Source organism: Aulonocara sp. 'chitande type north' Nkhata Bay, linkage group LG18 (genome assembly GCF_057382095.1).
Source record: "Aulonocara sp. 'chitande type north' Nkhata Bay isolate Kocher_YH1m ecotype deep benthic linkage group LG18, A_spYH_male_GT1.1, whole genome shotgun sequence".
Classification (NCBI taxonomy): domain Eukaryota; kingdom Metazoa; phylum Chordata; class Actinopteri; order Cichliformes; family Cichlidae; genus Aulonocara; species Aulonocara sp. 'chitande type north' Nkhata Bay.
In genome coordinates this window covers 40,964,356-41,029,355 of record NC_141361.1, presented here as the reverse complement: position 1 = coordinate 41,029,355, position 65,000 = coordinate 40,964,356, and the positions used below count along the sequence as shown (strand labels likewise).

Here is a 65,000-nt window from a genome sequence, read left to right as displayed (position 1 = left end):
AGAGAGAGACAAGGGGAGGGGCCAGAACGAAGGAGGAGGAGAGGGAGAAGACAACACCACGCCCACACACTCCCACAGCCTCCCAGGATGTAACAATCGGCTATGTACCACAGGCCTTCAAGCTGGCTGTAGTTAAACCTTTACTCAAAAAGCATCTCTAGACCCAGCAGTCTTAGCTAATTATAGGCCAATCTCCAACCTTCCTTTATATCAAACATCCTTGAAAGAGTAGTTGTCAAACAGCTAACAGATCATCTGCAGAGGTTTATTTGAAGAGTTTCAGTCAGGTTTCAGAGCTCATCACAGCACAGAAACAGCTTTAGTGAAGGTTACAAATGATCTTCTTATGGCCTCTGACAGTGGACTCATCTCTGTGCTTGTCCTGCTAGACCTCAGTGCAGCGTTCGATACTGTCGACCATAATATCCTATTAGAGCGATTAGAACATGCTGTAGGTATTACAGGTACTGTGCTGCAGTGGTTTGTATCATATCTATCTAATAGACTCCAGTTTGTTCATGTAAATGGAGAGTCCTCTTCACACACTGAGGTTAATTATGGAGTTCCACAGGGTTCAGTGCTAGGACCAATTCTGTTTACATTATACATGCTTCCCTTAGGCAGCATCATTAGAAGACATAGCATACATTTACACTGCTATGCTGATGACACCCAGCTCTATCTGTCCATGAAGCCAGATAACACACACCAATGAGTTAAACTGCAGGAATGTCTTAAAGACATAAAGACCTGGATGGCCGCTAACTTTCTGCTTCTTAATTCAGATCAAACTGAGGTTATTGTACTCGGCCCTGAAAAGCTTAGAAATATGGTATCTAAGCAGATTCTTACTCTGGATGGCATTACCTTGGCCTCCAGTAACACTGTGAGGAACCTTGGAGTCATTTTTGACCAGGACATGTCCTTCAATGCACATATTAAACAAATATGTAAGACTGCGTTCTTCCATTTGTGCAACATCTCTAAAGTTAGAAATATCCTGTCTCAGAGTGACGCTGAAAAACTAGTTCATGCATTTATTACTTCCAGGCTGGACGACTGTAATTCATTATTATCAGGAAGTCCTAAAAACTCCCTGAAAAGCCTTCAGCAGTCAGTCAGATTGCCGCCCCTCCCTGAGCCTGGTTCTGGTGAACATGTGTTTCTGTTAAAAACGAGTGTTTCCTCCCCACTGTCACCAGTGTGCCTGCTCGTGGTCTGATTGTGTTTCCTCTGTAGGGTCTTTACGTACAATATTAACTGCCTGAGGTGACCGTTGTTGTGATTTGGTGCTAAGAAAAACTGAACTGAATCTGTGAAACCACTGCAGATCACTATAACACTAAACATTTCAGCCCTTTGGGGGGAGTTGTGCTTTTGTTGTGAAAATCTGTTCCTGCTCTTTTCCTCTGCAGGCATTACAACATGGTTTCCTGGATTTTGAAAGGTTCAGTGCAGAAGAATATGAACATTATGAGGTAACAGACTGCAGAGACTGTGCTACAGGTCGATATCAATGCAAACAGGACCAGGATACAGGAAGAAATAACTAACGTACGCTTGTTATTCATCCAGTTTATTTGCAGTGCTGTTAGTAACACAGTCAGGGCCAACCAAGAGCTCGTACGATGTCCAGGCCTGCCTTGGTGCACGCTGTACTTCCTCAGTTTCTCAGTTAGATTGATCCATAGCTCACCCGTCCAAGTGATAGACAGTCAGTGAAGTAAAGGTCAACAAAACTGATTTCCAATGAAAGGTAAAAGCCCGTACGTGTTCATTACTGCAGTGGTGGTATAATTAAGGTGTTCTGGATCCATGTTTTAACTGATATGTGGCTAACCTCTATCACAGTCTTTCCTTTCTTTTTGTGCTTTTAGCGAGTTGAAAATGGAGATATGAACTGGATCGTTCCGGGCAAAGTTCTGGCGTTCAGTAGCCCTCATTCTCGTGGTGAGTCAGAATCTCTAAGCTAAAAGCTAAAAGCATGCCTCCAAACCAACACCAGTGCTCACGTTGCTGGGCTGACAGAAGGCCTGTGCAGCCCCTCAGTGCCTGCACGTCCTGAAGCAGCTGAGAAGAGCTAACCTTACCCTGCTGTCTTCTGACGGCGTGCATTGTTTCCTGCTTAGTGCTGTCGTGTTGTTACGGCTGGATTAGACGAGCCTGAACCCTGCAGTGGCTCGGGGTTTCCCATGATGCACTCATGCTTCTCCATCCCTCAGCTCTTTTTACTTTCTGTGTATTTACACCACTTTGCACGTAGTTATTATTCCCCTCTGGCTCTCGTCCATCTCTTGTCCTGTTGTCCTCCCCCCACCCCGACCACATGAGCCAGATTGCGCCCCCTCCCTCAGCCTGGTTCTTGTTAAAAGGGAGTTTTTCTTTCCCGCTGTCAGCAGGTGCTTGGGGCCGTCCGATCGTTGGGTTTTCTCTGTATTTAACGTCTTTACCTTACAACATAAATCAGCTGACACTACGTCATTGAATCTTATTTTACGTTCGCATTAAAAACAGACGCTCGCTGATTGAAACGTATGACGTAACTCAGCTGTTGTTGACTCTGTCTCCAGGTTATCCCCTCCACACACCCGAGGCATACTTCTCATACTTTTGCCAAAATGACATAACGACCGTGGTTCGTCTGAACAGGACGTTGTATGATGGCAGGCGGTTTGAGGATGCAGGATTTGAGCACCACGACCTCTTCTTCCTTGATGGGACCACGCCCTCTGACCTCATCGTCAGACGCTTTCTGCATGTGTGTGAAAGTACAGACGGGGCAGTGGCGGTGCACTGTAAAGGTAGGACTGCAAGTCTTTATGTTTAATTGATGTCATTTATTTCTTTTATCTTAACTTTGTCTCTTTAAACACTCCATCCATTTACAGCTGGATTAGGCCGCACGGGCACTCTGATTGGCTGCTACCTGATGAAGCACTTCCGGTTTACTGCAGCCGAGGCGATTGCTTGGATCAGAGTCTGCAGACCTGGATCTATCATCGGTCCACAGCAAAACTTCTTAGAAGAGTGAGTTTGTGCCTCAGCTGTGACCGCTCAAACCAAACGGCCCACTTTCCGTGACTCCAAAGGTCTCGGTCGGAGACAATCATTAAGCTGTAGTCCGTTCATGAAAGTACAGGAGTAATGCTGTGCACACAGACACGTCTGCAACACTTCATTAGGATAATGTCACAAAACACAAGCAGACGGCAGCTTCACCTCCAAGGTGCACGGAGAAGACAAAGATCTGACGAGGTGAAGACTCCAGTCACAGAGTATCAGGGAACCATAACGTGTTAGTGGCCTTCATCAGGGTCATTGCGTTTGTGAAGGTGTGATTGGTCCACTTGGATCTTTTTCTGTTTCCAGTCTTTTTTATTTAAACACAAGCTGTTTGACATTTTGCAATGACCCAAAAGGCGTTGGCCACTGAGTACAGCTGTTCTCTAATACTTCGAGTGTCGCTGGAGTCTTCACACAAAGCACAAGTAGATCAGGAAGGGTTTGAGGGGTCACCTTGGCCTTCAACGTCGGCAGATCTCAGTCTCATCGAGCATCTGTGAGATGTGCTGGACAAACAAGGCCCGTCTGTCCTTAGGCTGTGGCATCTATTGCTGTTAGCACACAGGATGTTTCTCCATGCTGAGGTCATGGTTGGAGCATGCTGGAAATGTTAGAAGAGAAGCAAAAGGTGGAGGTCAGGGTGGGGCATTCCCCAGGGTGCCCATGTGCAGCTGGTGGTGACTGCAGCAGTGGGAAACTGGTGGATGATGAATCGAATCGAATTTAAAAAAAGCCTGAAACTGTGATACTGCTGCAGACTGCAGTCACAGTGTGCAGCTGGTTTCTCTCCTCAGCTCTGGACGCACACTTCCTCCTTACGCCACAGTAGCGCTCTGTTGCTAATGGCTACTAGCTTTGTGTGTCTACTTACACGCTAAACCAGGATGTTGAATGTTGTACCTGCTAAACGTGATATCACAGTCAGTTTGTGGCGTGTGTTTGATGTTTGTGTGCAGGAAGCAGCACAGTTTGTGGGTTCAGGGTGACGTGCATCGGTCTAAACAGAAGCTGGTCCAACAGAGACTGAGTCGGCAGCAGCAGCAGCAGCAGCAGCTGCACCGCTCTGACTCTGTGCAGGGAGGCAAACAGGAGGCAGTGTCCTCGCTGCTTTCCAGCATGGATGACCTGTCAATCAACACCGTGCTCTGCAAGTCATATAGCTTGGATGAGGTCAGCGGTGTGACTTCATAGCACCTTTTCTTAATGGTTACTGCAGAATTCAAACAGGCTACTGAGTTCCGATCACAATGTTGTGTTTTCATGCTGCTAATTGTGTCTGTGCAGAATAACTGCAAAGAAGTCAGTCTGACACAGGGAGACGAACTGAGAGCACTGAAGGGAAAACGCCCACCGAGATCAGCGTCATCCTGCTCAAGGTACCAACATCTGTAATGTAATTAATGATAGATGGTTATTGTGGTCAGTGCAAGAGACACGTAGAGAATTAGCTCAAACGCTGGAAACAAAGTTTCTATTAACAAGGAGAGATAATAGACACCAATATGTTTTTGTGGATGTCAGAAAGTACGTAAGTGACTGTTGTCGAATGCTACAAAGAACGCACGCTTTGTTTGCACGCTGTCTAACAGGCAGACCGGACTGCATGAAATCCTGCTGTGTTCTCATCTGTGCAGCGTGAATGTTGTGTGTAACCTGCTCGAGCTCATGTGTCCTTCTTTGTTCTTCGGTTAAACTGAAACCTAAATGCAACAGGAGAAGTTGTTGTCTTTTGGCGACTTTAGTTATGAGTGAGATTAAGGTTCTGGAGGTTGTCAGAGTATTCCTTCTACTGCCTGACGGTGTCCTCAGCTGGAGCCAGCAGGCCTCCATCTTTACTGTACACCGTGTTGGTGGAGCACCACTTCCCCTCCTGACGCTTTGCCAGAATCGCTCCTCCTACGCCCAAGTTTTTGCTGCAGCCGCGGCCTGAGCTGCGTTTCGATTGGCCTGCCCGCTGCCTCTGCTCTCCATCCTTGGCTGCAGCCAGACACACAATCAGTAGATAATACCTCTGCTCACTACAGTTTTTGTTTGGGTCCCTGAATCCACGGCACAAATATAGCAGATATATAAGAAGCTGCCATAGTTCAAGAAACATCTTATAAAAAGTAAATAGTTACAAATCGGGGATATGAGAGCTGCGGCAAAAAGAAACCAAAGGACGACCACGAACCAAACTCACGACGTGCCTCCGGCTTCTCCTGTAAACTAACATCACCAAACTGCTAACCTGACACAACCAAGAGCTGGGCTTCCACGGAGGTTAAATCAGGTACCTCCCACACGTCGAAGCGTGTTTGTATCTCGTCTCTTGTACAGAGTGTGAGTGCAGATGTTGATTCCTGCAGTGAGCGTAGAAATCAGAAGGATTTTTGGAGAAGTTGTTCGTTGTGCTTGTTTCTGTGAAGGATCAAGTTTTATTTGCTCTTGGATCACACACACACACAAATATGAGGTGTTCTTGTTTTCTGTGTCAGGTTAAACCTGTCCAAGACTTCACACCGCTCCATCCTCCCTCCCCCGAAGCCCTCCAAAGTCCACCTCACCCCTTCTTCTACTAAGACGCTGAGACGAAGTTCCTCTACCACCACTGCTCCGCAGATCAGGAGGTTGGTGTCTGTGCTTTTGTCCTTACTAGAAGCACATTATAATAAAACCAATGTAAAATGTGATGTGCTGATGTCTCCACAGTCCCTTCAGCCTCACGTTGTTCAGCACCAGGCCAGCACTGATTCACTGACTTCACACTTGGGACGTTCTGGTCATGAATCAGCCCAGCTGATGATGGACTCGCTGGAGACTGCATCAGCTCTCTTGCACGTTTAACCCTAGAACACTATCGCTATAAATAGTAACACAATCGCTAATGCCGGGTGATTTTTACCCGATATAATATAACCAATAAAAAGTAATCAAATATATCAAAATATGACAACACATGACAAATTAGAGTGGTCTTCTTTTACTTTCAACTGTGCCATGTCTAACAAAATGAAAGAAAAACCCTCCTAAAACAAAAGAATGACTCTGGAAAGCTGGTCTTTGGTCCACCCATTCCTGGGACATTTGAGACTTCCCTGGTGAAGGCACAGGCTCCTCGACACGCAAACAGCTGCAGGAGAGAGAAATCATGTAAATGTATTTGCTCGGGTGTAAATCACCCAGCGATAGCGTTCTCGGGTTAATAGGCTGTAAATGCTTTTTTAGCCCCAATAACTACTTTTCGTTTCGACAGAGCCAACAGTTTGTCACCACTTTAACTGGTCACGTGGCCCATTCTGTGATAACAGGGCCGACACCATAAATCATCACGTCTCTTGGGTATAGCAGGCAGGTAACTGTGAAAAACTGCGGCTGCATATTGCAGATATAACATCTGCTGGATGCTGAATGCCCCGCTGTCACAATCATTTTGCTGGAAGCAAAGGACACGTGCAGGTGCAAACACCAAACAACGCTTACAGGGGAGGTCGTGGCCCGAGGACTGAGTCAGACCATCGCCAAGAGCAGTCTGGGTGCTTCTGATAAACGGCTGCTGCCATTTGTCCATCCGAAGTTCAGAACCACAGGATGTAGACGGCCTGAAGCAACGTCTTGGTTGCGGAAACACAGACCTTTAGAAGTCGTACCAAAATCCACGCCTTAAACTTTGGCAGATCACATGATGGACCTAGCTTATTTGGCACGTTGTTGTAATGTTGTCTCCTCGTTTTCAGTACTTTAGTAACCAGGTTGGGTCAGAGAACCATAGCAAACCACATCTTTTGTAAGAGATTGGTGCACATTGTTCAAGAATTAACAACTGGACGCAAAATTGTCTTGCAAGACCAAGAGTGACACACTGCTTCTGCTACAGATGTTATTTATATTCTCCCAGATTTCATCGATAAAGTATGACAAACTTATATTTGTTGGTCTGTTAATGTTCTAATGATGCAGAGCGAGGGACACAAAGCCACGACGTGCTTATAATGCACTGTGAAAGCCTCTGAGCACACATGCTGGCAATGAAAGAGGAAATCAGTAAAATGAAGACAGAGATTCTGATGTTTCACGTCAGACTGAACACGGCACGCACACTTTATTTCACAGGTCATTCACATTCATGCACTGGATTTGTCAACAGGACTTTATCATACATAAAGCAAACTCACTATGTTCAGCTTTGCACTATTTCTTTCTTGCAGTAAAATTCTTAACATGCAAATGATGTTCAGCTTTGAGCGTGTTGTTGCTGTCATGCTTTCCTGTATCTGACTGTGTGACAGCAGCTCAGATGTGCTGTCTGATTGGTAGTTTACTCCAAAGGAGGGAAACCAGCTAATGCTAGTGTGAAGTGCTAAAATCAACAATAAAGTCCAAGTAATGACGAGATAATGACTCATGCTTCTCTTTGTTATCATCACACTGTCATTGTGTCATAACCTTCACTGAAAGTCACCTGACACTGCTGTGGGATGCTGTGGGACGCTGTGGGACGCTGTGGGATGCTGTGTGATGCCGTGGGATGCTGTGGGACGCTGTGTGATGCCGTGGGATGCTGTGGGATGCCGTGGGACGCTGTGGGATGCTGTGGGATGCTGAGACTGTGGATTCCATGTCCTTGGTATCATTTGGGGAATTTAATGACCAAAACATCATATATATATATATATATATATATATATATATATATATATATATATATATATATATATGAGTATATATGAGTATGCATTTGAAGTACACTTCAAATTGGGACAGCCGTCGTCGTGTGGCGGTGACGTAATCGCACTTAAAATGTGTACTTCAAGCGTGCAGACCCTGAATTGGGACACAGCCTCAGTGTTTCAGTCATAAAAACACTTCCTGTCTCCGCGGGGGCCCATCACGTATAGGTGTAACGGAGAAACAGCCAATCAAATCGCAGCTTTTCAGGCATTGGAAAAAAAAAGATTGTTTTTTACACTGAACTGTCTGAGCGCGGGTTCGAGTCCTGGTTGGGACAAAGGTTGTGTTACATTATCAAAAGTTAAACACCATTTTCAATCTACTTATTGTGGATAACATTTATTTTTTAATTATCATTTTATTTATATTATATAGCGTTATGGCCTGTGGAGCAATTTTTCTGCATTACGTACCTATACTGTCACACTTCCAGGTGCTCTTGGCTCGTGAGCCAAAGCCAACCAGCTGATCATCCTCAGAGGCTTCTGCAGCAACACTCACTCTGCTGGTCTCGTAGCTCAGAAGAGTTTTTATCTCTGCAAAGCTGAGGGCTTACTGTACAAATGAATGCAAGCTCTCCTTGCCATGCCCTTCTTCCACAGAGGTCCCTGCAGCCTCTTGCTTCTGGAGATCTTTGATCAGGTACATGGTGTCCCCGACATCATTCTCCAGAAGCCACCGGAAAGATTTCCCTTTATATTTTCCAAACTGCAGGATGTACTCTCCCTGCACTTCCTTCATGTCAGAGGCATCCCCTCCTCTCTGATAGATGACAGTCAGAGCATCGTCCTCCCTCACAGGTGCAGACTTGTCCTGAAGCTTGGGGTCATTTTTAATCCTTCGAGCTTCTTTTGACGAGTCCTGGAGAAGGTATCCAAGTGGCCCCTTGTGGAACGCCACAGAGATTTTCCCTGGATATGGCGCAACTTTCTTCTGCATCTTGACATGCAGTGAAAAAATAAACAATTATATTAAACAAAATTGATTCCAAACACAAACAAAGACATTCCAGGTTATAATCTTGCTGCTGGGTTTAGACAGCAGGATGCAGGAGAACAATAACGAGACACAATTTGAAAGAACATTGACAACATTTGTGATAAAAGTGTTTTTTACTCCAGGTATAACAAACTGTTCTGTCTGTAAATAAAAACCTTTCATGGTTGAATGATTATTGGCATATCTGCAAAATTTGTGGTAACTGCTTAGTAGTCATGGCACATAAGAATTGCTGGTAGATTCCCGCGCGGGAGCCTGGGATTGTTTAGCTAAACGGCCTAAACCGTTTCTCTATGGTAGTGCTAAACTACGGTGGCCCCTAGAGACAAAGCACGTACAAACTCAAAAACACATGCAAACTCAAAAACACAACGGAAGTGCTCCAGGACGCTAGGGGCAGTGTTGAGCTCTATTTGCAAAATAAACGGCAAGTTTGTCTGTATGGGACGGTCTAGTCTCCGTCGCGCTTCCCAGGTTGCCTAGCAACCATGATACTAACCGCTGGAAACGTGTCATACAACTTTGTTTGACAGAAATGAAGGAGAACATATTTTGTTCATTTGTTTGTTTGTTTCTACAAGAGCTTTGTGTGATTTGATAAGTATCTGAGGCTGAGACCACAGGACAGTAAAACATGATTTTTGGGCTTCATTTCTGTACTGAACAGTTATTTAAGATTAGTTAGTAAATAAGAATTAGCTGATGTTGTTCATGAGACTAAAGTCATCTCACTTTGGTAATGTAAATAGAATAGAATAGAATAGAATAGCCTTTATTGTCATTGTACAGAGTACAACGAAATTGGAGTGCCACTCCCTTGGTGCAAGTTTCAATAATAAATATAAATGTAAAATATAAAAGTACAAAAAAACCAATCGTAAGTACTCAAACAATAGTATGTACAATATATACAGGATAGCAGCATTAATATGATGACAGTATGAATAGCAGCATAATATAATGACAGTGACGGTATGGAATAGGTTCAGTTGTTTTTGTGCTTATTTACTACGGTGATAGCTCTGGGAAAGAAGCTATCCCTGAATCTGTTTGTCCTGGTTTTATGTGACCTGTACTGTCGGCCTGACGGTAATAGTTCAAACAGTTGGTTGCTGGGGTGAGAGTGGTCCTTGATGATATTGCCAGCTCTGCTGAGGTACCGAGAGTTTGCAGTGACCTCCAGGCTGGGCAGAGAGCAGCCAGTGATCTTCTGGGCTGTGTTGATGACCCTCTGCAGTGCTTTCCTGTCTGCAGCTGAGCACCCTGCATACCATGTTGTTATGCCGTACGTTAGGATGCTCTCTATGGTGGCTCTGTAAAATGTCACCAGCAGCCTCTCCTCCAGGTTGTTCCTCCTGAGCACTCTCAGAAAGTGGAGACGCTGCTGGGCCTTTTTTACCACCGCCGTAGTATTTGCAGTCCAGGAGAGATCATCAGATATCTGCACGCCCAGAAACCTCATGGAGTGTACCCTCTCCACACAGTTCCCGTGAATGTAAAGTGGGGCCGGGTCTGCTCTGCCCTTCCTGAAGTCCAAGATAAGTTCTTTAGTTTTCGTGGTGTTCAGTTGGAGGTTGTTAACTGAACACCACTCAGTCAGTCTGTTGACCTCATCTCTGTAGTCCGACTCATCCCCCTTGAGATGAGTCCAACCACTGTGGTGTCATCCGTGAACTTTATGATGGTGTTTGAGAGATGGGTAGGGGGAGCAGTCGGATGTGTAGAGCGTAAACAGGAGGGGACTCAAAACACATCCTTGTGGAGACCCGGTGCTGAGTGTGATGGTGCTGGACCGGTGGGGGCCGAGTCTGACAGACTGTGGTCTATTTGTCAGGAAGTCCTTGATCCAGAGGCAGATGGGGGTGGAGAGTCCCAGGTGAGACAGTTTCTGGACCAGGATCTCCGGGATGATATGATTGAATGCTGAGCTGAAGTTCAGAAAGAGCATTCTCACATAGCTTCCTCGGTGCTCCAGGTGACTCAGCGCAGTGTGGAGCACTATGGTGATAGCGTCCTCGGTGGATCGATTTGTCCTGTAGGCAAATTGGTGGGGGTCCAGAGTGGGAGGCAGACCGGCCCTGATGTGCTGACAGACCAGTCTCTCAAAGCACTTCATCACTACAGGCGTAAGTGCAACAGGCCTGTAGTCATTTGGGCTGGCCACAGCTGTCTTCTTGGCGATGGGGATGATGGTGGAGGTTTTGAGGCAGGGCGGGACGGTGTTCGATGACAAGGAAAGGTTGAAGATTTTAGTGAAGACTCCGGTCAGTTCGTCAGCACATGCTCTGAGAACCTTTCCATGTATTCCATCAGGACCTGCCGCCTTCCTGGGATTCACTGACCTTAGAACACACCTCACTTGGTGCTCCCTAAGTGTTAGTGTGCCAGTGCTGGGGGCGGGTGGAGGTGGTGTGGCAGCTGAGGGCTTGGTCGTCTCAAAGCGGGCGAAGAAACGGTTTAGATCCTCAGCCAGTGAGGCATCAGTCCTAGATGTTGCCTGGTTATTGCTTCTGTAGTTGGTAATGTGATTGATCCCCTGCCACATTTTTCTGGGGTCGTTGTCAGCAAATATAATATGGCCAATATTATAGTTATTATATTAATCATTATTAGCTATTACAGCAGTGAACATGAACTCTGTGTCAAATACTGAGCAGTACAGATTCAAGTTGCAGTTATTTACATGTCTTATCACCTTAAATCTTCACTCAAAGACAAGTATCTTTGACAGTGCACATATAGGTGTATCATATATAAGAGACAAATGTTGTTCCTTCATGTTGGCATTACTAAATTTGGCTCAATGCTTACATACATGTGTAAAAAGAAAATGTACAAGCTGTGATAACTGTGTCTGATAGAATGAAGAGTCGACTGATATATGAAATATTCCTTTATTGGGTGAGAAAATCAGACCATGTCATAACTGCTGTAAGTCACACAGAATAGATATCAGAGCCTTAAACAGGCTGACGTCTGCTAAATGGGTCAAACTGGGCAGAAAGTCTACAAACACATAACATCCTTATAGAATATGATGTAACACTATAGATCAACTTAGCTCAGAATATATAAAGCATATAAACAGTTACAGCAATATGATGCAACAAACACAGCAGCTACTGATCCAAAATACTCAAAGCTTCATAGAACTGAAACCAACATTTATTTTAGCTCCACCCTGCTGCTGATACAGACTTTAGGTTTCTGAACATTAAACTTGTTGCTGCCTTTCATAGTGTGTAGCTTGAAGGCCCTGAGTACTCTGAGTACTTTCTCCCACACTGGAAACACTGGGATGATCACATTATGTGAACATTACCTAATAAGACTGATTCAGCACAGACAGTTATGTTAAACTTTCCTAGCAGTCCTTCACAAACAGGGAACAGTCTGTCTATTCTCTCCATCTGTCAGCTGCTGCTGGCTCTTCCTCCTCCTCTTCCTCACATACTGCTGAGTTTGTCCTGGTGGATCATCAGGGCTGCAAAGCCTCACAGATGATGTGCAGCAGTGGGTCCCTCAGTCTGTCCTCACTCTGGACACTTGCAGTCGTCACACATGGACATCAAATGTGTGATAAGCTGCAGGATTCAAACACAAGTGTAACTTATAAACACATGTTCATACTTTTATTCCACAATCAGAGAGAAAGAAACAGAGAGAGAGTGCAGGACAGACAGACAGGTGACAGTCTCAGGTGTACACACTGCTACACAACAGCACCAGAGAAGCAGGATTTAGTGTTTGTGTTATTACGAGTGTAAACAAGAAGAGTTCCAGATGGTGCAGTGGACACATGTGTGACTGCTGTGATTAAAGCATCTTTCTTTCAGCTTAACGAGTGAACCGTCAGCTCGTTCAAACACACGTTAAAGTCCGTTTGGCTCGACACCACCGAACAGAGGCAGCAATATAACATAGCTAACATTAACAGTGCAGTGAATCCTGCTTGTGCCGTGATATTCAGGACTGCAAACCGAGCAGCATCACTGACTTTCAGCCTGTTGTGTTTGTGGATATATGACTGACTTTAATTATCCACAAAATCATCACAATCTCTGTCAGATTAAGGTCGACTATATATATTTTTTTAAAGTAAAGGCTTTAAAACCAAGTTAATTCTGAAAGTACAAACATCGCTAATGTCAACTTTCCCGACATGTGGCCAACAGTAATGGTTTCATGTTCTTCATTAAAAAAATATTTGCGCATTAATAAGTGACATAATATTCAGTACTTACTTCTGAAAGTTTACTCTTCCTCCGCTCCGCTTCCACTGTTTTTTTTTCGGCAAAATTATCCACACCACCACCGCACTATGAAGTCTGGGATATGTTGGGCCATGAAGGCTACACCGACCCATCCTTAAAATTCAGGGAAATTAAGGACGCATTTCAGGGCCGCATTTCGGGCAGCCTTTGAATTCGGAAAGCCTTCTCTTGTGGCTGTGAGGTAATCGGCCTTAAAATGCGGCCTTTAAGGCTGCAAACCCCAAATCCGGTCATTGGTACTTCCTGGCTTGTGTAGTTACTAGGTAACAAAAGCTCAACACTGCCCCTAGCGTCCTGGAGCACTTCCGTTGTGTTTTGGATTTTGCAAGTGTTTTGGAGTTTGTACGTGTTTTGGAATTTGCAAGTGTTTTTTAGTTTGCAAGTGTTTAAGCAGGCTGCCACCTACAACAACACCACTGACCTCCAGGAGTACGCAGAGACTGTTACAGCCTACATCAACAAGTGCATTGAGGATGTAACAGTCACGAAAACCATAACTGTCCGGGCCAATCAAAAACCATGGATGACAGGAGAGGTCTACAGGCTGCTGAAAGCTCGGAATGTTGCCTTCAGAGATGGAGACGAGGCAAGCCTGAGGACAGCTAGGGCCAACCTTTCCCGTGGCATCAGAGAGGCTAAGAGACAGTACTCCAGGAAAATATCTCATCACTTCAAAGACAGCAGAGACTCACGGAGCCTGTGGCGGGGCATTCAGACCATCACAGATTACAAGCCCCCACCACAGACCTGTGATAGCACTATCCCCCTGCTGAACGAGCTGAACACTTTCTTTGCTCGCTTTGAAGTCCAAAACAGCACCACTGCACAGAAGACCCCACCCCCTCCTGGTGACCAGGTGATGACTCTGTCCCCGGACAGCGTGAGGAGATCCCTCAGCAGGATCAATGCACGTAAAGCTCCGGGTCCTGACAACATTCCTGGTCGTGTACTGAGAGACTGTGCAGTGGAACTCACTGATGTCTTCACAGACATCTTCAACATATCACTCATCCAGGCTGTCGTCCCCACATGTTTTAAAGCCACCACAATCATTCCGGTCCCAAAAAAGTCATCTCCCTCCTGCTTTAATGACTACCGTCCTGTTGCACTTACTCCCATCCTGATGAAGTGCTTCGAACGACTAGTCATGCAGCACATCAAGACTGTCCTGCCCCCCTCCCTGGATCCCTTCCAGTTTGCGTATCGGCCCAACCGCTCAACCGATGATGCCATCTCCACTGCACTCCACTCAGCACTCACACACCTGGACAAAAAAGACTCATATGTTCGAATGCTGTTCATAGATTTCAGTTCAGCATTCAACACTATAATCCCCCAACAGCTCACTCAAAAACTGGTCCAGCTGGGGCTCAACACCTCACTGTGCAACTGGCTGTTGGATTTCCTCACCGGAAGACCTCAAGCAGTACGGGTCGGCAGTAATACATCCAGCACCATCATTTTAAACACGGGGGCCCCGCAGGGATGTGTGCTGAGCCCCCTCCTCTTCACTCTGCTGACCCATGACTGCACTCCATCATACAGCTCCAACCTCTTCATCAAGTTTGCGGACGACACAACGGTGGTGGGTCTCATTAGCAACAGGGATGAGACCGACTACAGAAGTGAGGTGAGACGCCTGGCCACGTGGTGTGTTGACAACAATCTCTCTCTGAATGTGGAGAAGACGAAGGAGATTGTTGTGGACTTCAGGAGAATGCACACCCAACATGCTCCTCTGACCATTGACGGAGCGTCTGTGGAGAGAGTGAGCAGCACCAAGTTCTTGGGTGTGCACATCACAGAGGATCTCTCCTGGACGTACAACACCACAGCACTGGCCAAGAAATCACAGCAGCGTCTCTTCTTTCTCCGCAAACTAAGAAGAGCAGGAGCACCAGCCCCCATCATGCACACTTTCTACAGAGGCACCATCGAGAGCATCCTGTCGAGCTGCATCACTGTGTGGTTTGGAGCCTGCAATGCGTCCTGCCATAGAACCCTCCAACGCATAGTGAGAGCTGCAGAGAGGATCATTGGTGTCTCTCTCCCCTCCCTCCAGGACATTTACAGCACCCGTCTCACTAAAAAATCCCTTTGCATAGCGGCTGATCCCACGCACCCAATGCAAAGCTTCTTCAAGCTGCTGCCGTCAGGGAGGAGACTGCGGAGTCTCCAGGCCAGGACCAGCAGACTGAAGGACAGCTTCATCCATCAGGCTGTCAGGAAGCTTAACTCCCTCCCGATTCTGCCCCCCTCTCCCCTCTTCTCCACCACGGTCTCACTGAACTCTGTCACACACACACACACACTCACTCTCTGACGCACTCACTGGCCTGCTCCAGTCACTTTGTGGAGCATTGGACTGCCATTACCTCATAAGACTTTGTTGTTACACTATCTCTTACCGTACACTACTAAATCTCCATTTGCACTATTTGCCTATTTTGCACCACTATGCCTTCTTACTTGAATATTGTATATTGTATATTGCATAGCTTTTTTTTTTTGTTATACGTAAAATTGTATTGTATTTATTTAAATGTTTACTTTTTAATTATTTTATTTGCATTTTTCTAATCACTAGGGTTTGAGAATAACGCAATTTCTATTCTGTGTATGTCCTGTACATGTGGCAGAATTGACAAATAAAGTTGACTTGACTTGACTTGACTTTTGGATTTTGCAAGTGTTTTGGAGTTTGTACGTGTTTTGGAATTTGCAAGTGTTTTGGAATTTGCAAGTGTTTTTTAGTTTGCAAGTGTTTTGGAGTTTGCAAGTGTTTTGGAGTTTGCAAGTGTTTTGGAGTTTGTACGTGCTTTGTCTCTAGGGGCCACCGTACTAAACCACTACGGGTGTAATATACTTTTGGCCACTACGGTCTTCCGGCGCTGTTGCGAGTTTGAGATGCGGCGGCACTTTTAAAAAATCTCCTCTTTTACGTTTCGGGAGAGAAAATAAGTAACTCAACGCTCGCAACACATCCCAACGCTCCTCATTCATTGATCAAAGGTAAGAAACGTCGTTTGAAATAAGAGTAAACCAACAGAATACATTTACAGGTGTATATTACAGGTAATAGGTGTGTTGCGATTGCATTTACGAAGCATCCATCGGTCAGTGGTTACACTGAAATCATGCAGTTTGTGCTTTGACCTCCAGAGGGCGACAAATCAGCACAGACAGAGAGCTCCATTCAAACTTTGCTGCCATCAGGAATAATTCTTCAAATATAATCATCAGTGTTTGAGCAGTTCTGATATCAGGGACAATCTAGACATGTGTGACAATACTGAACGTGTCACATGACACACCTTAAACATCATGTGATCCACTCTCAGTCTGCACTTTCATTCATGACTTCAACAGGTTGAAATGAGCTTTGAACAAACATCAGTTCAGTGCTGAAATATTCAAACGCTGCAGGAAGAAGAACAACAAAGTGATGACAGATGTTTGTGCTTCAAACTGGAAAACCAGCAGAAATAAATCACAGCCTGCCAGAGGTTTAGGAGTTTCTGAGGTGCACCTGAACGCAGCATAGTGTTTCAAAGCCCCTGATTGTCTTCAAACGCCGCATTAGGCTGAAAGTTTACTTTCACTTCCTGAACTTCGTGGAGTGGCGCTTGTTGTTGGTGTGTGAAGAAACTGTAAGTTTGCTTTGTTTCCTCCTTTAACAGTTTGTCTTTAGGAACTTTACTGTTTGTTCAGCTCATGTTTGAGTTCTTCACACAACAAACTGTGTGTGTTTGTATTAAAGTCAGTGTGTAATGTTTCCTGGCTAACATCAGCTGTGTGCAGCTTAGTTCAGCACAAATCTGCCGCTCCATAGTTCACGGTAACGGACTCACAGCTGGACCAACGAGGCCGAGTGTGTCCGCCACTCTGAGCTACGTTCGTGTTTGTGTGCTTGTAGTTTGTACTTTGTGAGTTCACTCAGAGGACGCAGCGTACGTGATGACGTCACAGCCCTTTACCTCCTTTACTGTCACTGTGATTAATATTTACACACCACACGAGACACCTGACAGCATGCTAACGCTAAGCTAAAGCTAAGCTAACGCTAAGCTAGCCAAGAACCCAGAGTGATGTTAAAGCTGAGTAAACACTGACCCCAGACCAGCACCGTGATAAAGTGAGCTGCTGCTGCTGAACCTGAACAGGTAACAAAGTGATGAGCAGTCAGGCTGCAGGTTTCTACCTGTTCATGTTTCCACAGTAGAATCACTTTGAAGTGTCTTTGTGCTGTTTCATCTTTGATTTGTGTTCATAAACACTCAGAGAAACATCACGTGACCTCATCAGGATCTGTGTTGGTGTGTGGGGCTGTACCTCAGCTTTAGATTATGGTGATTATGAGACAGTGTTTCAGCTCATTTTACACAGTAACATGAAAGTACTGTTATGAGGAGTAATGACGTAACATACTCCATTACTTTTAATTAAAGTGTTCTGTGTAATATGTGTAATAATGACTTTTTTGAGTAACTTCATCTCTGTCAATAACAACATTCATACGTGGAATAAAACCACATCAGTGGATCATTGCTGGAGCTGCCTGGACTTCAGTCTTCAGCATCTCAACCAACAGCATCGACATGCTGCTCCAGATGTCTGTGCTCCAGATGTCTGTGCTCCAGATGTCTGTGCTCCAGATGTTTGTGCTCAAGTGATCAGACTCACAGTTTCATCCTTGAAATAAGTGTTTATATTGTTGACCCACCATTGATCATGATCAGTGGTGGGTCAGCGACATGCTTTCTTTCCGTCTCAGGTTTAAATATCTGGGACTCTCCACCGTTTGGTTTTAAAACTGAAGAAGCTTCTCGGATGAAACGTCTTCCAGAAACTTAAAGACGTCTCTTTTCTTTCCAAGCTCCTTAGATCACATGACCTGGATGACTGAACCTACAGACATATTCACCTGGTTTCTAGGTCACATGACAGGTCAGAGGTCAGCGACTGTAACTCGGTTACTCCTGTTAATGTGAACTCACTGAGTGTTTGTGGTTTACCTCTCAGACTGACTGAAGATGATGATGGAGGAAGAGGAGGACAGAGCAGAGTCTGCAGGGTCCAGCTGTCCGTCTGTGAGGAGTGACCGGTCCAAAGGTTATAATCCAGCCTTCAGTGGTGAACCTGGAGCAACGAGGTCAGAGAGCTGAACTCACTGAGTAACAGAAATAATTCTGCACTGACATTATAATCAGTGTTGACTCTGGTTGATTGTCTGACTGTGTTTGTGAGCTGAGAGGAAATGAAAATGAGTTTGTAACAAAAATCAGTTTTGTCCAGTTTTCCTGTAAAAAGCTGAACTCTAATCTAAGAGGATGTTACTGACAGGAAACAGCTGCATTATCTGCAGTCTGTGTCATCACAGCTGCTTCAATCATGTTTGTGTCTGCAGAGGTCAGAGGTCACAGTCTGCAGGGTCCAGCTGTCCGTCTGTGAGGAGTGACCGGTCCAAAGGTGTCCCTCCAGTCTTCAGTGGTGAACCTGGAGCAACGAGGTCAGAGAGCTGTGATGACTCCTTTACATGTTTGTGTTTCCTGGATAAATATGACCTGAAACATCCTCAGATTGTTACAAAGATTCATTAAAAAGAAAACAATGAAAGAGAAAAGATCCAAATGTTCGACTTGGTCATTTGCTGTTTGAGGACAGTGATGCTCATATCTGTGGGGAAAGTGTGACCTGAGTGGGTTCATGTTTGTCTTTAAAGAACAGCTCTGATGCTCTTTGTGTCTGATCTGTTAAACAGTCTGAGAGGTCACACAGAGACCCAGCAGCTAAAGCCTGGATCATACTGGCTGCTGTTACTCCATCAGGACAACACTGAACACAGTGCTGTTCATGGAAATCAGTGCAGCTTTACACTGTATCACCAAAGTACTGACTCGTCTGCCTTCACACACATGTAAACTTGAGGGACATCATATTCTGAGTCCACAGCATTTAATATGATGTCAGCCAAGAGTTCAACATATAACAGCTTAAACTGTTCTGAAAAGGTTTTTTCACAGGTTAAAAAGTGTTTACGGGATTTTTAACAGTTCTTTCAGAAGCACATACGTGAGGTCAGACACAGGGAAGCAGCAACACTGACTGAACACAGCTTTTAGAGGCTAAATTCACATTTTAATAATGAAAGTGGCTTCATGTGTGTGTCCATGGTTCATCCACAGAGTGGAGCAGCAGAGCTCAGAGGGTCCCAGTGGTCAGTCTGCCCAGCAGCATCAAACACAGCTGGACTCCATGTTTATGGTCTGTACATGTACAACAACTACTTTATTATTAATATTAATACATTTGTTTATAGGTCCCTTTCAGAACACCAAGGACTCTGTGGACTAAATGACCAAAAGAAACAAACTTTGAAATCAGACGGTGCAAATGTGATCACAGGGAAACGTTTTAAACATCGAGGCTTTAAACAGAAACCAAAGTGAAACAGTTTGTAGTCGAGATCAGTGGGAATGAAGCTGAATAACTGTTTCTTCAATAACTCTGAGAAATAAATGACAAACATGATGGAAATTAGCAGCATTAGCACTTACTAATGATGTGAGTCAACACTCTGCTGTATTCAGACGACCACATTAGGTGGTGTAATGGAAACCAGTGGATCCAGTCCAGTCGTGGCGACCTGTGGCGAGTCGATCTGAGCAGCTACTAATGGAAACGGGGCCATAGATGTGTTTGTGCTTAATAACAGTGAATCACAGGATTTTTACATTACAGTTAAAATCTCATGTTGTTTGTTAAAGTGTGCAGTTCAGGGTGTGTTACTAAAACTGTGGTTTGCTCACTTTCCAAAGACCCAGCCCCCATAAAAAGCAGCCAATCAGCTCTAAGAGTTACACACACGTGTAAACCAGAGCAGCAAATCAGGTCCAAATGTGTTGTTCACAGTGAGTGGATCATCAGTGTGCTGCTATGTTAACATCCTGCAGCAGGATGTGTTTGGTCAGCTGGTTCACATTTCCTCAGGACCTTCTTGATGTGATGTTCTTCTGCCTCCCTGGCTGCTGTGTCTGTGGGGATGGCGTTCGCTCTGTGTTGTAGCGTCCTGATGACGCCCAGTTTGTGCTCCAGTGGATGATGAGAGTCAAACCTTAAATACTGATCTGTATGTGTAAACAGAGTGAACCTTTAAGACCAGCTGTCTGTATGATCAACTCTGTCACCTATAACATCGCCAAGTTTCTGGCTTCGATCATCAACCTGTTGGTAGTTCAGCTCTGAACACCAGTGAAATGTTTCTCCCACTGAAATCGCTGCATTCATATGAACAGAATCAGCGTTTTGGGACCGTGGAGTTGTGGAGAAATTCTCAGTTAATCAGATAAAGTCAAACTTATAATTGGTGAGGAGATCGTGGATGATATGCTTCTTGATCGTAAAGAAGTGGATGTTGTGTGGACTGAAGTTCAGAGTGGTGGGTCATTCATAAATATTCTGTTCCAGCTGCTGGAGGACAACATCATCACGTTTGTGAAGAACGAGCTGAAGAAGATCCAGAAGGCTCTGAATCCAAATAAGCCCCAGTGCTTGGAGTTTCAGAGGGAGGATGATGAGCAGAGGAGCAGCAGAGAGGCATTTGTGAAGATCACAGTGGACTTCCTGAGGAGAATGAAGCAGGAGGAGCTGGCTGACCGTCTGCAGAGACGTAAGAGGATTTCTTACTTAAGGTTTTAAGCTGTTAGATAAATGAGACACTCATGACACCAGTGTGTTCAGTCATTTCTCAGTGGGTCAGAAAATGTCGTCAGCGATTTGTAAAATATGATTGTTGAAGTTGTATTTTTATTATTATTATTCAGAATTTCCAGCTGCTGTTTGTCATCGTAACCTTAAATCCACCCTGAAGAAGAAGTTCCAGTGTGTGTTTGAGGGCATCGCTAAAGCAGGAAACCCAACCCTCCTGAATCAGATCTACACAGAGCTCTACATCACAGAGGGAGGGACTGCAGAGGTCAATGATGAACATGAGGTCAGACAGATTGAAACAGCATCCAGGAAACCAGACAGACCAGAAACAACCATCAGACAAGAAGACATCTTTAAAGCCTCACCTGGAAGAGACGAACCAATCAGAACAGTGCTGACAAAGGGAGTGGCTGGCATTGGGAAAACAGTCTTAACACAGAAATACAGCCTGGACTGGGCTGAAGACAAAGCCAACCAGGACATCCAGTTCATATTTCCATTCACTTTCAGAGAGCTGAATGTGCTGAAAGAGGAAAAGTTCAGCTTGGTGGGACTTGTTCATCACTTCTTTACTGAAACCAAAGAAGCAGGAATCTGCAGCTTTGAAGACTTCCAGGTTGTGTTCATCTTTGATGGTCTGGATGAGTGTCGACTTCCTCTGGACTTCCACAAAACTACAATCCTAACTGACCCTAGAAAGTCCACCTCAGTGGATGTGCTGCTGATAAACCTCATCAGGGGGAAACTGCTTCCCTCTGCTCACCTCTGGATAACCACACGACCTGCAGCAGCCAATCAGATCCCTCCTTACTGTGTTGGCATGGTGACAGAGGTCAGAGGGTTCACTGACCCACAGAAGGAGGAGTACTTAAGGAAGAGATTCAGAGATAAGAAGCAGGCCAGCAGGATCATCTCCCACATCAAGACATCACGAAGCCTCCACATCATGTGCCACATCCCAGTCTTCTGCTGGATCACTGCTACAGTTCTGGAGGATGTGCTGGAAACCAGAGAGGGAGGACAGCTGCCCAAGACCCTGACTGAGATGTACATCCACTTCCTGGTGGTTCAGGCCAAAGTGAAGAAGGTCAAGTATGATGGAGGAGCTGAGACAGATCCACACTGGAGTCCCAAGAACAGGAAGATGATTAAGTATCTAGGAAAACTGGCTTTTGATCAGCTGCAGAAAGGAAACCTGATCTTCTATGAATCAGACCTGACAGAGTGTGGCATCGATATCAGAGCAGCCTCAGTGTACTCAGGAGTGTTCACACAGATCTTTAAAGAGGAGAGAGGACTGTACCAGGACAAGGTGTTCTGCTTCATCCATCTGAGTGTTCAGGAGTTTCTGGCTGCTCTTCATGTCCATCTGACCTTCATCAACTCTGGACTCAATCTGCTGGAAGAACAACAAACAACCTCCAAGAAATCTAAATTATTTAACAAACCAAAACTTCAATCTCTCCACCAGAGTGCTGTGGACAAGGCCTTAGAGAGTCCAAATGGACACCTGGACTTGTTCCTCCGCTTCCTCCTGGGTCTTTCACTGCAGGCCAATCAGACTCTCCTACGGGGTCTGCTGACACAGACAGGAAGTAGCTCACAGACCAATCAGGAAACAGTCCAGTACATCAAGAAGAAGCTCAGTGAGAATCTGTCTGCAGAGAAAAGCATCAATCTGATCCACTGTCTGAATGAACTGAATGATCGTTCTCTAGTGGAGGAGATCCAACAGTCCCTGAGATCAGGACGTCTCTCCACAGGTTATCTGTCTCCTGCTCAGTGGTCAGCTCTGGTCTTCATCTTACTGTCATCAGAAGAAGATCTGGATGTGTTTGACCTGAAGAAATACTCTGCTTCAGAGGAGGCTCTTCTGAGGCTGCTGCCAGTGATCAAAGCCTCCAACAAAGCTCTGTGAGTAAACATGTGATCAGGCTTTATTTATAACATAAACAGTATCATGTGTGATGGACCCTTAAAAACTTAAACATATTTTTTTACATGATCATCAGCACTAAATACAGTATATTATAGTTAATGTTTGATGGCAGCAGTAAATGTCAGAGTGTCTTAAACATATCTGGGTGTCAGCTTTTATCAAAGTCACGTCCAGAATCATCCTGTAAGTAAACTTCTTTATACAGCAGCTTTCACAGGTCAAAAACCACAAAGTGCTTTACAATAGAAACAGGCAATAAAAACACAGAAGATAAAAACATTAAACAGCAAACACTGAACATCATACAGCCTAAAACTAGTTAAAGGCCACTCTGAATACTAGAGTCTGAATAAATGAGTTAGTGGGACCAGTAAAAGCCTTTGACTGGAAGATCTCAGATGTGAGAAGAGCTGTAGGATTGTAGAAAGTCAGAAACATAAACTGGGACTAAAAGTAAGGACTAAATCTTTAAATAACGCCTAAAATGAACTGGTTACCAGTGTGAAGAGATTAAACTGGAGTAATGTCCAGTCTAATGTGCTGGTTAAAAGCCTCGCAGCATGATTCTGTACTGACTGAAGACGTTCAAAGACTGTGATGGAGCCGTAGGTGATCAACTCCCTCATTGCTCCTCTGGTCTTATTGCTCTGCATCAGTGCACTGCTCAGCTGAAGATGAGTTCACTTCTATATGTTACAATCTGCCTCACCAGTACAGCTCCAAGGATCTGCAGCTGCTGAATCAATTATATTCCTCGTGTTTCTTCTGGTTTCCTGTTGTTAGATCTGCATGCTTGATTGTTTTTCAATCTCTCCAATGTCGTGCACTTTGATTTCCGACTGTACACAGTCTGTGAACCATGACAATTTGTGACAGAATGCAATGATCAGTGAGGACCCGGAGGACACTGACATTTACACTGTGCAGAATGAGACTTGAGACTTTATCTCACTGCTTTGTGGACGACTGATGGAAGGACTAATCACTATATCTGCTTTAATTGAACGAATTTCCATTTCACTGGTTCAGTCTCCCAGAATCTCTCAATCATACCTTGACCTTTTCCTAGAGTAACTAACCCTCACTCACCAGGATATGAGCCAGCCTTCCCTCTCATTGCTACATACTTACAGTCTTGCCTATCACCTAGGGCTGCACGATTAATCATTAGAAAAACGCGATCTCGATTCATACTTGTGTGCGATCTCATTTCCAAATGACAACGATTTAAAAAAACAAACAAAAAAAAAACGACGATTGTACCGCATTTTGATCCGGGACGTAATCTGCATGAAAACAAGCGCTCACTCTTCCTGCTCAACAAATGACAAGGGCGGAGCCTTATACCACGTGATACAGAAGCTGTGCCGTGTGATGCTAAAATTAGCGGGAAAAACAACGGAGAGCACGTCAGGGATGACGAGAAAGTGACAGGAGAAAATCCGTCCCGGTCAACCACCCAAACACCAATAACGGGAACCTTATACAGCGCTTCCCTATACCCGTCGAACTCCCGCAGGCACAAAGAAACTACGGAGGCTATTACTTATCACCTGACCAAAGATATGGCTCCATCAACACTGTGCAAAACGAGGGATTTAGGAAAACGATCAACACCCTAGACAAACACTACACAGTGCCGTCCCGCAACTATTTTTCTATTGTTGCACTACCTGCTCTGTACACGCAGCGTCGAGCAACGGTGGAGACGGAATTTCAAGCAGGACAACATTTTGTTGTTTTTATGTTTATTTATTGTTTTTATGTTCAGTCTCAACTGTTACGAAGTTGATGTGCAGTTAATAAGTGCAATAAATAGGGATGGGTATCGTTTAGGTTTTATCCGATACCGGTGCCAAACCGGTACTTTTGAAACGGTGCCGGTGCTCAAACGGTGCTTAAAGAATGGAGAACACAAACTTTGTCCAAAAACCTCTCATGTTCAGCTGTTTTTTTGTAAAAAGATAACAATGTGTGCCTTTCCTGCAGCTATGGGGCATATATGGTATCACTCTTGGCTGGAAGCAGTGCTTAAACAATGGAAAAAACACAAACTTTGTCCAAAAACCTCTCATGTTTAACTGTTTTCCACTTTTTCTTTGGTCATTTTAGCCTTTTTGGCCAGGGTGAAGGGAGTATCTGCCATCAAACAAGAGGACAGCTGCATGTAGCTATGATGGTGTTTGCTAGTTCACCTTACCTGCATTAATGTAATAACGTGGTTAGCCTACTCAACGTAAATTACACACGAACAACATTAAGCTACTCACGCAGAGAAGAACGGCTGCTGCTGCATCATCATCCTCATCATTTCTGCTACACTGGCAGGGCTAGGGGCCAGGACTCTCCTCTTCGGGTTTTTGGGGGATGTTCTAACTCCGGGTCGATAACAGGCACCACACCCGCAGTAGATGCGCTCGGTGTGAGGTCTCGCAGCAAGCTATCAAATACGGTGCATTTCTTGGCTTTTAAAAAAAACGCTATGCGTCGCCAGGTGTTTCATCGGATTCGAGGTGTTACCTCCTTTGACAGTATCACAGTATCAGCTTAAAGCACTTGTTGCTGCTGAGTTTGCATCTTTTGCTGTGAAGTACAGCCAGACTTTTGACCGCTTCGCCTTGGACATTTTTAATCTGTAGCTCTGCTCTAACAGAACGTACGTACCCGGCCCCGCCTACTATCCTCGGAAACGTAAAATGATTGGCTAGAAGTGTATCACAGCTCAGGAAAAAAAAGCACCGAAATAAAGCACCGAAATGTGCGCTGCTTTTCGGTCTGGTTACTACCGTTTATGTCAGAACCGGTGCCATCATGGCACCGGACACCGGTACCCATCCCTAGCAATAAATATTTATACTGGAAAAGAAAATCGTGAGAGAATCGTGATCTCAATTCTAAGCCAAAAAATCGTGATTCTCATTTTATGCAAAATCGTGCAGCCCTACTGTCACCTGTTCACAGAATGAGTCATCACTTGTTTTTGTTTAGCATTTAATGAACAAGTTCCAGGTCTTTATATTTACACAGGGAACATTTTTAAACTAAAACGTTTTTTAGCCATAAATAGTAATGCACACTGACATTTGTCTTTCTTTCAAAGGTTCAACACAAGAAGTGATTTAAATTAATCACAAACAGTTTGTTATCAAATGACAATTTTTCAGATCAGGGCCCTGTGCTTCGTACGTCGCTTACTACATCCAAGATCAAATGAAACATCCAAGACCAAATCATCGCGCTAACTCTGAGCTCGCTATTCCGGTTCCCCGAACACACCTGTTGTTGACGATTAGTATAGCTGGATGAAGTAATGTGAGATCACTGGGTGGCCCAACAGGGGCTACGCATCGATAGTAGAAACATTGATCGGCAACCCTTTGATTGGTCGGCGAAAATGTCGAAGGAGCGCGCTCGGTATTTTTCGGCAGCAGAGCAAGAACTCTTGAGTGAGGGATTTCAGGAGTTTCAGAGTTTAATTAAAACGCAAGGGAACACTGCAAAGGCTGCAAAAGCAAGGAGAGAGGGCTGGCAGAAAGTTGCTGACAAATCAAACTCGTAAGTAATTTAATAATAATAATAATAATGGATTGGATTTATATAACGCTTTTCAAGGCACCCAAAGCGCTTTGCAATGCCACTATTCATTCACTCTCACATTCACACACTGGTGGAGGCAGCTACGGTTGTAGCCACAGCTGCCCTGGGGCAGACTGACAGAAGCCAGGCTGCCATATCACGCCATCGGCCCCTCTGGCCAACACCAGTAGGCGGTAGGGTAGATTTATCATATCACACCATATTATCCAATATTATATTACATTATATTATATTATAATATGTTATATTATATCCCCTTTCACATTAGAGCCACAACAGGACCCACTAGAACATGGGAACAAGTAAAAGTGAAATATAAGAATATTCTACAGAATGGTAATATTTATCACTTATATTGCTTTTAGTCTCTTGGAAAGAGACTAAAAGCAATATAAGTGATAACAAGTTGTTACCGGCACCAGACCTAGGGGAATCTGGACCGGCAGCAAGCGGCACACAGGCTAGAGAGCACTGCGTAGCCAAATATGAGCAAACTGTGGATTAATAGAGAGGACACCGAAGTTAGCGTCTTGCTCAGGCCGGAGCTCATTTATTTCTCTACATATACACAATACAAATCACACTAGACCATGCATTCTTCCCATAAAATAACAGAGTTCATAAACAAAAATGAAGTTACAAAAAGCATTCTCTCAAAAGCAAAATAAATACAAACTAATTCAAAATGACTTTACATACTCACAACTTAAACAAAACACTCACGGTTAAAGCATAACAACATACCACATTCACACAACCTTTCCCCACATTCGCGCCATATACGCTATTACTTTTGAACATGGCGTCCCTTGAACGCAACACAACATGGCGGCAGACGACTGCAAACGTTGTTTCACCAACAAAAAGCTTTCCTTAGCCTATATTGCTTGTCGTCTCTTGGAAAGAGACCCTGGAATACTCTGTTTGTTTGTTCATAACAGCAACCAAGAAAAGGGCAGAGCAAAAAAAAAAGACAGGTGGTGGTCCTGCACCCCCTCGTCAACAAGTTGGTTAAGTGAATAATACCCTCACGGGAATATCGATATCTCTCTATGAGCACACTGTCGCGCTGAGCTAAAGGATCCTGTCTATCCCGCAATATACGCTGAATTCTGAGGACTCTCCTTATCAATCTTGCACCTTCCGCAATGGGTTGGTCGCGTATACGGACAGGACATGACTGCGACAGACTTCCCAAATCCACCTTCGCTTTTATAGCCGTGGTCTCTCATCTTGATTACACGAAGTAATTTACAATTACTACTCTGAAATCTGAATTACATCTGTAATAATCACATACATGTAATAGAATGTTAATAGTACATTTCCCTTTTTTAGGGAATGACCTGTATGTATCTGTGTGAAATCAATAAAAGGATCAAGTGCTGCATTATCTTTAGTTACATTGATGTTATTTATTTATGGTGAAACAGTGGAAAAATATCGCTGTTGCTTTCGTATAAATGAAGCGGACATACCTGCGTGGCCGCGATCTAATCCTGTTTACATAAAGTAAACCTGCTCCCGAGCAGGTTTACGCTTACGGCTCTGTTGCTATGACAGCAAGTCCCGGATGGGCTTCGGGGAACCGAACGATCCAGGATCACGCGAAATCGTCAACAATCTCATCCAGCTAACTCACTTAGCGCGGTACGAAGAACAGGCCCTATGTCTTTATTTTGTTTTTGTTTTTTAGGCTGAGTGTCCCTGATCTCTCTGAAAGAGGGTATGAAGCTCTGTCCTCAGTTCTCAGCTCCCAGTCTTCTACACTGAGAGAGCTGGACTTAAGTAACAACAACCTGCAGGATCCAGCAGTGGAGTTTCTTTCTGCAGGACTGAGAAGTCCACACTGTAAACTGAATACTCTGAGGTGAGATCAAGTTATGTTGTGCTTTTCATGAATTGACAGAATTAACCAATAAGAAGCCACTAAATGGGGAGAAAAGTCAGTTAAACTTCTGTAATAGTTTTATGTTAGTGTCATCTCTTAGTGTTGACTAGGGCTGCATGATTTTGCATAAAATGAGAATCACGATTTTTTGGCTTAGAATTGAGATCACGATTCTCTCACGATTCTCTTTTCCAGTATAAATATTTATTGCACTTATTAACTGCACATCAACTTCATAACAGTTGAGACTGAACATAAAAACAATAAATAAACATAAAAACAACAAAATGTTGTCCTGCTTGAAATTCCGTCTCCACCGTTGCTCGACGCTGCGTGTACAGAGCAGGTAGTGCAACAATAGAAAAATAGTTGCGGGACGGCACTGTGTAGTGTTTGTCTAGGGTGTTGATCGTTTTCCTAAATCCCTCGTTTTGCACAGTGTTGATGGAGCCATATCTTTGGTCAGGTGATAAGTAATAGCCTCCGTAGTTTCTTTGTGCCTGCGGGAGTTCGACGGGTATAGGGAAGCGCTGTATAAGGTTCCCGTTATTGGTGTTTGGGTGGTTGACCGGGACGGATTTTCTCCTGTCACTTTCTCGTCATCCCTGACGTGCTCTCCGTTGTTTTTTCCTGCTAATTTTAGCATCACACGGCAGCTTCTGTATCACGTGGTATAAGGCTCCGCCCTTATCATTTGTTGAGCAGGAAGAGTGAGCGCTTGTTTTCATGCAGAGTACGTCCCGGATCAAAATGCGGTACAATCGTCGTTTTTTTTTTTTTTTTTTTTTAAATCGTTGTCATTTGGAAATGAGATCGCACACAAGTATGAATCGAGATCGCGATTTTCTAACGATTAATTGTGCAGCCCTAGTGTTGCAATAAACAGGATTTATTGCAAAAAATCTAAAAACTCTTTAGTGCACCCTCATTGCAATTTAATAACAGTGTTTAATGTTTATGTGTCATTTTTCAGACTGAGTCACTGTAAGCTCTCAGAGAGAGGCTATGAAGCGCTGTCCTCAGCTCTCAGCTCCCAGTCCTCTAGTCTGAGACAGCTGGACCTGAGTAACTCTGACCTGCAGGATTCAGGAGTGAAGTTTCTGTCTGCTGGAGTGAAGAGTCCACGCTGTAAAATGGAAACTCTCAGGTCAGGATTTAAAATGTTCCACCGATGATCATGTTAAACCTGATTTCTATTACTGCATAAACAGTCAATTGATTTGAAAAAAGTCTTAATGTAGAAATTAGCGTCTGGGGTTTTTTAGTGATATTTGTTCACTTTCTGTCTTTCATTTGCAATGAAATGTCCCATCTGCTCCTCTGAGTCCAAATTCTTTATTTTAGCAGTGCTTCATCCACCAAACCTTCTAGTTCGATTCCTGTATTCTGAAGGTTTTTACAGAGCTGTTTGTTCAGATATCAGAATTTGATTTTCAGAAAATTTTAGTAATAAAAATATGATCAATTGATTATTTCTGACTGAAAAGATGAAATATATATTTGGTCATAGTGATATGACTCATTGCCTCACTTAAACATAAAATGTAAACAAAAATTCAAAACAATAGATTAATATAAAACTGAATTTGACTGTTGAGCTTAAAGTGAGCTTGAATGTTATTCACTTCCCGTTTTATTTTGGTAGTTATCGTCTCTGGTTTTTACTTTTACTTCCTCCCCCGACATTGTCTACATTAGTTTCAGCTGTAGAAGATTTATTGACTGTTTGATTTGTCACTTTTTTTAAAACTATAATTGTTGACTTATAAACTATTGCTAAAATGTATTTTTATTAAAATACCAAATAATTTATTACTTTATCATCTAATTAGATTATAATTCTGTAAATAGGGGAGATAGTGTGGTCTATGTGGGTTGTCTTCAGGTACTCTTCCTCCCACAGTCCAAGAACATGCATGCAAGGTTAACTGGAGATGTGTGATTGTGAGCATAAATTGTGTTTACCTGGCTACATCACCATGGTTACTGATGCTGAACCAATAACCTGGTCTGGATCAGGTTATGTTCAGAGTTTTTGTTTAAAATCAACTGAAGTGCCTCGTTTTCACTGATTCTTTCATTTACAGGAAGCTTTAAGTGTGATATAGAGTCAGTTAGGGTTGCAAAGGGGTGGAAAATTTCCGGTAAATTTCCAAAAAGTTTCTGGTAAATTTCCATGGTAAGTTAAGCTTGGGAATTTTGGAAATATTCCATATTGGAAACTTTCCATGGAAATAATGGGAATTATGGAAATTAATGGGAATTTAGGAGAACTAACTGGGAATATATTATTTCCAAGCATAAATATAAACAGAAATCATAAGAAAACCTCCATGCAAAATGTTTTCAACAGATATTTCAACAATTTATTTGTAAGTACAGTAGAATAGAACACGTTTTAATAACTTGTTTCATGGATGAATAAAAACAGAAATGTTGAGTTCAATATTACCATCCCCTAACCCCGCTCATTCAAAAATGCCCCCTGTCCAAAAATCTCCACAAAGTCCCATTCAAAAGGTTAAATGAAAAATGCCACTTATCCTCCAAAACGTCCCATTAAACATGCAAATCTTCCTTCAAGCAATCCTCTTTTCTCATTTTTGCTCAGTCAATAGACTCTTCCTGGACCTCATCATCATCCAACAACATGTCCACTTCCTCAGCATCCAACTCTGAGTCTTCCTCTTCAGTGTCACTTTCCAGCCTTGTTGAGGATGGCTCTGTGTCAGGCTCAAAGAGCCGTAGGTTTGCCCGAATGCCGACCAGCTTTTCCACTCTCACATTTGTGAGCCTGTTGCGAACCTTTGTGTGGGTGTTGCCAAACAGTGACCAGTTGCGCTCGGAGGCGGCTGATGATGGTGGGATTTGGAGGAGGATGGAGGCTACAGGTGCAAGGGCCTCAGATTCACATAGTCCCTTCCACCAGGTGGCTGCAGATATGTGCTGGCATGACTGCCATATTCCATCCCCTTTCCAAAGGCCTTGCTTTGTTCGATACTTTGCCAAACTACCTAGAAGTTTGCCTTTATCGAGACCCAGGTGGTCAGACATGGCTGTAATGACCGCATAGGCACCGTTGATCTCTTCCCCAGAAAGTATGCCCTTGTCATATTTGGGGTCCAGCATGTATGCTGTTGCATGCACTGGCTGCATGAAGCCAGTGCATGCTCCCTCTGCTGTTCCAATGACTTGACCACAGCCGTTTCCTCTGCTTTCAGTAGTAGGGAAGTGGGCAGAATTGTCTGGATTTCTTCTTTGAGTTCTGCAAAAAGGCACTGGACATCTGACAAGATGGCACCATCCCCCTCTATCTTCGCTATTGCTGCTGCAATAGGTTTGAGGATTTTCCTGCTGCTAGATACTCTTTCCCAGAACACATCATCCAAGATGACCTTCTTGATGTCACTGTCGATGCCTACAGACTGGGATATGGCCATCTCTTGCAGAGACTCCTTTCCCTTCAGAAGGCTGTCAAACATGATAACAACACCACCCCATCGCGTTATGCTGGGAAGCTTCAGTGTAGTACTCTTGTTCTTTTCCTTTTGCTTTGACAGAAATGTAGCGGAAGTTACTTGTTTGCCTTTAACATATTTCAGAACTTGCTTCACTCTCTTATTCAGAGTGTCCATTGTTTTTAGTGCCATTATGTCTTTTAGGAGAAGATTTAGTGTATGGGCTGCACAGCCAATAGTAGTTATATGTGGGTAGGTCTCCTCCACATGTGCCCAGGCAACCTTCATGTTGGCTGCGTTGTCAGTGACCAGTGCAAAAACTTTATCTGGTCCAAGGTCATTGATGATCACTTTTAGCTCATCTGCAATGTATTGGCCTGTGTGTCCGTTTTCCTTTGTGTCTACACTCTTGTAGAACACAGGCTGAGGAGTGGTGATTATGTAGTTAATAATTCCTTGTCCCCTGATATTGGACCATCCATCAGTGATGACTGAAATACAGTCAGCTTGGTCAATGGTCTGTTTCACCTTTGCTTGAACTCGACTGAACTCTTCATCCAGTAGATGAGTAGACAATGCATGTCTGGTTGGGGGAATGTATGCTGGTCGGAGAACATTCAAAAATCTCTTCCAGTACACATTGGATGTCAGCATCAGGGGTGAGCCAGTTGCATAGATTGCACGAGCGAAACACTCATCTGCGTTTTTCTGGCTAGTGTCATCCATAAAATCAAAGAATCCTCCGATGCCAGAGGGACCAGGAGCTGATGAGTGGGTATCTGACTCTGATACAGCTGAAACAGATTCATTTTCCCCTTGAGTGGAACTCCTGGCTGCTGCATGTGTTGGGCCTTGAGGAATTTTTTTGCACTTTGCAATGTGCTGCTGCATTTTTGTGGCATTCTTCACGTACGTCTTATCACAATATTTACACATATATACAGGTTTCCCTTGCACATTAGCTGGTGTAAAATGTCTCCACACATCAGATAGCGCATGTGGCATTTTTCTGTAAAATAAAACAAGAGCTTGTAAAAATGCTAATGCAATGCAAGAGATCGTAATAATACAATTGCAATATGATAATAAACAGATATAAATAGTAAGGCTAGCTAAACAACTGGAATGATCTTCAAAACAAAACAGCCAAATGAGGAAGCTAGCATCTTCTTTATGTTATACTAGCTATGGCTTATTTAGCATCTAACAGATGCTAGCATTTTATTTAGCATCTTATCAGATTGCTATCTATAGGATTAATACATTTTTTGTGATATTCACAATTTAAACATTTAATGAATATATTTTCCCATAATATCATCAAAACTTACCTCACTTGTTAAGTCCACAGGCTCAAATGTGTGCCTTCAATACTCTTTGTCCTTCAGGCTCAAAAGTGTGGTCCATGTGTACATGTGATGGAGGCATGCACAGTGCCAGTAGGTGGTCTCAATAGCCATGCAGCAAGCATGTGCTCTGTACATGTGATTAAGGAATGGCATGGATATTCAAGTGTATTTGAATTGCATTTGTTTGTTTTTGTCAATATTATGCTAAAATATACTTTGCTCAACTATATTTAAGTTCCCTAAGAAGAGCCAACCTTCAATTTTGAAAATTCCCAGTTTATTCCCATAAATTCCCGTTAATTCCCGTTTATTCCCATGGAAAGTTTCCATCTTTGAAAATTCCGGGAATTTTGCAACCCTAGAGTCAGTCATATCTGACTAATGTCAGTGAATGAGGCCCAGCTGTAAAGTCACAGCAGTCACACTGTATGTGTCTCATTGTCACTGGAGTTTAGGCTCCATGCATCCAGCTGGTGCTGCAGAAAAAGTAGAAATGTTTCTGTTTGGTTCTAATGCTGAGTCTCTTTTACAAAGATAGCACTGCAGCTAATCCTGCTCATGTAGCCAGTTAGTAAAAACTCAAGTCACTGTCAGACACAGCAGACATTTATTGATAATCTCACTGTATGTGGTCTTTTAGCGCCTCCTAGTTGTGAACATGTGGAGTGGTGTTAGTCTGGGTGACGAGTGTAACTGTTGAGTGAGAAAGACTGTGGTCGTGTCCAAATTCATGGGCTGCTTCCTCCTGAGCACCCGGCCTTCGCGGTCTACGTGGGCCGGGTCCTCAGAAGGTCGGGTAGGCCGGAAGTAAACGGCCGTGAAATTGGACGGTCTAGCCTTCTGATTAGCGTCACTGCTGTCTCGGTGGAGTTTAATAAACTCGGCCGTCTGCTCCTTGCTATCTAAAATATAACAGGACACTGGTGTAAATTGTTGACCATCTCACACGTCTGTTTAATCAGTTTTCTGTTTGACGTTTATTCAGTTGTGTAAAAACCAAGGACGAACCCACCCGGGGGATTCATAGTTTTATTTTATCTAATCTGATAACTTTAATCTCAGCCAAACCGATTTACTCACGAACAAATAAAACACTGAAAAAGCCAAACAATGACATTTTTAGGTTGTCTAAGTGACTTATATATTACTTTTAACCTGATTAGCGAAAGTCTGCGGTGATCTGAAAATGATGTGCCGGGAGTTGTGCCGTTCTCGGCCGCATCAGTGACCCTCGAGCTCCCGGCTAGCTGTCGAGCTGGTGGGTAGCAGACGTCTCCGAAAACGTCGAAGCACTTTTGCAAATATGCGATATCTTGATAAACCGAGCAGATATTTGATGTTTACACAACTACTTTCTCGCCTGAAAATATGTTAAAAGTTTTGTGACCCAGAAAGATTAATAAGAGTAAATTTAAATCTTAGTAGCGGTCGCCATTACCAGAAACTGGAGTTTGGCTGGGCCGCAATATGAATTCTGGGATATGGTGGGCCACGAAGGACACACCCGACCCATCCTTCAAATTCGGGGAAAAGGAGGACGCATTTGTCGGCTGCATTTGTCGGAGTCCACGAATTTGGACAGCCTTCGGCGCGTCGCTGTGACGTTATCGGTCTACAAATGCGGCTCAGGAGGAAGCAGCCCATGAATTTGGACACACCGAGCATGCGTGCTGGTAGCACCTTAGCCACAGCTTGAGTGTGGAGGAGAAGCTGAAAAAGAAGGTTTTCTAGTTTGTAAGGAGGAAAAAAACTGAGAGGAATAAGTTAAAGAGAGGCTGGAGAGTAACACAGAGCAGCAATGAATGCTGCTCACACAATTTAGACAGTTTAGCATTAAATGTTCGAGTGAGTTAGCTCCCAGCTAACTAGCAAACCAGCTAACTAGCAAACCAGCTAACTGCACCCACAAGCTGCGACTGCGTCTTTCTAACAAGAGCGTCAGACACTCAGACTGGTTTTCTTTGTGGATGATGATTTATTCTCACTGATCCTTCATGATGATGCTGCCATCCACCCACTGCTCCTAGCAGTGTTGCCAACTCCTCAGTAAGGAAAATTGCTATTGGCTGTCCTAAAAGTTGCTGGAAGTCGCTGAATGACGTCATCGCCTAATTTGGATAAATGGTCATGCTAATGTAATTGTAACGTACGTTGTAGGAGAGAAAAATAACATCGTGGAAGCGACATAACGTGAGTAAAAAACGTCCTGGAATGCATTTAAATAAATAAATCATAGTTCTGTCTGTAACTATTACAACACTCTCACCACATTTGTTAACAATTCTCTCAACAAATGTGTTTCTCCTCGTTCTTTGTTATCCAGCTGAGACTTTGGGTATAAATGTGTCATAAACAGGAGAAAGCAGTGCAGGTTCAGTGTAATCAAACCTCAGACTGAGTTCAAAATCATCACCTGTCCCTGATACCACGTCAGCACCAGAACCATGATGTGTTTACTCACATTTAAAAAGGTGGAGGTCAGTGTGAATGGACTGTTGTCATTGGTCTGAATGTGCCTCTATAAACATGTGCTCTTCATTATTGATGTTTTCCTAATGAACAGAAAATGAGACTTAATAAAATCCTCTGACTGTTGTTGGAGCAGGTTGGGTCCTGGGTTTGAGTCCCCCGCTGAACCACAGGGGCTTCTAGCTTTGTTTCACAGTGTATAGAACAACAAATAAAACCAAATCTCAAAAAAACGCATCAAACTTTGAGGGTTGAACCAAGGATGAGGAAGCAGACTCGGCCCCAAACAGCTGGATATATGGATGTTACCACAGCAACCACAGCAGTGTGCTCTCAGTATATTTAGTTGTATAAAGGTGTTTGTGGTGTGTTGCAGCTGAAGCAGCCTCATGTATGTTGACACAGGGAGAAAATAGTGTGAGGACACTGTTCACAGCAGTCACAGCTCGCTGCCTTCAACAGTCTCTTCCTTCCTTGTTTGGATGTCACTGATATCATCTTCTGCTCTCACACTGACCACCTGTTGGAGCTAACATGCTAACATGGAAGCCGCAGGTATGCCACCTGTGGCAGCTGAGGTCACGTGATCTGAGTGTTTGAACCACACGTTGGAGCAGCGTTTCCAAACATCTGCACTTCAGAAGCTCCAAAGTGTGGAAACGTCACTGTGGAGCATCCCAAGAGATTTTCTTGCCTCTGCAAAGCTAAGCTTGCAAACAGCACCATAGTTTGTCAATCCCAACCAATCAGAGCGCTCCTTATGTCACGTCACATGACGCGTGTGTTTTCCTCTTTGATTAGCACCCAAAGAACTAAAGAAAGGCTAAAAGGACGTTCAGCCAATCAAATCCCTCCTAGGAACAGGAAGTCTAGAGAGGAAATGGAGCAGAGAAGGAGAATCACCAGTTTAAATGTCTGAGTTTTAAACTGGTGACCCTGTAAAGAGGCTTTTATTGACTCTGTTTTCTTTACAGCTTTTTTCACCATTTAAACTGTTTAATATCAGATTTAGAAATAACTTTTGGACAGTTGTTGTACATTTCCACTAAAATGTGACACAAATAATGACTTTCTGACTTTACTTTGGACTAATCTAACGACTCAGCCTAGCTATGTTGGACTTGGTGTGGAAGCAGCTCCCAGTTTGAGTTCAGGAGACAGACACCCTCTACTTTGAAGATCAGCTTCAAACTTTCCTTTTTGATAAAGCTTATAGTTCGAGCTGGATCAGGTGACCCTGAACCATCCCTTAGTTATGCTGCTATAGGCTCAGGCTGTTGATGATGCTCTGCTTTCTTCTCCACTCCCCTCTTTTCACTCCTGATGCTTTTATATGTCACGACTGCATGTCCTTAACTTTTGTGTCTCTCTGAGCTCATCTCTTCTCTTTCCCCTCACCCTGCAACCAGTCATGGTAGATTTTTTTGAAGCTGAGCTTTGTTCTCTTCAGTTGGGTGTCTTCCCTGCTGCCTTTAAAACGGCGGTGGTGAGGCCCCTTCTGAAGAAGAGCAATTTGGATTGTAATGATTTTAATAACTACAGACCTGTATCCAACTTACCATTTTTAAGTAAAGTCTTAGAAAAACTTGTTTTTACTCAGATTAATGATTTTCTCAATGATAGACAGATCCTGGAGATATTCCAGTCTGGATTTAGGGTGAACCACAGCACAGAGACTGCTCTCCTAAAGGTTTTAAATGATCTTAGATGTAACTGGGACGCCCAAAAGCTCTCAGTGCTGGTGCTACTGGATCTAAGCGCAGCCTTTGATACAGTAGACCACGCTATTCTTTTAAACAGACTAAAACACATGGTGGGCCTCTCTGGTGCTGTACACAACTGGTTCACTTCCTATCTCTCTGACAGATCTTTTATGGTGAGTATGGATACATGCTCCTCTAAGATCCATAAAATGACATGTGGTGTGCCTCAAGGGTCGGTTCTAGGCCCTGTACTTTTTAATTTGTATATGTTGCCTCTCGGCAGTGTCATCAGGAGGCATGGAGTGAACGTCCACAGTTACGCTGATGACACGCAGCTGTACATCTCCGTGTCTCCTGATGACACCAGACCAATGGATGCCCTTTTTAACTGTGTCTTGGATATAAGATCTTGGATGGCAGAAAACTTTTTACAGCTTAACCAGGACAAAACTGAAGTTTTAATTGTCGGTCCTGAGGCTCAGAGAGAGAAACTCTTGTCTAAATTAGAGGCATTTTCACTATGTCCTTCGCTACAAGTGAAAAACCTGGGTGTTATTTTTGACTCTGAGCTTGGTTTTATCCCACATGTTAAACATGTAACCAAAATTGGATTTTATCATCTAAAAAATATAGCCAGAGTCGCCCTATTCTCTCTCGGGCCAACACGGAGATGCTGATGCATGCTTTTATTACCAGTCGCATTGATTACTGTAATGCCCTGCTCTCTGGTCTTCCTAAGAAGAATATTTCACCTTTACAACTTTTACAAAACTCGGCAGCTCGTGTGCTGACGGAGACCAGAGGGCGGGCCCACATTACACCGGTTTTAGAATCGCTGCACTGGCTCCCCGTGTGTTTCAGGATCGATTTTAAAGTTCTTTTACTGGTTTTTAAATGTCTTAATGGTCTTGGGCCTTCTTATCTCTCAGATCTGCTTTTACCATATGAACCCTCGCGGACCCTGAGGTCCTCTGGTACTGGCCTTTTGACTGTCCCTAAAGTCAGGACACATACTCACGGAGAGGCAGCTTTTCAGTGGTATGGTCCTCGTCTGTGGAACAGCCTGCCGGAGGAGCTCAGGGCCGCAGAGAACGTACATGTTTTTAAGAACAGGCTCAAGACCCACCTTTTTAATTTAGCTTTTACTTAGCGTTTATTTATTTTATGCTTATTTATTCTATCCTGTTATTCTATTTATATTATATGCTGTGTGCCCAGCCTGGAGGCTGCAGTCTGTAACCGGCTCCCTGTGATAGTGTTTCCTCACCTGGCTCATGTGTGCCCAGCCCAATTTTACTCTTTGTGTGTGTGTGTGTGTGTGTGTGTGTGAGTGTGTGTGTGTGTGTGTGTGTGTGTGTGTGTGTGTGTGTGTGTGGGAGGGGGGGATATGTATCCATGATCGTTTATGTTAATGAGAGTGTGGGGAGTGAGTTGGAGGGCGGGGGGGCGCTTTTAACCATGTAAAGCACTTTGTGCTATATCTTTGTATGAAAAGTGCTTTATAAATAAAGATTGATTGATAGATTCTCCTCCAGGAGCCTGTTTTCACTGGGAGGATCGTTGTGTCAAAGGGAGTTCTTCCTTCCCACCATCACCAAGTGCTGCACACAGTGGATTGTCTGGTTTTTGGGGCTTTCTCTCTAATATTGGAGGCCTTACACTGTTAAACAGCTTCAGACGACTGTTGTTGTCTGTTGGGAATTGTCACTTTTAAATAAAGTTACATTGAATGGATGTAAATGGATAGATGTTATTGTGACAAACAGAAAATGATCTTTAAAAGATAGATTGTTGTTTTGTGTGTCTGCAGTCTGTCAGGCTGTCTGATCACAGAGAAAGGCTGTACTTCTCTGGCCTCAGCTCTGAGCTCCAACCCCTCCCATCTGAGAGAGCTGGATCTGAGCTACAATCATCCAGGTGACTCAGGAATGAAGCTGTTGTCGTCTGGACTGAAGGATCCAGGCTGGAGACTGGACACTCTCAGGTATGGAGAGAATGTCTGATAGAGGAGGACAAGCTGGAAACATTTCCTGTGTCCTTCACTCACTTCCTGTTTGTTTCCTGCAGATGAGACATGAACAATCACACATGCAGGAATATTTTCAGGGACAGACACACTAGTCTAGCTGGATAGTACGTGGATATTTATGTAGGGGGTCTCCAAGGAGTCTGTTTGCAGGAACATTAATGATAACTGATAAGTCATGTTGAGAGTTTCCTTAAAAGTAGACCTACAGTTAGGTCCATAAATATTTGGACAGAGACAACATTTTGTAACTTAAGTTTTTAAAAATCTCAGTGACGAACCAATTTCAGTGACCAAAAACGCCGTTTACGTGTGGACGAAAGGTGCAAACGCATAGAAAAATCTGCGTTTTCAAAAATACCCGGGTACGTGTGGACGTAGCCTAAGGATCAAACCTCTATCATTATGCAATCGATTATAGAACTCTAAGCATATATGAGTAAATATTTCTAAGCATAAATGACAATCAACAATATAAACCTTACAGCTGGTTTTAATAACAGAATTTATTTGTTTCTCAAATGAGAAAGAGCTATCGAGAAACACTCCTAAATCTTTAGTTGTTAACTTTTCCAGTGGGCCAAGGTCAACATTATCTGCTAATGCTAAATAGGCTGCCGTTATTAACTAACGCTAATTTGATGCGAATTAGCATTATGCACTAATGTTAACACTTACTTTTTAACAATGTGAACGGCTATGCTAACATTACAACAATCTGAGCTGCTAATGCTAAGTAGGCTGCCATTAGCACCTACGTCTAATTCAAGGCAGATACGCATTAGAACCTAATGCTCATATCGTTTTCCTTTACTTTATAACAACGTGAGCAGCTACTGCTAAATAGACTGCTGTTATTAGCTATCCACCAAAAATATCCACCAGGGTGGATATTTTCGAAAACTCAGTTTTTGCATTTACGTGTGGACGAGAAAAACGGAGAAAACGCAGAAAACGCAGCGTCAAAGGTGTGCGCCTTTTTTGACGTCACACTGTGCGCCACGTTATTGTTTGGGTGAAATGAATTTCTACAATACTGTTACTGTTAATTCTACTCTCTGCAGTGTTTAAATGCTTACATATACACACAGTTACTGTCCCTCCACACATACGACTGTTCTGCTTCTATGCCCCAGCTTTGTTTACTTTTTCCCACCAAGGCTTCTAGACTTCTGATTGGCCAACATTTCTACAGGTTAGGAATATAGCGCCACCTGCTGCTTTGGCATGTTCCTGGCAGCGTTTTCCTTCATTTCTGCCTTTATGTGTGGACGGGATTATTTTTTAAAACGAAAACGGAAAATCTCCGTTTTCAAAAATACCCGTGTACGTGTGGACGTAGCCTCAGTAGTCTGTAAAGACTCTGTGTGCCTTCCAGAGTGCTCTGGCATGCACACACACCTTAAGGTCATGAGAGAGGTCGTACCTTCTCTTACTGATTTATGGTTTAGGAGAACACCTGCTCTGTGTCTGGTTAAGTATAAGAGCCCTTTGTTAGGGGGACCGCTGGACTCTTAGCACCAGCTTTGGGGAGTCTTCACAGGGTCACATCTGGAACACACACAGACACACACGCTATGCACAGACTGGTACTCTTTGTTCATACCTGTGTAAGACGTCACATGTTAATGAACTTGTGCATATTCATGTAAGCTCAATAAAGAGCAGTGTTACGAGGGAGCAGACGAGAGCGACTGAGGTCAAGTGAAGGAACGGCGCTGTCACAGTTCTCTCCCTCATCAATTGTCTGGTTCCAGCGGTGGGTCTGTGCTAGACGACCCATCACCAGCTTTTTCCACTGGTTACCAGTACGTGGTAGAATCCACTTCCAGATCTGGTTGTCTTTAAATCTGTGAATGGATTGGCTCCATCTTATCTCTCTTTAACAAAAGAATCCAAGTGGAGCCCTCAGGTCTGCAGATAAGCAGCTTCTGACCAGAACTAGACGTAAAAACAGAGGTGAGCTTTATCGATGGCTGCAGCCAAACTCTGGAACAGTCGCCCTTCACATCAGGTCGTCACCAACACTGGACATTTTTAAAAGCCGGTTGGAAACACATTTGTACTCTGTAGCTTTCAATCCTGACCAGTCTTTATAGTCATTACTGTGTATGTTTCCTATTTTCTCTCTACTCTGTGCAGCACTTTGGCTCAAGCTGTTTTTAAATGTGCTGATAAATAAATGTAGATTTCTTTGAATAAAACAGTGGAGCCGAGCTTTGAGCTCAGTGTGTAACAGTGTGTGTGTGAGAGCCATGTAATGTCCATGTGTGCGTGCTGACTGTGCTGCTCTGACCCCCCTCCTCCTTTCAGGGTGGAGCCTGCTGGAGTCCGATGGTTGAGACCAGGTCTGAGGAAGTGTAAGTGTGTTTTTAATGGGATTCATGAAAACAAAGCAGCACACATTCAACCATCTTCATCATGTCAGGAGTCATCATCAAAGTGTCAATCAATGAACAGATGATGGATCAATAACTGCAGCTGGATTGTGTTTGTTCTCTCCATCAGATTCCTGTCAACTCACAATCGACACAAACACAGTGAGCACAAAGCTCCAACTGTCTGACAACAACAGGAAGGTGACACATGTGGAGGAGGTTCAGTCATATCCTGATCATCCAGACAGATTTAATGATGTTTATCAACAGCTGCTGTGTAGAAATGGTCTGACTGGTCGCTGTTACTGGGAGGTCGAGTGGAGAGGAAACGTTTATATATCAGTGAGTTACAGAAGCATCAGAAGGAAAGGACGCAGTTATGACTGTTGGTTTGGATTCAATGATCAGTCCTGGAGTCTGTTCTGCTCTGATAATGGTCCTCAGTCTGTCTGTCACAATGACAGACAAACATCCATCTCCTCCTCCTCCTCCTCCTCCTCTGTCTCTAACAGAGCAGCAGTGTATGTGGACTGTCCTGCTGGCACTCTGTCCTTCTACAGAGTCTCCTCTGACACTCTGATCCACCTCCACACCTTCAACACCACATTCACTCAAACTCTTTATCCTGGGTTTGGGTTTATGTTCTGGTCTCCTGGTGGCTCAGTGTCCCTGTGCTGAGTGGAGTGTAAAGAGTGTCTCCTGTTACAGAAACACTCTGACTGTTGAACAGATAGTTCAGTCTGTACATGTCTGTCTCTTTCACTCACAAACACGTTTTCAGATTCATGGATTCAATCAGTTGATGTTTGAAACTCTTCTAAATGATTCCTTGTAAACTTCTTCAGTCACAAACAAACAGGAAGTGATGTCACATGTGTTCCTGTCCACACAGCAGAATGAGTCTATTGCTGACAGTGATGTACAAACAGAGTGAGCATTTCTGAGGCCCAAAATAAACTGAGTAGTTCACTGAATGAACAATGGACTGTGAGCTCAGTTCCTTCATCATTAGTATGGATTATATATGTATATGTATTATATTAGTATCATATATATCAGGTGCTGCTGCTTTCAGTCATTGTGCAAATGTGCTGTTTGTAAGCTTGTAAAGCTGCAGTCAGCTGAGACTGAAGAAGTCACCTGATCAGTGAGCAAACGTTTCTGAAAACGTCCAGATGAACAGAATCAACCTTTTGGGATCAGCCAGCAATGCAGCATCATTGTTGTTCAGCTTCAGAGGTTTGCAGGAATGAACTGATGACCAGAAACAGCTGCAAAGTCCAAGAAAATACCAGCTGGAGTTCAGCTGCATTTGAAGAAGTCAAAGAAAAGTAAGGATGGCAAAGGGCGACGTTTTCTTCCAAAGAGCTGCAAACATGGTCGACGCCTCATTAGAAGAATCATCTGGACATTTGTGAGGAACTCTGACCAAGAAAGCAACGTCACACAGATCCAACAGACAGTTTCCATGACTGCAAGTGTTGAGTGGAAAAATGCTACATTGCATTATTGCATCCTCTCACCACAGGAGGCGCTGTTGGCACCACTGATTGCTGATCAGCTGTTCTCTGATGATCTGATTGATACTGTGAATAACGGGACTCACTGAACTCTGTGACACAGTGAAGATTACAGAGTTTAACTTCAACATCTGACTGACGTCACACAGACAGAAGGATGAACCAGTGAGGCACAGAACACAGTTACTGGAGATACTGGATCAGCTCCATGTGAACCTCTGATGGAGAAGCTGCTGAGCCAGAGAAACATCAGGACATGACAGCAGCTGCACTTATCTAACAACATGTAGCAGAGCTGATCTATGTTAGAGGATCTATCACAGCAGCTGAAGCCAAAGTCCAACACTGGATACCAGCTGAGCCTGTGCTGAGTGTAGTGTTACAGGAAAAGGGCAGAAACACTGGTAGCTCCCAGTGATGCTGACTGGGGCACAGAGCTGAATGATGCAGCATCAGGACACTGTTTCAGTCTGACTGACAGAGAAACCTGTAGCTGTATCTACATGTGAGGCAGAGGCCACACAAGCAGCTTTCTATGTTTCACAGTGACTGAGATCTTCAGTGGGGGTGGACATGCTCCTGTACAGACCTCTGAGGAGAACCAAGGTGCAGTCAAAGAGTCCAGTCTGTCCTCACAGATGTGAACATGTGCTTTCATCAGGTCTGCTGTCAGCTAGCAGGCTCACATCAGAATCACTGTTCCTGAAAAACACAGTCTGTGTGACATCATCAGTCAGCTGATGGTCCCAGATCTGAATGGTTTCTGTCTCTACTGAGGAAGTCAGAGAATATCACTGAGGTGTGGATCAGGTCTGAGTGAGCTGTGGAGGGACAGCTTTAAACAGTCCACAGGTCTCACGTCCTGCTCAGTCTGCTAGCAGATACCTCGTATTGTTCCAGATGTGCTGACATCAGCAGCAGCACAGCTGTGTGATACCATGAATCTCAGTTATTGATCCAACACACAGTAAATACAAAGATCAGGATTTCTGAGAGTAATCATTATGAGTCTGAACACATGATCACTGAATGTTAGTCTCCACAATAATAAGCTAACACAAGCAAACACAGCTTTCAGCTCTTATTTTGAAACTGGCTTATTTAGAGAGCTGTGATGTGAGCGTGCCTGGCTCTGAGGCACTTGGGTCAGCCTCTGTTGTTTAGAAGTGTTACAGACTGTGAATGACACAGACCTGTCAGTTTCCATGTTTGTCTGTAACACAGCTCAGGGCTCCATGCTGAACGCATCCATCCAGTGTTATTGATCCAGGACTGATACCAGCATTGGGATCAATACAACACACAATCACATGTGTCCACGTGATGCAGTTTGAAGAGCAATCAGATGTCTCTGTATGAGGAGGCGGGGTCACAGGAGGTTCACAGAAACTCTGCAGCAGCATCATCAGCTCACATGGAAACTTTGATGATTCACTTCTGTGGTGTTTTTACAGAAACACGTCACAAAATTAGCTCCACCTGTTTTGTGAGCTTTGAGTTTCTTGTCTTCATCCTGGATTCTTGTGTTGCTGTTTTTACACACAGATATTTCCTGGTTGGTTACTCAAAGCTTTCCAACACAGGCCTCTGTGCTGCCATCTGGTGGACAAACATGTGAAGTGCAGCGTGAAGCTACAAATGAAACTGCTTCAGCTACGTGTATATACAACATACTATAACCTATATAACTATATGTATAGTGTATTATGTAGGTTTTAGAGCTGGGGGTAGAACTGCTGATGGCCTGGTTGTTATTTATGTTCCCCATGGTTCACCAGCTCTCACACAACATCAGCACCAATGATCCACGTCCTTATAAACCTCTGAATCAGGTCCTGAAGCAGTGACGTCCTGAGTGAAGACCTCACTGATCACATGACTCTGGTCACCTGACTCAGTGTTTCTGAAGCAGTGTGCTGGGTTTTTAAAAATACGTGGCTGCTGCCTGATGTTGGGCCCACAGAGGAAGACGACTCACTCGCTCTTCTTCACTTCCTCCTTAAACATGTGGAAGGAGAGCAAAGTGCTGCCAGACTCTTATTTCTGACAGGAACAGAAGAAACCACAGCAAACTGGTCCAGTTCTTCATCTTCATCACAATCTATTTATTTCTGATGGTGTCTTCAGTCTGAGGTTTGAAGTTTCCATGTCTGTGTGATGTGTGGTGTGAAGGCTGCTGGTTAAACTGGGACTCACTGTTTAAAGCACTGAGTGCTCATAGAGAGATGCTCCATGAGTCCCAGTACAGACTACAAACATGGTGGAAACTTAGCTTTGATATCCACACACTCTGCACGTCTGTGAGGAACTGTGATGAAGATGTGCAGAGATCTGTGTCCAAACAGGAGAAAGACTGTAAAGACTCTGTGCTTCTAACAGCCTCTGTTAACATATGTGAGGCTGTTTGTTGTTGTTGCCATGGAGCTTTGCACTGTTTGGGTCAGCAGGTCATGTGATCAGGTTTGTTCTGCTGGACGATGGTTCAGTGTCAGGTTTGTTTGCATTCATCAATAAATATCTAAATCAATCAAAGACTCCATGTTTGTTCTTTCATCATGTGACCTCTGCTCATCCATCTCTGTGTGTATCAGGATACATTTAGTTCATAACACACAGAAAAATCAGAGTTATTACCTGTAATAAATGTGAAAGATTCCTGCAGTGATAACCAGGCAGGACTGAAACACATCCAAGCTGTCGCCACGGTAACAGCACCGTCCATCCACAGGTGAGGGGAGGAGCAAAAAGAGGGACTTTCACCATACATACATACATGCATGCATACATACATACACCACAGTTGACAGGTAACCCTATTGGAGTCGCCAATAGTGACTAGAGATGGCACGATACCACTTTTTATGTCCGATACCATAAATTTGGATATCTGCCGATACTGATATGAATCCGATATAGTGTTTTTAATCAATAAAACTGTTTTTTAATATCTTGCTGCATTTTGTATAAGTTCATACTCAAGTTTAAATAACCAACAACACTAAAGCTATTCTGTTAGACCTGTATGCAAAAAATATTTCATAGTTCAGCAACACTGATCAATCTAATAAACTTAAACCTGCTCCATCCTCCCTATTCTGGCATTTTAAAGAGTACTTAGCTTAAGCAACCTCACTAACAGGGTGCCAACTCCCAGTAACAAAAAAAATGTATTGATGCAATGTTGAACATTATTACACAGGAGAAACCAACTACAGTAAAATAATGACACCGTGACGTCTCTGCCTTTGTAAACAGAGGGACAGTAACTGCGTGTAAACCTGCAGACAGTCAGATTAACAGTATTTCGTCTCTATCTGCCATTCATCTCATGTAAACAATAACGTGGCCACAGCGTGACGTGAAAAAAGGCGCATACCTTTGACGTTGCGTGACAAACTCTGTATTCCTCGTCCACACGTAAACACAAAGGGTTTTAAAAAATCCCAGTTTTCTGTGAAAACGCCGTTTACGTGGACGAAACAGCTGCGTGTTCAGAAACACCCGTGTAGGTGCGGACGCAGCGTAAAAGAGTTAGTAGTTTATTTTCTTACTGCCTGTAATTTATTGCAGATTACTTGTATTTGCAAACATTTTTCTTGTAAAACAAAGGGGGCGCAGCAGAAAAAGTTTGGGAACCAGTGCTGTAACTATGAGACAGATGGCTGACACACGAACCTGTGGGAAGTAACATGTTTGTAGAAATGTGAAAATGTTCATGCCATAATCCCTCCCATGTTTCCGTGTGGCACTGTGGAGTAATGCACAATTCTTCCAAACACGGACAAAATATGTAGAGGGAGATTTGTTACAAGGTGTGTTGTAATCCCAGAACAGTGAAGATTACATAACAGAAGAGCTTCACAGCTCGTCAGGCAGCAAGTGGACACTGAAGAGTGTGTGCGCCTTATCAGAAGGAAAACTGTTCTCTGCACCTGAGATAAAGGATCGTATAAAAGAAGAGCGAGCGCTCCCTGAGGTCTCCGACTTCTTAGACATTTGAACCTAGACAGGAGACGTGTGAGAATGGCAGGAGAGGACAAAAGGAGAGATGAACGAACTGCTGGAGGATCAGAAGGAAAGCAAAACAGGTTGGAGACAAATCAGTTGCTCTTTAATAAAATGGATGAAGCAGCATGTACACTTGTGAGACATGCATGTGTGAGGTCAGGTAAACCTCTACAACATGCTGAAATGCTGCTTCTAACACAGAATAGACCGACGAGCATTAATCGTGTATCCCCACAGGATGGAGCCCGAGGCTGACGACCAGCGAGTGGAGCGAGGCCCAAAGAAGCGTGGCGTGCTGCCCAAACGACTGCTGATAATGTCGTCTGTGGCTGTTGTGCTCATCGTGCTGCTGACTGTCATCGTTGTACCTGTTGTGCTGCTCACTAAGACGCCAGGTACATTTTTACAATATGTACGATTTATATGATAAAACAATGATGCAACTTTGTTTATGATCCAGATGATGAAACATACCTGAGTAAATGTATTTATTACTCATCACCAGAGGTACATTTCACAGTACTTTGTACTTATATACTGTATTATATACAACTGCAATAATATCAGAGTCCAGCTGGAGCTGGTTGCAGCACCTGTGGCCTTCAAAGCATTTTCTCTGCATTGGATCTGAGCAGCACGGTGGCACGGTGGTTGCCGCACAGCAAGAAGGTCCTGAGTTCAATTCCACCATCAGGCCGGGGTCTTTCTGTGCAGAGTGTGCATGTTCTCCCCGTGTTTGCGTGGGTTCCCTCCGGGTACTCCGGCTTCCTCCCACCGTCCAAAGACATGCAGCTTGTGGGGATAGGTTAATTGGATAATACAAATTGCCACTAGGTTTGAATGTGCGAGTGAATGTGAGTGTGAATGGTTGTCTGTCCCTGTGTGTTGGCCCTGCGACAGACTGGCGACCTGTCCAGGGTGTACCCCGCCTCTAGCCCTATGACAGGTGGGATAGGCTCCAGCGCCCCCCGCGACCCTGAAAAGGATAAGCGGAAGCAAATGGACGGATGGATGGATGGATCTGAACAACAGTCAAATCTGAGCAGACGTGCCAAAGCTTTGTTTCTTGTTTTCTGTTTGCACCATAGTTCTTCCAAATGTTTCAGTTCAGGATTTTTTAACTGCTGTCATGTACACCATCAGTAAACTGTGACATTACTGCTTTTACCTAACCTAATCATCACCACGTTTCACTGTAAAGACCAGGGCGCTGCTTTAGTTGGATGAGCAGGCGACCACGTGCAGCACGGTTTGAGTCCGACCTGCGGCCCTTTGCTGCGTGTGTCCCCCTCCTTCCTCTTCACCGTGTCTGTCTAATAAGGCCAAACACAGACTGTAGGCTTAGCCGTGGTTCTGAAAGTCGAATGGAAGCTCAAAGTGCACGACTGGCAGTGTTGTGACATACATACCTACTGCATGTAGAGTTCACCTGAGTGTACAGCGACAGTAAGATGTCTTTGCACAGGTGAAACAGCCCACAGTGTTGCAGGGTTTCACAGGGTGCTGCAGCCTCCAGCAGTGTGCCTTCTCCAAACGTAACACTTAAATACTCGCTGTGTCAGCATCACAACTTTATATTGCTGCTGCTAAAATCAGTGATTACAGTGATCAAAGTTCATTTGATATCATACTGCAGCTCATTGCAATGCCATGATGCATGAGTGCTCATCATTTGGCTTCTGGTCTTATGACAGGACCATAGTCATGTGGACAAAAAGTACACGGCTGCTTTGAACTGTGTGACTTTTGAATCAACTGACATGAAATGTGTAACAAAGATAATGTTACACGATGTGTTTTGTGCCGTTAGACCTTGGTCTCTTTGAGTAATATGTGACAGTAGCTTCTTTAAAAAAGACACTAAGAAAAAAGCATTCAGAGTCAGAACCAGACACGGAGAAGCTGCATTCAGCTTTTATGCTCCTTATATCTGGAACAAACTCCCAGAAAGCCTCAGATCAGCTGAAACACTCAGTTTATTTAAATCCAGGTTGAAGACTCACCTGTTCTCAGCTGCATTTGAATAAAGCACCAAATCCACACTTTAAGCTTAAATTTCAAAACTAACATTTAACTACTGATTTTATCTGTTTTGATTTTATATACTGTTTTGTTTGTTTGTTTGTTTGTTTGTTTGTTTGCTTGTTTTAATCAATTTTAAATCATGCTTTTTATTTGTTCTTGTTTCTAATGTCTCTGTAAAGCACTTTGAATCACCTTGTTGTTGAATTGTGCTATACAAATAAACTTGCCTTGCCTTCATGAGTATCTGCAACCTTCTTTAAAAGCCAAATCCCATCTGTCTCGCTTCAGCTGACAGAATCTTTAAGCTGAAGAAATGAATGAACTTTAAACAAGCTGCTCTCCCAACAAAGAGCAGCCTCCCCAAACACACCGTCGGCTGTTTTAGCTGAAAGCTCCCAGTTCTGCTGTGACAGGGACTACGTACCTATGACTCCGTCACTGTCTTGCTGTCCAATCGTGTTCCTCAGCTCCGTCTTCTGCCTCGTTCTCTGGTGGAGACATGCTGGAGTACTTGGTGCAGACGGGGAACATCAGTGAAGCGGACGGCCTTTTGGCTACGTGGTTTCACCGAGCCAACAGCAAGGAGGACATGTACAAAGCGCTCATGGGTAAAAACACTCACACAGACAACACTGCATTATTTGATGGTGTCGGTGCCTGAACCTACAGTCAGGTACAGACAAAACAAGCACCGCCTCCTGTCATCTTTCCAGGTGACACCATGATCTTGGAAGCTGACGTCACTCTCATGGGTTATGGGACCCCTGATGAAAAGCCAGTGCCGATCATGGCACACCCTCCCGACATATATAGTGACAACACTCTCGACGAATGGTTAGATGCTGTACTGGCTTCTGGAAAAGGTACAGATCAGAACTGTTTCCACAGAAAGTCCATCTGATCACAGTTTTTAAAGGCGTGTTCGTTTGCAGGCATCAAGTTGGACTTTAAGGCTCTGGAATCAGTGGGTTTGTCACTGGACCTGCTTAAACAAAAGGAAAGCAACAAGGGAATAAACAGACCTGTGTGGCTGAATGCAGACATCCTCAGAGGCCCCAACGTCCCAAGCTTTGTAGCTCCAGTCAATGGAAGCAGGTAGACCGGACACAGACCCTTGGACAGAGTTCAGAATTAGGAAGGGAAAATGTCTAACATCTAAAGACTGATCGGGAGGTTGGTGGTTCGATCCCTGGATCCTCCAGTCTGCATGCCAAGTGTCCCTGGGCATGATACTAGCCCCAGGTCGCTCTCCGATCTCAGCACGAATGTAGTTAGGAAGCACTAAAAAGCTTAGAAGAAAGTGACTGGGTGAGTGTGGTGTGGAGACTTGGGAGAGCAGGAAAGTGCTACGTAAGAATCAGTCCATGTTTATGTCTCCCTCTTTTTTCAGGTTTTTGGAACTCATTCAGGACAAGTTTCCAGATGTGACTTTGTCTCCTGGGTGGAAGGTATGGCACGCTCGCAGTAAGAACCCCATTGAACCATTATACCAGGCATGTGACGAGGTTCTGGGAATGTTCCTGTCAGAAACAGGAAGAGACTCAAGGAATCCTGAACTGACATTTATGAGAGAATTCAAAGCTGGAAGAAGAACTTTGAGCTTCAAAAAGATCCTTTGAGCTAAAGTAGACAAAACAGCTTTTATGTTCCTGTGATCCCTAAAATTAAAGACAGTTGAATTAATGTTGACATGCATCACCCATCAAGAGTTTGGACACCTTCTCATTTCATGGTTCTCTTTATTTCTACTACTTTCTACACTGTAGATACTGAAGACATCAAAGCAAGATATATGGAATTATGTAGCAAAGAAAACAATGATAACTCTAAAATACATTTAGAGTCCTGTGAGTAGCCGCCCTTTGTTTTGTTGACAGAGCTGCGGCCTTCTCTCAGCTTCATGATGTCGTCACCTGAGATGGTTTCACCTCACAGGTGAGCCTGTCAGGGTTCATTGGTGGTGTTGGGACCATCAGTCGTGTTGTGCAGAAGTCAGGGCTGTTAGCTGTGTACCAACCTATTTGACAACTGTTGAAATTCATATTATGGCAACAACCAATGAGCTAAGTAAAGAGAAACAACAGCCCATCATTACTGTAAGAGCTGAAGGTCAGTCAGTCGGAAACTTTGAATGTGTCCCCAAGTGCAGTCAGAAAAACCATCAAGACTACGATGAAACTGTCTGACATGAGGACGCCCCAGGAAAGGAAGACCAGGAGTCCCTCTGCTGCTGAGGATACAATCATCCGAGTCACCAGCCTCAGAAATCACAAGTTAACAGCAGCTCAGATTAGAGCCCAGATAGATGTCACACAGAGTAGAGACACATCTGAGTAGAGTAGAGACTGTACAAATCAGGCCTTTATGGTCAAATAGCTGCTGAGAAACCACGACTAAGGAAAAGCAACAAGCAGAGATTTGTTTGGGCCAAGAAACACAAGATGAGTCCAAATTGGAGAACTTTGGTTCCACTTTGTGAACGATGGTCTCTACATGCACGGTTCCCACTGTGAAGCATGGGGTTGATGGTTTGCTGGTGTGGGGGGCTTTACTGGTGACACTGGTGGAGATTTATTTAAACTGAAGGCACACTGACCCAGCATGGCTACCACAGCATCCTGCAGCAACATGCCATCCCATCATGGAGAGTGATGGAGGCCTGGCCTCCACAGTGGAGATGGTAAACACATGGTTTATATTTTTGACTGAATAACAGCTGTATGTGCTTTATTTCTTTAGGTCCTCTATATTCACCAGCTCACAAACGAAACCTACTCCAGAGCCACGGTGGAAGAAATGTACAACATGATCAAAGACGTACCTCAAAGGGTAAGTGTGAATCCAGGTTTCAGTGGTCCCAGTTCAACACGCTCCCATCCCAACACGCCTGGGACAAATCGTCGGTGTGTTGCGTGCTGGGATGAGAACGCTCTGAGGTGTCGGAGAACGGCAGAGCTGACTGGTCAACGTTTCGTCTCTTAGGTGACGTTCCCAGTCCACGCCATGCTGGTTCGCAGCGGCTGGCAGCACCTGAGCTGGCTCCTCAACCAGTCACCACGGTAACAGATAACTTCCACGTTTACTATGGCAATGACTGGAAATCTGCTAATCAAACCAGTAACTGGGGGCTGCTCGCTGCCCATGAGCGCCACAGACTGACTGTCATGTTTTGTGTCTAGGTTCAGCCTGACTTTGTGGCAGGGCTCTGTTAACCCCAGCGTCAGCGACCTGCTGTTTGTCCGTGACAACACCCACCCGTGGCAAGTCTACTATGACATATATGAACCCACGCTGTCAGAATTTAAGCAGGCTGTAGGTGAGGAGCGTTCATATGGAGCAGACTTACACAGACTATGTTTGGGTAAAATAATAATTGTGTGTGTGTGATTTATTCAAATCAACAGATTTGTTTTCAGTGAGTTCTGACTGTTGTTGAAGACTAAAGAAAAACATTATTAGAAAACTACATGAAAAATCATTGGAAACTGAACCTTCTGCTCATTGTGTGCATTTGTTTAAGCTTCTTCTGAGATGAAGAGTTTGCTTCTGTTTAGTTCTTCCTGGTTCATTGTGTGTGTTCACAGGTAAGCAGGACAGCGTGAGGAGGTTCTATCCTGGAGGAGATCTGATGGAGTTTCTCCACCCAGGTTACAGCTCAGACCTCATGAACCGCCTGGCTGTGCCTTTGCTCCCCGTCACCGGCCGGGCCTCCCTGCTCCGTCAGCTTTCAGGCAGGTTTTACACCTCAGGGTTTATAACCTGATTTTAACGGGCCAGACTGAAACGCCCGGGCAAAGCACGCTCTCAAAGTTGTACTTTACATATGCTAGCGACATCTGGTGGTAACATCATGAATGACAGCGGGGCACTGTCGCCAGAAACACCAAGAAACTGCCTCATTTGTGCCACGAAGCATTCAGAGATCCCTCGTGAGTTTTTTCTCAAGGTATTTTTAAAGTGAACTTGCTGTATGCACTGAAGTCATGTGGCAGCTGAACCTTTCGTTCACATCGGTCATCAGGATGATGTTCTTAGTGACTCTTGGTGGCAGAAAAGCTGATGTCCTGGGATTTTGACCGTTACAGTAACAATTGTGAAAAACGCAAACTATCTGTTGTTTTGGTAGAAATGAAAGCGCCAGAAGTGTTCACAGCTGTGCTGAGCAGAGAATACAGAGCACAGCTGCTTGATCAGAAATCAGTGTTTGAAGCCGCAGTGGACCGAGGCGGCGTGTTGGACAACGGGGAAGTGACTGCTGCAGAGGTGCGGCTAACATTTGGCCCTTTGAGTATCAGTCGTGGTCACAGCCTGTCCGTCCCTTCACAGCTGCGGTCTCCTCATCACCTCATGATAATGCAGCATGTCACAGATCAGCTGTTCATCCTGATGATGTCAAACTGTAAACCTGCACATGCTGCTGTCGCACCACCTTAAAGTCACACTGATACTCTGTTTCACTAACAGGTGGGGGCAGCGGGATGCTGGTCGTTCGTGTGACCTCTGACAGCAGTCGACCTGGAGTCCTTCTGGTAGAAGGTTCTGGAAGGAGCTCAGAGCTCCTCACACTGCAGGTATATCTGTAGATCACCAGCCAACCACCAGCCAGGTTACATTTTTATTAAGGCCAATCATGTGTGTGTTCTCAGGATGTTATTCAGACCCTTGGGCAGGCTGCTGATACCTCCTGGGGAATTTACCTGAGGGTCCAGAGTCAGCAGCTGCTGGAGGCTTCTCTTAACCTGCTGCAGTCAGCCTACGGGGCCGACGAGCTCCACAGGCCTGTGTGGATCAGCATGGAGGGCTTACAGAGCAGCGACAGCACAGCAGTAAGCACATCTGATCCCCCCGAAGCAGTGTCTGCAGACAATACGTTAATAAAGAACAGAGCAGACGCATGTCACGTTTAACACACCTGGCTGGAAATCCATCCAACTAGAATCGAGCAGGTGTAAATGTTGGAGCCTCCTCGAGGGTCCACCCTGGCTGGGAAACTATCACACCCCCACAGAGAGAACAGTTGTATAAGCTGCATGTTTGTCAGACGGTCCCCAAGCAAATGCAATCCTCTGTTCGTCATGAAGGCTTTTTAGCTGCTCAGGCTTGGTCAGCCAAGCTCAAGTTCACTCCAACAATGTCCAGTGCCGATCCAGTTAGACGATGGAAACGTGTCATTTTAGGCTGTTTCATAGTCGTCCTTCTCTTTGCTCCAGGTCTTTGTGTCCACAGTCGAGCGCCTGTTTCCATACGTCACTGTAGTCCTGGCTGAGCACAGATGGCCTCCTCGGATCCCAGCGGCGGTGTCACAGAGGGTGGCTCTACACCTGAATGCAGCCTCGCTGCCCACGGGGCAGGAGCAGCTTTATGCTTTACTGGGAATGATGGACAAATACGACTTTATAATTGAGGTGGACACAAAGAAAGGTGGTGCAGCTGTCACTGTGGTGAAGGAGCTCCGTGCACAGCGTGCAGGCAGAGCAAGCAGAAGCCTGTATATTCTACCTCAGTGATCAGAGCACGTGTGGGCTGAGAGCAGGTTTAAATGTGCTTTTATAGTCACCACAGAGTCTCAGTGTGTATAGAAATGCTGCTGCTTTGGGTTGCTGAAGTTAACATCATTATACTGTATATATATGATTCAATGATTATTATAAAATTCATAATAAATTCTATTAAAGGAACCAAGTCCAAAACCAGAATTAGCCTCTTAGCCTGTGTGAGCCTGTCCGAGGTTTGTGATTCAGCAGCAGCTGAACACGTATGAAACACTCTCCTGCTGCAGCTAACATTTCACATGCAGCCCGCCTCTCTTACTGACTGCAGCACTGCATTATTTGCATCCATAAATGTGTCTTTAAAGTGTCACAGGTGGCATCAGTGCTCTCAGAGGCTCACTTGGTACTTTTAATGCTGATTTTTGAACGTTTACAACAAAGAAAATCATCCATCACTCGATTAAAACAAGGAAAAATACAACACAGCACTTTATTGTAGTTCAGTGGAAAAAGTGAATATTCATGTTTTAAACCAGCACGTCATGTTGAACTGCAGCAAACAGTTATAGTGTTAAAATGAACCTGCATTAAGTACAAGCCCACACCTGTACAGCTGTTACAGTCATGTACCTTTAACCTACAAACATGAACAGCAGCTCAGTCACTGACACAGCGGCTGATTTTACTTAACACGTCGATTGTTACTGCTGACCTTTGTATCAATCCATGAAATGATCATAAAGTCTTCCCGCCACATAAACCAAGCAGGCTGTCCCCACAGTAGCGTCTGGTGCTGAGGAGAGCCTCGGACAGGCTGCTGCCACTGTCACAGTCTGTTCCTGGTCAAGTACTGGCTGCAGGAGCAGAAGGTGTGGTAGAAAGAGGAGGACAGGCCGGCAATATCTGTGGAGATGTAGGGAAGGACCTCCGGAGACGCCTGGTTAAAGTAGCTGATCTGAAAGAAAGACAACATACTAATAACAGCCAGCTGTGATAAGAGCACATGTACGACTGCTGCTTTTCTCACCAGGGACTTGTTGTCTTTGGTCTCCAGTATGGTGAATCCAGCACACAGAACCTCTCCTCTGTTATAGCCTTCAGTGGGAGGGTGAGTGGGCAGGGACACGGAGCGCAGGGCGATGACATACGGGTCTCTGAAGGAAAACAGAAAGGGAACGCATCAGGAAACCCTGCAGGACACAGGTGGATGGATCTGGCTCTACTGACCCGCTGCCACATGGCTTCCTTTTGGAGGCCAACAGGATGAAGTCCTGGAGAATCCCTTTTGCCTGATTGGCTGCAGTGGGAGATCCCATCGCGCCATGACGCACCGATGGAGTCACCACACGATATATGAAGTCATCGTTGTCGACCAGCTGAATCAGCTCGCACTTCCTGTTTGAGGAAACACATACACACTGTTAAAAAGGGGACTGGCAGCACTGTTTAAAGACTAAGCTGCAGTTCACTCCACAGGTATCCACGCAGAGGCAAACAGCTGCTTCTGTGCTTCACCAGCTGAGGGGTGGAGCTCGTGCATAGGGACACTGAAGGGGAAAACTACATAACAAAGGGCTTGGTGATGACATCACCCAGATCTCCACCCATCTCTGCTGCTTATCCTTCTCAGGGTCGCAGGGGGTGGAGCCTATCCTAGCCGTCTTAGAGGCAGGGTACACACTGGACAGGTCGCCAGTCGGTCGCAGGGCTAAACACGAGAGTTTCCAGTTAACCCAACCCACTAACTGCATGTCTTGGACTGTGGAGGAAGCTGGAGGACAGGGGGGAACCCAGGGGGGAACCCAGGGGGACGCAGGGGGAACCCAGGGGGGACGCGGGGGAACCCAGAGGGACGCGGGGGAACCCAGGGGGGAACCCAGGGGGATGCAGGGGGGAACCCAGGGGGACGCGGGGGGAACTCAGGGGGACGCGGGGCGAACCCAGGGGGACGCGGGGGGAACCCAGGGGGGACGCGGGGGGAACCCAGGGGGGACGCAGGGGGAACATGCAAACTCCCCGGCCTGATGCAATGATAGCATATTAGATGGAGTTGTAAATCTAAACTCCACATCACTGCATAAACAGCTCGTGCTCCACCTTACAATCCAACGTATTAAAAACCCTCGCTTGGGGCAGACTCCTGCCGCGACGTTCCACCGGAGAACCACGGCCTCTGAACCATCCATCCAGTCCTTATTAAGGGTCAGACTGTGATGAAGCCAACAGGACTGCATCATCTGCAAAAACAAGGAAGCTGCCCTCCTCACATCAGCTACACTTAGAGATCCTGTTCGTGAATATCACACACAGGATCGGTCACACACCCTCGAGTCCTCCTACTGAGGAGCAGCCACAGCTTTCACTCCATTTCTAAATGGACCGCTGCGATACACCCCACAGACGCCGTCCTGGTACCTGGCTGTCCGAGTCTACAGAGCACTTATAAACCTCTCTCCAGACGTCCTGTGAGGGTGAAGATCTGGTCCGGTGTCCCACAGCCAGGATGGAATGGGGGCCCAGATCTTCTCAACAGTGAGTTAACGCCTCCTTTTCAGCTCTGTGAAAAATAACTTTCCAGGGGAAGCTGAGCACTGCGATACCTCAGTGACCGATCCACAACATCCAGTTATTGTTTTAAAACTGGGATTTCCCACAGTGGTCTGCTCCACCAGCACAGGCCCACGGTGTTGACGGCATCGGAGACAAAGCTCCGCCTCCTCCACAGACGAGGGGAGTTTGGGTTCAAGAGCTGCTCACCACGTTCTTTCCACCACCTGCTGGTCATGAGATCAATGCAAAGCGTAAGGCTGCAAATCTAAGCAGCTAGGATGAGCTTCATCTGCAGGCTGGCTCGGCTGGGGGAGAGCCACCGTTCCCCTTTTATGTAAACGTGAGAATAAAGAGACAGACAGGCCCTCACAGCTAATGTCACTTTAACCTTAACATGTCAGCCTCAGTGCAAAGTGAGCAGCATGAACCTAAACCACACGTCGCTTATTTTTAACCCTGAACCTCAGAAAAGTCCATCATTGGAATCGGAGAACAATACCGAGGCAGCGAGTCGAAACAGGCCGCGCACAGAAACCGCTGAACTTGACTCGTAGCAACGGGCAAACAGACGAGTCCCAGAGTCTTACTTGTAATGCGAGTCCCAGCTCGGCCTGTTGCTCAGCTCGGCGAGTAAATCAAAGGCTCTGTGAGCAGGAACGTCCACCTCACATTCAATCTTGAAACTCAGCATGGACTTCTGCTCCAGGGTGTAAAGCTGAACCTGTGAACACAACATAAAGCGCCGATGGGCAGACTCACACAAACAAACAGCTCATTAGTGAGACGCACATACCTGGTCCTTCTCACAGCTCAGGCGCCAGCTGCTTCTGGCTGCCAGCATCTTCAGAGCTGAGACGTTGTTAAAGCTCAGATACACCTGGAAGCACAAACACAGGAACCACAAACTCATCTCCAGAGCTCAGCGTTAGCAGGCCGCCTCCCGCCATTCAAATACTACTTATTATATATGAATCAGCGCCGTCTAACAGTGTAAGTATTAAGGGTGCAAAATGAAGACAAACTGCTGCAGCACTATTTCTCATCTGCAGTGAAGGTGAAGCACAGCGGTGCGACACGTCGGCCTGTCAGAGGTTCAGTCGACTAAATCAGTCTGCAGGCACGGCGGGAGTCTGACTGTGGCTCAGGTTTGGAGCTAAGTGGGACGACATGAACACGCTGAGGTCTGCTCGGTCAGATCATACAAACTGCAGTGGAACAAATCACTGAACATCCTTTAAGAAAGAAACAGAAATCACGTCCCACAAGTCGTGACGACGCAGCACCGACACACAGCTGAGACGCTGATGTGGGTGAAGAGACTCAGCTGAGAAAACTATTAAAGGTTTACTGTGTCCAGCTCAAGCACAGGCTGTGACAGGATCATCATCAGCTGACGAGCAGCTGTGGAAATCACCTTATTGGTGCAAAAATACTGTTTTATGTCCCGTATGTCCGGTAGATTCAGCTGCAGAAATGAGAACTAATGATGTGTTTGTGACAAGCTGCTAGTAACAAGGTGCCAAGTTGTCTTATTTGTAATACAGTAATACACACATGTATAAGTGCGCATGCGCCAACCAGCGTGCAGCCTGTTACAGTCGCTCCTGCTTTTCTCTTAGTTTAGCTCTTTTTTCTTACGTATTCTTTTTTTTTTCTGACTTGTATTTTCCTCCGTTTTCTATCTCTTACTCAATCATGTGGATTGAGAGAGTTTTTGTTCTTCTGGTGGCCGTGGAACTGTTACTTTTATCATGGAACGGGACCGCGGCACATCTCCTACACGCACGGACTGTTTACTCCAGAGATCAGCTGATCGCCCTGATGCCGGCCGGCTCGCTGGCCAGGCCCGCAGAAGTGCCCGCAGAAGTACCAGCTGAAATTTGGAGGAAAACACATCGGGGATGCAGAGGTCAAGGACAGAAGAGAAGAAAAAAGGTGACGGTGAGACAGCGGAGGCTCGAAGCGAGGAGGAGGTTTAAACCGTGTCTGCCGTCTATCGTGATGGGAAATGTGCGATCGTTGGCAAGTAAAATCGACGAGCTCTCAGCACTGGTACGGAGTCAGAGGGAATACCGAGAGTGTAGCCTGATGTGTTTCACCGAATCATGGCTGCACCAGGTCATTCCCGATGAGAATGCTTCCGTGGAAGGCTTCCACACTGTTCGGGCGGACAGGGACAGCATCGCTAGCGGTAAGCGTAAAGGAGGTGGGCTTGCTGTTTTAGTTAACAACCGGTGGTGTAACCCTGCCAACATAACAATCAAAGAAAGGATTTGTTGCCCGGACACTGAACTGTGTGCTGTTGGACTCAGGCCGTATTATTTACCCAGGGAATTCTCTCACGTCATCTTGGTGGCTGTTTATGTTCCTCCCTCTGCTAACCCCACAGCTGCATGTGACACTATCCACTCTGCCATAGCTCGGCTACAGACTCAGCACCCGAGTGCCTTTATTGTGATCTCGGGTGACTTCAACCATGTATCACTGGACAATACACTACCAACATTCAAACAATATGTGGACTGTCCCACCAGGGGAGAGAAAACTTTAGACTTACTGTATGCTAACGTCAAGGATGCATACAGCTCCTCCTCCCTCCCCCCACTTGGTAGGTCAGATCATAACCTGATTCACCTCACCCCCCGCTATGTGCCAATTGTGAGGAGGGAACCTGTGACCACCAGGACTGTTAGGAGGTGGTCAGAGGAGGCCTTAGCAGAACTACAGGGCTGTTTCGAGGTGACCGACTGGGAAACACTCTGTGAGCCTCACGCCGAGGACATCAATGGGCTTACTGAGTGTATCACAGACTACATAACTTTCTGCACCGACTCCATTGTTCCAGCTCAGACTGTTCATTGTTACCCAAATAACAAGCCGTGGGTGACTAAGGACATCAAAGCCCTCCTCAACAACAAGAAGAGGGCTTTCAGAGGGGGCAACAAAGAGGAGGTGAGGAAGGTCCAGGTGTTACTAAAGGACAAGATCAGAGAGGCTAAGGACAATTACAGGAGGAAGCTGGAGTGGAAACTCCAGCAGAACAGCATGAGAGAGGTGTGGAGGGGCATGAAGACCATCACTGGATTCAGGCCAACCAACAGCAGGGGAGCTGAGGGAGGTGAGAATAGAGCCGACGAGTTGAATCTGTTTTTCAATAGATTCGACACCACAGTGTCTGCTCCCACCCCCACAACCTCACCTGCAGTCAGCCTGGAATCCAGAGCCACACCACTGTGCCAGCCTCTCTCTTCACATGTTGCCTCCTGTGAGATTCCTGACACCCCTCCCCCACCCATCACCTTCACTCAATACCAGGTTGAGATGCAAATGAGGAGACTTCACTCAGGCAAGTCTGCTGGACCAGACGGAGTGAGTCCCCTTGTCCTCAAGGCCTGTGCCCCCCAGCTGTGTGGAGTCTTTCATAAACTGTTTATGCTGAGTCTGAGTCTGCAGAGGGTCCCGGTGATGTGGAAGACATCATGCCTCGTCCCTGTACCAAAGACGCCACGTCCCAGTGGCCCCCAGGATTACAGGCCCGTGGCACTGACCTCCCACATCATGAAGACCCTGGAAAGGCTCATCCTGGACCAGCTGCGACCCATAGTAAGACCACATCTGGATCCCCTTCAGTTCGCTTATCAGCCTCGTCTCGGAACTGAGGACGCCATCATCTACCTGCTCAATCGTGTCTACACCCATCTGGACCAGCCGGCGAGCACTGTGAGGGTCATGTTTTTTGACTTTTCCAGTGCTTTCAGCACCATCAGGCCGACCCTCCTGGGTGATAAGTTAGCAGCGATGCAGGTGGATGCTTCTCTGGTGTCCTGGATTGTTGATTACCTGACAGGAAGACCACAATATGTACGTCTCCCACAGTGTGTGTCTGACAAGGTGATCAGCAACACAGGGGCACCACAGGGGACTGTCCTCTCCCCCTTCCTCTTCACCCTCTACACCACAGACTTCAGCCACTGCACAGAGACCTCCATCTTCAGAAGTTTTCTGATGACTCTGCGGTGGTTGGATGCATCAGCAGGGATGATGAGACAGAGTACCGGGCTGTGGTCGACTCCTTTGTCACGTGGTGTGAGCAGAATCATCTGCAGCTCAACGTGGCAAAGACCAAGGAACTGATCGTGGACTTCAGGAAGACCAGGAAACACTTGACCCCTGTTTCAATCCAGGGGGTCAGTGTTGACATTGTGGAGGACTATAAATACCTTGGAGTACACATTGACAATAAACTGGACTGGGCTAAAAACACCACAGCACTTTACAGGAAGGGCCAGAGTCGTCTCTATTTTTTGAGGCGACTGAGGTCCTTCAACATCTGCCAGAAAATGCTGAGGATTTTCTACGAGACTGTTGTGGCCAGTGCGATCCTCTATGCTGTTGCATGCTGGGGGAGCAGGCTGAGGGTCGCAGATGCCAACAGACTTAATAAACTGATCCGTAAGGCCAGCAATGTTGTGGGGATGGAGCTGGACTCCCTCAAGGTGGTGTCGGAGAGGCGGATGCTGTCCAAGATAAAGACAATGTTGGATAACACCTCCCACCCACTCCATGACATGCTGGTCAGTCACAGGAGCTCGTTCAGTGAGAGACTGAGATTACCGAAAAGCACCACTGAACGACACAGGAAATCATTCCTGCCTGTGGCCATCTCCCTGTACAACGCATCCACTTAACACACTGTTTGCTGCTACAGCTACACATGTTTCTTTTCCAAATATTTATTTATAAGTGACTTATGTATGTATGTATGTATATATATGTATATATTGTACTATTCTTAGTTAGTGTATTGTCTGTCTTCTCTTAATGTTGGTTTAAAATGGAGCACTGTAACAAAAAATAATTTCCCCCAGGGATCAATAAAGTATTCTGATTCTGATTCTGATTCTGATATATAGAGAAAGTTTCTCTCCCGTGAGTCCACGAGGACTAACGTGAGCAGTACAGGTGACGGCGTGGAGCTTCTCCTCACCTGGTTGGTGGGATCCCAGGGAACAGACAGAGGCACCTCCCCCTGCGTGCGGGAAATGATGTACTTCCTAAACACAGAGGAATGCTGCATCAGGATGATGGCACTGTGCACAAAGCTGCACAACAAACGCTGATGTAGCTGCAGAGACGGTGCATTAGGGGCTGTTTGGAGACATGTACCTGTCCAGCCTGATCTTTTTCCTGGCCGTTGCCTCCTGAAACCTCCTTTGTCCTTCCTGTAAATGAGACGGACACACAGGCAGAGGGCACCAGTGTGTAACACAGCGGGCAGATTCCCAGCACCAGTTTATGACCAGTACACCGATCTGTGGCACAAACTGAGTGGAGTGTTATTACTCGGTGTTTGTTCACGCTGATAACGACCCACGACTACAGCGAGGCCGCTCCATCAGACGGATTTATGACCGATAACATGATGTGAAGCTCTGATCGCTGCTCAGCCGTCACGGCTTAATGGTTAATCGAGTGTTTCTGCACCTTCTTTATGACACTCGTGTTTTATCCTACAGGACGATCTCCACAAGCTGCTTCACCACAGATGAAGCGTGAATGAAGCTGACACCAACATTATCCTGTCAATCTACTGCTCCACACTTTAACCCCACCAGCACACACTCCCCTGACCGAGCTTTCCTGCAGGTGTATAATGTGGAACAATCATAGTAATGCTGTATTTACATGATTTCAACATTTGAATGGAGTTCATAATAACAGCGTTCACAGTGACGGGGCATGTGGACGTGCTCAGGCCTGTGAGCCACGGACGCTGTGACGCTTCCACCAGAAACAAAGGAAGGAAAACGCACGCAGAGGCCATGTTTCCTGCTGCGCAGTCATCCATCCATCAGCACCACGGGCGGTGCAAAAGGCGGACCCAGCTACACTGATGTCACCCACCGCTGCCTCTGAGCTCACCTTGGGTGAAGATCAGCTGTTATCAGGAGTCTGGCTGTGAAACGTTCATAGCTGACACCTTGTTAGCCAATCAGAGTGCGGTTTCATACCACAAATTCTGAAGCAGATTTCATGTCTTTCAGTCAGTATTAGCCAATCACAGACAGCCGCGTCACATCCAGACACTTTATGGATGCAGCACGCTAACGAGCCGTTTGTGAGCGTTAGTTTAACTCACCAGGGGTTCAGGTCGTATCCGTGGTAATGTGCGTGGCTTCCCGCCATCATCGAGCACCTCAAAGGTCATGAAGGCGGAGTTTATGTGTCGGTTAGGCCCCTCCTCATGGTAGGCCTCCGCGCGCACGCCCACCTCCATGCTGCAGTAAGGACACGTGTCAGTATGCAACCAGTGGTTCTGTCTGCTGCACAGCTGCAGTGCTGCGTCTCTGCCAGCGTTCTGGGATACCTGTTTCTGAAGGCGTTGTTCACTATCGCCTTCAGCAGCAATCTGTCTCCAACCTGAGAAGGTCCTCTGAAGGTGAACATGTCGATGGCTCGAAGGGTGGGATGAGCCTGAGACAGACGGCTGCAAGCAGAGAGCACAGAGACAATAGGCCACGACCTCCCACGTGCTCGCCGTGTTCAGGTTACTCACACAGCTGGACAGATCCTTTAATCTGCCACGAGGACTGAACTACACTGATCAGAATGTGGAGGTCAAAGGTCACAATGGTGCATCCTATTTTTAGGTAAAAATATGAAGGAAGGACGTGTTTGTGACTGTACCTGGCAGCGATTGTAGCTACGTTCACCATCCAGGCCATGATCTGCCCTCCAAATGTATTCACCTGGGATTCAAACACAGCAATGATCTGACAGGCAGAAGTCTCAGCGGTACCATCACACACTGATGAACAGTCACATGTAAAACAGCTGGGTGTGTGTAGGATCCATACACACAGGTCAAAGTTAGATGTTTAGACACAAGTTCAGCCATTCGTGTTGTTTCAGAAATCGCTCTGCCCGGGGCTGGGCGCTCAGGTATGTAGCAGCTCAGTCCCGGTGGCTACTTGGCGGGGCCTGGCGCCTGCTGCTCGGTCAGGCCTCTTCCGGGGCGTGGGGGGCCCTCGGGCTCGGTTCACTCTGGCACAGCTGGCTGCCGGCAGAGCCGGCGGGCACGCCACTGCAGCCCCCTCTGGCTTCTGCTCCGTGGCTGCTGGGTGACCCCTCATCTGGGGCTCTCCTCAGCCCTTCCCATGAGGGTGGCACGGATGCCCCTCCGGTGGTCCTCCTTGGGCTCTCGCACTCTGGGGCCTCTGGATGTCTGGGGCCTGGATCTCCTCCATGCCTGCTTCATGCCCTGGGGGGCGGGGCTATGGCTCTCTGCATCCTCTAGCAGACCATTACATGTGGAAACCATTTGAATACAAGCGTGCTGACCCACACAGGTGTGCACTGTCCATAGACACAAACTACACCTTTCTTGGCTGCTACTTCCAAGCACATTGTGCGCTGTCGGTCCTGCTTGCTGCACAACAACATTCAGTATTTAGTATTTACTGCTGTTTACACTTAGCTAGATTAATGTGATGCTGTTGTGTTTAGTATGTTGCTCTGTTTTTTGCTTGTTTTCTCTTTTTTCTCTCAACAGCTGATCCAGGAGATTTTTTTCTCTTCTTTCTCTTTTTAAGTTTCCTTTCTCACTGTCCCTCTCCCCTTTCTTTTCTTTCCTGTCCCTCAGTCATGTCTGTCCCGTCTGTAACAATTGAAAATAAAATTAAATAAATAATAACAACAAAGGTCGATCAAATGGACCAATACGGCAAAGCTGTGATGATCCACTTGGTAAAGTAAATCCATTGGGTCTCCTTGTTGGTCTTCAGACAACAGATCTGGCTAAAGAACCAAATGGGACAGGCAAACGACCAAAACAAAATC

General features: G+C 45.2%; 4 protein-coding genes across 8 annotated transcripts in view; 3 read left to right on the top strand and 1 right to left on the bottom strand.

Moving 5' to 3' along the window:
• Positions 1-7,440, top strand: part of LOC147309276 (dual specificity protein phosphatase CDC14AB-like) — a 16,195-nt gene extending 8,755 nt beyond the window's left edge. For both annotated transcript variants that reach the window (XM_086270921.1, XM_086270920.1), the window contains 8 exons: positions 1,416-1,478; positions 1,878-1,950; positions 2,571-2,801; positions 2,889-3,027; positions 4,020-4,233; positions 4,348-4,439; positions 5,541-5,672; positions 5,755-7,440. In XM_086270921.1, coding sequence (XP_086127047.1) covers positions 1,416-1,478; positions 1,878-1,950; positions 2,571-2,801; positions 2,889-3,027; positions 4,020-4,233; positions 4,348-4,439; positions 5,541-5,672; positions 5,755-5,803 — 993 coding nt within the window. In that variant the 3' untranslated portion in view covers positions 5,804-7,440. The remainder of the gene's footprint in view (positions 1-1,415; positions 1,479-1,877; positions 1,951-2,570; positions 2,802-2,888; positions 3,028-4,019; positions 4,234-4,347; positions 4,440-5,540; positions 5,673-5,754) is intronic.
• A 10,204-nt stretch (positions 7,441-17,644) lies between these two features.
• Positions 17,645-45,607, top strand: LOC147309275 (protein NLRC3-like). Its single transcript, XM_086273315.1, has 10 exons — positions 17,645-17,715; positions 18,454-18,555; positions 19,232-19,310; positions 20,514-20,715; positions 20,870-22,670; positions 27,989-28,162; positions 29,157-29,330; positions 38,973-39,146; positions 41,502-41,548; positions 41,697-45,607. The coding sequence occupies exons 1-10, from the start codon at positions 17,645-17,647 to the stop codon at positions 42,242-42,244; spliced, it is 3,372 nt and encodes a 1,123-aa protein (XP_086129441.1). The 3' UTR covers positions 42,245-45,607.
• A 901-nt stretch (positions 45,608-46,508) lies between these two features.
• LOC147309274 (protein FAM151A-like) lies at positions 46,509-54,748 on the top strand. Of its 2 annotated transcripts, XM_086271254.1 has the most exons (13): positions 46,509-47,174; positions 47,332-47,489; positions 49,587-49,727; positions 49,833-49,982; positions 50,052-50,214; positions 50,510-50,567; positions 51,859-51,948; positions 52,102-52,178; positions 52,299-52,435; positions 52,704-52,850; positions 53,584-53,690; positions 53,766-53,945; positions 54,330-54,748. In XM_086271254.1, the coding sequence occupies exons 1-13, from the start codon at positions 47,110-47,112 to the stop codon at positions 54,624-54,626; spliced, it is 1,770 nt and encodes a 589-aa protein (XP_086127380.1). In that variant the 5' UTR covers positions 46,509-47,109; the 3' UTR covers positions 54,627-54,748. The 2 variants fall into 2 exon arrangements, with proteins under 2 accessions (XP_086127380.1, XP_086127381.1); XM_086271255.1 differs by lacking the exon at positions 46,509-47,174 and having other exon boundaries at positions 47,370-47,489; positions 49,299-49,727; positions 54,330-54,746.
• A 258-nt stretch (positions 54,749-55,006) lies between these two features.
• LOC147309273 (acyl-coenzyme A thioesterase 11-like) overlaps positions 55,007-65,000 on the bottom strand; it is an 11,313-nt gene continuing 1,319 nt past the window's right edge. For 2 of the 3 annotated variants that reach the window (XM_086271256.1, XM_086271257.1), the window contains 10 exons: positions 63,849-63,910; positions 63,529-63,648; positions 63,301-63,439; positions 62,328-62,383; positions 62,149-62,215; positions 57,955-58,038; positions 57,749-57,882; positions 55,839-56,006; positions 55,639-55,765; positions 55,007-55,566 (listed from right to left, as the gene is read on the bottom strand). In XM_086271256.1, the coding sequence (XP_086127382.1) occupies positions 55,438-55,566; positions 55,639-55,765; positions 55,839-56,006; positions 57,749-57,882; positions 57,955-58,038; positions 62,149-62,215; positions 62,328-62,383; positions 63,301-63,439; positions 63,529-63,648; positions 63,849-63,910 (1,086 nt within the window). In that variant the 3' untranslated portion in view covers positions 55,007-55,437. The remainder of the gene's footprint in view (positions 55,567-55,638; positions 55,766-55,838; positions 56,007-57,748; positions 57,883-57,954; positions 58,039-62,148; positions 62,216-62,327; positions 62,384-63,300; positions 63,440-63,528; positions 63,649-63,848; positions 63,911-65,000) is intronic. The other variant, XM_086271258.1, reaches the window with a different exon arrangement.

Bases quoted from the DNA above. Each gene is read 5' to 3' on its own strand.
- LOC147309275 (XM_086273315.1), top strand. From the start codon at position 17,645: ATGCTGCTCCAGATGTCTGTGCTCCAGATGTCTGTGCTCCAGATGTCT. The intron at 28,163-29,156 runs GTGAGATCAAGT...GTCATTTTTCAG, and splicing joins TGTAAACTGAATACTCTGAG to ACTGAGTCACTGTAAGCTCT. The intron at 39,147-41,501 runs GTATGGAGAGAA...TCCTCCTTTCAG, and splicing joins TGGAGACTGGACACTCTCAG to GGTGGAGCCTGCTGGAGTCC.
- LOC147309274 (XM_086271254.1), top strand. From the start codon at position 47,110: ATGGCAGGAGAGGACAAAAGGAGAGATGAACGAACTGCTGGAGGATCA. The intron at 51,949-52,101 runs GTAAGTGTGAAT...TTCGTCTCTTAG, and splicing joins TCAAAGACGTACCTCAAAGG to GTGACGTTCCCAGTCCACGC. The intron at 52,179-52,298 runs GTAACAGATAAC...TTTTGTGTCTAG, and splicing joins CTCCTCAACCAGTCACCACG to GTTCAGCCTGACTTTGTGGC.